Consider the following 72,089-nt stretch of genomic DNA (forward strand, 5'->3'; position numbering starts at 1 on the left):
CTCAAGCAGCGGGCTAGAGTATGCGGGCATGTCTCGTCCGTCGGCTATGACATCGAGGTCATCGACAGCGACGCCCTGAGGTGGGTTGTGTCACAGGTTAAGTGGCCCACCCCCAACCCCTCGGGTTCAACCATCGTCGATCTCATCCATGGCCCCGCCACTGATCTCCTCTGGCTCGCTGTCAACAATTTGCCATTCTACATCGCCATCGAGCCCCCTTTTGTCATTTCTAAAGGACACGTTCTGCGACGCTGGCTTGGGATCCACAGCTTCCAAGTCAGACCTCATCGACGATGACCACGAGGAGGGCACCCTCTTCGGCTGTTCCAAGGGGAAAGGGCCCATCTGCTCTTCCAAGGGGAAAGCGCCCGTCTGCGACATCAGGGAAGGCACCCTACAGCCGTGCTCTTCCAAGGGGAGGGAGCCCATCTGCGACAACATGGAGCGCATCCAGGGTCTGTGCTCTTCCCACGGGAACGAGCCCATCTGTGAAAAGTGAGGAAACCCATGATTTGTTTATTTCAGTTGTTCACAATGTGTGCTCTATATGTGCAATTATTTACTGTGCAGTACATTTCATCAATCCAGTTTTAAACATACCGATAGGAATGCATATATTTGCTTGTTGTTAAGCCTGTTATAGCTAGCATATGCCTCTTTTAAAGTTTTTTGATTGTTCGGTTGTTTGTAGTTAGCATATGTTCAGTTTCAAATGCTATCTTTGGTTGTTCGTAGTATGCCTTGTTTATTCCAGTTATTCACAACGTTATGTTCTATATGTGCAAGTATGAACTGTGCAGTACAATTTCATCAGTACCAGTTTCAACAATACCACTATGAATGACTACATTTGGTTATTGCATCTTGTAGTTAACATGCCTTTCCATTTTTATTTAACCATAACCAGTGTACTTAGACCGGCACAATACCAGTTGGAATGACCATGTTTGCTTGTTGTTAAATGTTAGGCCTGTTGCAGTTAGCACACCTTTCCACTTGTTTTGCTTTACTAGCGTGCTTAAACCTGCACACTGAAGCTATCTTTTGGAGAATATTTTGTCTGCCATGTGTAATTTTGGTTGATGTTTAGCCTGTTGTGCTTAACATGCTTCTTGATGTACCTACACAGGACAATTTTGGGAATGACTGTTGTTTTCCATCGAGGTTAGTTTCATCCCATGGCTTATATCTGCTCACTGTTCAGGATATCCGTAGCTGGTACCGTATATGTCGGCGGCTGATAAGGGACTAATCGGTGAATCGGACTTTTAACCGAATATATCTGCAACTCATTTTTCCTTAGGTTAACTAGGGCCATATGTAATGTATCTGAAGCTACATAGCAACATGGACTGTACTTAATGTCTAAATATGCAATCCTAGGCTACATAGCAACAAGGAAGAGTGTTACATTAATGTTCTAATGATGTCTAGATATACGTAGAAGAGCAGCGGCAGCAACAGCAACAACACAACCCTGTTTGGATACTCAACTTAACTAGAGGTTAGAGTTAGTTTCTAGCTCATTACTAACCCTGAACTAACTCCATCCAAAGAGTTGTTTGGATGGCAGGGTTAGATTGACAATAAATGCACTAGGAGAACTAGCTCCAATTAGCACCTCTTGGGTTGGATACTAGTTTTTTTTGGGTGGGTTATAGATGCAACTAGTTCAAACTAGCCCTCATGTTTAGATATACTTTAGGGCTATTTGAGCCCGAACTAGCTCAAACTAACTATAACCCGTGGATACAGCAGGAGATAATTTTTAAGAATGAACTAAACTCCTTCCGGCCCATAATATAAGATGTTAATTCATCTAATATGTGAGTATATTGGATGTTATAAGATCCTCCCTCCGTTCCTAAATATTTGTCTTTTAGATATTTCAAATGGACTACCACATATGGATGTATATAGACATGTTATAAAAGAGTGTTGTACTACATCATTGTGCAATTGATGTTTAGCTTCTAATATTAACTTGGTGCTTTTAGGTACATATGTCATTGCTAAAGATCCACGTTTCGACCCTTTCTGCGTATGGGGCAATGAGATATTGATGAACCAGCATCAAGTGAGGAAGCTGATAAAGATTGTTAGTAAAATGGATCCAAAGATGGCAATTAAACTATTTGTTTACACTTTATCCAAGACAACAGCGAACTGCAGGATGGTAAGTAAGAACTCTACGGCCTTCTTTTTACTGCCCACAATGAGTTGTGTTAGATGACAATGTCTGAAATCTTATTCCTTTGCAGTGGTTGCCAAAGCAGTTTACTCAAGATTACCTCTCAAACAACATGATTGGTGGGCATGCAAAGGTTAAAGTATTTCTACCAGAACACGATGATTATCTAGATGTTTTCATGAAGACCGTGAAGGATGGGCGGTCGGCCATCACAAGGGGTTGGACTAGAGTCGTGCGTGCCTTCTGCATGGAGGAGGGCACAATATGGGCATTCCGCTTCATCTTGTTCAGCAACCAGAGTATATTTCGCCTCTTTCTTTACCGTCTTTAATAGTACAAGTATACAACTGTGGTTCATCATTCTTTATTTGGTTCTTATGTAATTCTTGAACATATGTACCTATGAATCGAATAATGCATTGGTTGTTTGAACCCGATGGATATGAATAAAGCTGTAGCATACATTCAAATTCAAATCCAAATCCGGTACAATTTAGAAAAGCAGCAATTAAATTACGGTGAAATTACGCTCTCCAGGTTGTTACGGCACACACGGTTGGTAAAACACATACGTTTGTGATATGCACCATAATCCGAGACGGTTCATGTCACAGCCCTAGAATACCAGAGTGAAATAGCTGCATCTGCACTCATGCATCATGTCTAAAATTTCTGAAAGTTGAATTGGGGAAAGTGGAAAGCCTCAAAAATCATTTCAGAAATAATCAACATTAAAATGTCTTCAAAGAAGTCCAAGAAAATGTTCCTCTTAGTCTCTGAAAATATTGGCAAGAGGTAAAACTCAAAACAATAATTTTGGAATCTCAGAGATATTTACTTTGGGCCTTTGAATTAAATCAATAACTATTTGCATTGGATATATATTTCGTAAATAATTAATATATGTCCAATAACTCTGATCTTTGGTGAAGGGTTTTGGAATAATCCAATTAGTCCCTACAAAAATTATCAGAAGAAAATAAAATGATTTAGTTCCTAAACTAAATCAAAACAAATGACAGAAAAGAAAAAAACAGAAAGAATAAGAGAGAGAGAGAGAAACTCACCTGGCCTCGCCCACCTGGCTTACCTGGCAGCCCACTGGCCGGCCCAGCCCACCACCGCCGTCGTCCTCCTGGCGCCAGTCGGCCAGGCGTGTGGCCGACGTGCGCGCACGGGCAGAGCGGCACGCCACCAGCTCGCCTGCCTGCCTCCCCTGCCAGCGCGACGCCGCGTTGCGTCTCCTCGGCGCCGCCCCGACCTCCCTGGCCTATCCACTCCTCTAGTCTCGTCTGCTCTCTCCCTCGCAGCCGCCCGAACGAGCCGGAGTGCGCCAACGAGCACCACCGCAGCCACCGTGCTCCCCTCGCCTCCGCGTGCTGTCCATTACCTCCGCCGCGACTCCCTCGACCTCCTCGACGAACCGCACGCTGCCGGACACCCACAGCGTCGTCATCTTCGACATCTCCATCACCGGCCGCTGGAGATCCCCTCCGCCGCGCCGCTCGCTCCGGTGCTTCCCCGAGCTCATCGACCCGCCCAACGTGCTCACCGTGAGCTCCTGTCCCGAACCCCCCTCTCTTTTGCCTTGTTCGCACGCCGTAGCCACCGCGTTGCCTGCGCCCGAACGCGCCGCCGCCTGCGCCCGAACGCGCCGTCGCCTGCGCTCGCCGCCGACTCGCCTTCGACAACCATTTGGTCCACCGGGCGTGTCCATCGCCCACGACGCATCGCGCACGCACACACCAGCACTCCAGCTCTCCCGCATGCGCACCACAGCGCCGCTCGCGCCTCACCCGGGCTCCGGCCGCCGCGGCCGAGCTCCTCGCTGTCGCCTCCGGCCACCCCAGGCCCGGCTGGCACCACTGCCTGACGCGCGCTGGTCTGGGCTCTCGAACGAGCCCAGCCACGCTGCGAACGGGGCACCATAGCCCGTTTCCGCGGCGCTCCGACGCCTCTGGTCGTCGCCGGCGGCTTAATGCCGGCCTAACCCTGTATAGGTTAGTGCTAATGACCCCCCCGGCTAATTAAGTCAGGTTAGTATTAACTAAGCTAGGTTAGTTTAGTTAGAGGCTGACATGTGGGCCCCAGCGTCAGGTTTGACCTGGGCTAACGCTGTTGACCTGATGACGTCACGCAGACGTCATGCTAACGCAGTAATACATTCTCTGGATTTTAATTAATTCGGAAATTCCAGAAAATGCTTTAAACTTCTAAAAATCATATAAATTTAACCATAACTCGGAATGAAAAGATTTATATATGAAAAACGATCAGAAAAATCCAATCTATCCATCTATACTGGTTTCATGCATGTTTAAACAACCTAACCTTGCTGTTAGATCAAAACATGATAACGCGCTTTATAAACCCATAATTTGAGTTTGTATTTGAATCTTTGATTCAAATGATCTCAAACCACCCTGGTTGTAGATGCATTAGGTCAATCAACAGCATATTTCCATGTCACATTCATGCATCATATTGTGCATTGCATTGATTGTGCTCTTTCTATGTTGTCGGTGGTTGTTCCCTCTCGATAGACGTGTTCCGACGATGAGTTCGATGACACCGATCAAGAGCTATACTATCTTCAGAAGTGCCAGGCAAGCAAACCCCCCCCCCCCTTGTTCATTCCGATACAATCCCACTCTCTCGCTCCTGCCCTCTTTTACTGCATTAGGACAACAACGTTGCAACTATTTCATGCTGCGGTAGCTGAACCCCTTTCCTTTGCATGACCTGTCATTGCCACAGTAAATAGATGAAACCCACTAGCATGAGTAGGAGTTGTTTGAGCCCTGTTGTGCCTACTCATTCATGCTTTTTTGTCATGCCTGCTACTGCTTAGAGTTGAGTCAGGTCTGATTCATCGGGGATCAATTGGAATGGTGATGAACATGTCCTACTATGTGTGAGCTAAGTGTGTGAACACGATTTGGTAAAGGTAGCGGTGAGAGGCCATGTAGGAGTACATGGTGGGTTGTCTCATTGAAGCCGTCCTCAGGAACTGAGTTTTGTGTTTGTGATCCATGAACAGCTACTACCACATGTTGGGCCCTAAAATATGACCCCACTCGACTTCTTAACCACCCTTGTCCTCTGTCCAGGAGTTGCAAGTAGTTTCTGGTGTTTGTAGTTTGCTGGAGGCCGTGCGCAGCGCTGACCGGAGGGGTGGGCTGTGATGCGGTAGGCACGTGGCCGGGTATGCCGGGCGCCCGTTTGGTGTCGCGGAACCCTGTACACATCGTTCGGGGCCATATGTGGAAACCTCGGCCGGACTCCCTGCGGATGGAACCTGAATAGGCGATAAACCTGGACTAGAGACTTGAGTGTTTAGGTACGTCATGGTCTACACCCACGTCGGCTTTCGCTTGAAGTCCGCCGAGCACATGTCGTGTGCAAACGCTAAGTGGTGGAAACATGTGTGAAGAAGTACACCCCTGCAGGGTTATAAATGATCTCTTCGAATAGCCGCGTCCGCGGTAAAGGACTTCTGGGTTGCCTGTACAGTTCATAGATAACTTGAAGTGGATACTCTTAAATGCGCAAGATAAGCGTGAGTGCTATGGATGACGTTCTCGTAGGGAGACGGAAGCGGATCCATAGTGGTGTATTGATTGGTGAATATGTGGACTCGTGTGCGCCACCTCAAAAGAGTTACTTGCAGTAGTAGTTCAGGTTAGCCACAGAGTCAAAGCCGGCTTGCTGCAGTTAAACTCCACCACCCCCTTTGTTGATACTGATGCATATGTAGTTAGTTCTGATGTAAGTCTTGCTGGGTATATTTGTACTCACGTTTGCTTAATTTATGTTTTGCAGAGAGACTTCAGTCTCACTAGTAGTTCCGCGTGGACTTTGACGTTTAGCTTGTTACCTCAGCTACGATCTTGTGCCCTCGGCAGGATCTTGTAGATAGTCAGGCTTCTCAGCCCTTTTCTTTTGTAGTTGTCTGTACTCAGACAAGTTAAGCTTCCGCATGTGCTTGTTTCTTGTATGCTCTGTATGTGGGGTCATCGGACCCATGTTTGTAATATCTGGCTCTCCGGAGCCTAATGAATAAACACTTTGAGTCATAGAGTTATGTTGTGATGCCATGTTGTATTTGCACATATCGAGCATATTGTGTGTATGTTATTGAAATTCTTGGTATGTGTGGGATCCGACAACCTAGTTGTCTATCCTTGGTAGCCTCTCTTATGGGGAAATGTAGTCTGGTGCTTCCATTGAGCCATGGTAGTCTGCTACAGCCCGGTTTACCAGAGTCCTGCTAGCCCTGTTACTACTGCTCCGGAACACCTAGACTGGCCGGCATGTGTCCCACTTCGTTCCTATGTCTGTCCCTTCGGGGAAATGTCACATGGTGACTTCCGGAGTCCTGCTAGCCTGCTACAGCCCAGGTTCCCGGAGTCCTGTTAGCCCAGTTGCTACAGCCCGGATTCACACGCTGATGACCGACACGTTCGAGGTTGGGTCATGTATGCTTTTCCCCGTAAGTTAGTGCCACTTTGGGTTCACGACTAGTCATGTCGGCCCGGGTTCTTTGTCATATGGATGCTAGCGACACTATCATATACGTGAGCCAAAAGGCGCAAACGGTCCCGGGCCAGGTAAGGTGGCACCCGTGGGAATACCGTGCGTGAGGCCACAAAGTGATATGATGTGTTACATGCTAGACCGGTGTGACTTATGATCGGGGTCCTGACAGCTTTGGTATCAGAGCCTGACTGCCTGTAGGATTACTGAGCCAAAATGGTCGAAGTTGAGTCTAGAAATGCTTTAGTTATATGTAGGGGAATTGATTGTGGGAAGGAACGTAAGGCTCTTTTTACTCCTTTACCCTATGGCCTTCTGATCTGAGTCATCCTCTTCTCTTCTACGGGGATTAAGAACTAGGCTTCTCATCTTTCTATCAGGATCACGTGTTACTAATCCGTAGACTTATAGGATTGATGGTTACAAGCCTCATTTCAGTTCCTACTACTTCCTTGTGTTGACCGTTGATTACGGAACCTTGATATTGTGATGTTGAGTGGTTATGCCACCATTTTGCAGGATGTCCCAAATATTTTGAGCATTTACAGCTGTTATGTTGTCCGAGTCATCCCAGGTTTCTAAATAGTCTGATGCATTTGCAAATCCCATCTTTCCGTTCCGATGTCCCTTTGGGCCAATTCAACCACACTAATCGGTGAGTTGAGGTACTCTATTGCCTCGACATATATGTTGGAGCTATTATTATGACCCTAGGTGTTTTAGGGAGTCACCTAGTAATCTAGCCATGTTTTGTGTTCCCAGTGTGATGATTCTGGCTACCATTCTCGAAAGCATCCCGTGATGCCATTTAGTAGTAGGTATTCTATTTCTGGGTTCTTAAGCCCAAGATTCACCCTACTTGCTTCATGTTGATAGTGTTGCTAGTTCCTTTAGGATATTAGTAACCTTTGCGATAGTCCTCGAGGTCCGTGGTAAATCTTTCTTCCAATAACATGAACCAATATGGCAGAAGTTCCTCGTTGAACCGAAAGATCATAACAAAAGCGCTCTTGATGAGTTCTCTATTATGCTCGAGACTCTGCCAGTCCTACCTTTCTGCATGGGTTATCCGGAAGAAATAAGTTGAGCTTGCTCGACCTACTAACCTATGCATCCACAAATCAGAAAGTTATATGTTCCTTTGAGTTGTCCCTTTTCACCTATATTCCGACCATCGTCTATCAATTGATAGTCAAGAGTATGCGTGCATTCGTTCATCAAAGTCTAATATTCTGGTGGTCCGTCAAGCCATTCTATTCCGGAATGACTAGGAGAAACAAACTCCAGCACCTCATCCATTTCTTGGACTGGTCAAAGTAGTTGTATTCCGCAGATCAAAATGCCAATCCAGCTTTTGATTCTGTTCTACCCTGAAATATTACCTTCTTATGTCAATAATGTCATGAGAATTGCACCACCTCTTATGAATTCTTGACGCAGTGATACTTTCGCCATCATTATTCATTCCTCGGTCCCCGTGTTATCGTAACTGGAATGCCGACAAGTGTACTGTGATGTGCGAAATCAATACTCCTAGCAACCCCGTTGCTTGGTAGTTAATGGACAATACTCTCACTCTTAGCATGTTGGATATTGAATCATCATCCTAAGATTTATCATGCGACCTAGTCCTTATTTCTGGTGCACTCTTCAATCAATGAGTTAGGATTTTGTCAATCCTTGCTTATTTGATCATGTAATCTTGCCTCGAAAGCAAGATTGTTCTCGAGCTTAATAACATATCGGTGGTTCGTGATTTTCCGATTATCTTCTCGGAAGTATCACCAGGTTGTCCCATGACTGTTATGTTGAGCTCGTGATCAAGTTGGTTTCTTGTAACCAACCCTTCTCCAAGAATCGGTGTTGGATACCCCTGAGCTAGTTGGTCAAACTAAACAAAAACAACTTGGAGAGTTGGAAGATGAGAGCTTGTCTAACTTAGTTCATTTCCAAAGGGATATCTTGTGTTTGTGTGTTTGTTGTAGAAAGATGATTTCTTCATCGACTGGTCCTCGAGATCAGTTGTTGAACCTATCATCTTGCCCAAACCTTGATTTGAGTGTGGGCCATTGTCAAATCAAGTTAGAACCAACGATATTCGTAACGTTGTCTTGCTCGTGGTTGATTCCTCGAGCATACACCATTACATCTTTTGGTCTGACCAATACTAACACATTGTTCACATAATGGTGGAAGTCAAGTGATATGGAAATTCCGATGAGTTGTTGTTGAGCCATCAGCAGCATTTTGTCTCCTCCATGATTCGTGCTGAACATCCAGCTAGTGTTGGAAACTTGTGTAAGCATTTTCTTCATGCCCGTTCATGAAGTATATGTTTGGATGAAAGTAGTGACTTCCTCTAAGTTCATGTGCAATCGATGCAAGTTGCCGCCGTGAATTCGAGGGAGCTTGTTTTTGCTTCCTTTGGAATCATCCCAAGTCAGTCATGCATTCGTGCGAAGTATTCTGTGGTTTGCTAGATTAATTACCTCCACTCCATATGTGTTCCTAGCACACCAAGCCACCGATTGACTTCTTCAAGGAGAAGAAGTTCCTTCTTAAGAGCATGCCTTATGCAAGGACTTCGATATCCTCGTTGATGGTCCCCAACCAGAACTCGGTAGTGTTTTCTTGTAAGACTATTACATGGCCATGCTTGTCTTGGACAGCGTGTTCGCATGTATGTAGCAGAACCGGCTCATGTTTTGGAGCTTGCTATCGTAGTTCATCTCCCGAGAATCTCCCAACGTCATCTCGTCGGTTTGTGTTGCAAACTTTCTTTCCAGACACGTTGTCTGAATTATCCTGTTACCAACCAGATTTGAATCTCAGGCAGATATGATGGTTGGAACTTCTTCCGAGAACTATGATATAGGTTCCAGTGAAGTGGACGCATCTAGCTGGAAGCACTATTGTTGTAGTATCTTGATTAAGCTGTTTGGTCACCTCCCATGAGGATTTCGCATGACTTATTCTAGAAGTTGTTCCTTATGGATCTTGTGCTCCCGAAGTCCGACTTTTACTTGATGGCCATGTTGATGCTTCTTAAGCATGGCCGTGGTAGCTAGAACATCAAGGAGAACATTAGAAGCAGAGTGCTAAATGTCTCTCAGTCGATCATCCAGATTTTGTTTCCTTGGCCTCGCTAAGGTGAAATCTGAGAAGTTGTTATCTCCCTTTGCATCTGCACCCTCCATCACTATTCGTCATGGTAGTACGTTGTGTTGCCATGATCCTTGACAGGGATGTTGGTAAGACCTTGATGAGTATGGAAATGCTCAAGTTCTTGAGAGCACGCTCGGACACTAGGTTATATCCTCGGTATCAACTGGAATGTGCCTTCCGTTTGCTAAGTTGTCTTATAACTCTAGTTTTCTTTACAACTGAGTTTGACATTTCTCCGAACTCCTTCAAACGATCATTCGTGATTTTCCTTAGGCTGGTTTAGAGAGTTTCAATGATCTATGTATCAAAAGTAATTCTTTTTGCCACTTAAGGGGATAACTCTACGAGTCACCTTTCCTAAGGTGCCCCGCTAGAGAATCATGGCAATTATTTCCTCGCTACCTTGACACCATCCACCATCTTCTTAAGCGTGGAATTGTTGCCCACCAAATCGAACTTCCTCGTTTGTTCTTCCATCCCTCTCGATGTGTGTTTTGTATCTCAACTCGAGATGTTTCAACATCTCATTCCGCGAGTTGATTTTGAATAGCTCGATCTTCAGGAAGATCAAACCTAGTAGAGTTTCTTTCCGTCGTCATCGCGTGGATGAAGATCTCAAAAGTGAGGATGCCAAGATTAACGTGATGCAACGAATCAACAACCTTATGAAGTGCAACCTGGATCGTGAAGATTGTGTTGGTCTTGTGTCCCCTCTGTCTTCTTACCTCACAACTTGAATCTCGGGATGAGATTCTTGTTTAGTGGGGGTGAGTTGTCACAACCCTAGAATACCTGAGTGAAATGGCTGCATCTGCACTCATGCATCATGTCTAAAATTTCTGAAATATGAATTGGGGAAAGTGGAAAGCCTCAGAAATCATTTCAGAAATAATCAACATTAAAATCTCTTAAAAGAAGTCCAAGAAAATGTTCCTCTTAGTCTCTGAAAATATTGGCAAGAGGTAAAACTCAAAACAATAATTTTGGAATCTCAAAGATATTTATTTTGGGCCTTTGAATTAAATCAATAATTATTTGCATTGGATATATATTTGGTAAATAATTAATATATGTCCAATAACTCTGATCTTTGGTGAAGGGTTTTGGAATAATCCAATTAGTCCCTACAAAAATTATCAGAAGAAAATAAAATGATTTAGTTCCTAAACTAAATCAAAACAAATGACAGAAAAGAAAAAAAACAAAAAGAATAAGAGAGAGAGAGAGAGAGAGAGAGAGAGAAACTCACCTGGCCTCGCCCACCTGGCTTATGTGGCGGCCCACTAGCCGGCCCAGCCCACCACTGCTGTCGTCCTCCTGGCGCCAGTCGGTTAGGCGTGTGGCCGACGCGCGCGCACGGGCAGAGCGCCACGCCACCAGCTCGCCTACCTGCCTCCCATGCCAGCGCGACGCCACGTTGCCTCTCCTCGGCGCCGCCCCGACCTCCCTGGCCTATGCACTCCTCCTCTCCTCTCATCTGCTCTCTCCCTCGCGGCCGCCCGAACGAGCCGGAGTGCGCCGACGAGCACCACCGCAGCCACCGTGCTCCCCTCGCCTCCCCGTGCTGTCCATTACCTCCGCTGCGACTCCCTCGACCTCCTCGATGAACCGCACGCGGCCGGATGCCCACAGCGTCGTCATATTCGACATCTCCATCACCGGCCGCCAGAGATCCTCTTCGCCGCTCCGCTCACTCCGGTGCTTCCCCGAGCTCGTCGACCCGCCCAACGTGCTCACCGTGAGCTCCTGTCCCGAACCCCCCTCTCTTTTGCCTTGTTCGCACGTCGCAGCCACCGGGTCGCCTGCGCCCGAACGCGCCGTCGCCTGCGCTCGCCGTCGACGCGCCTCCGGCGACCATTTGGTCCACCGGGCGTGTCCGTTGCCCTCGCCGCATCGCGCACGCACACACCAGCACTCCAGCTCCCTCGCACGCGCACCACAGCACCGCTCGCGCCTCACCCGGGCTCCGGCCGCCGCGGCCGAGCTCCTCGTTGTCGCCTCCGGCCACCCCAGGCCCGGCTGGCACCACCGCCTGACGCGCGCTGGTCTGGGCTCTCGAACGAGCCCAGCCACGCTGCGAACGGGGCACCATAGCCCGTTTCCGCGGCACTCCGCCGCCTCTGGTCGTCGCTGGTGGCGGCGGCTTAACGCCGACCTAACCCTGTTTAGGTTAGTGCTAATGACCCCCCGGCTAATTAAGTTAGGTTAGTATTAACTAAGCTAGGTTAGTTTAGTTAGATGCTGACATGTGGGCCCCAGCGTCAGGTTTGACCTGGGCTAACGCTGTTGACCTGATGACGTCACGCAGACGTCATGTTAATGCAGTAATACATTCTTTGCATTTTAATTAATTCAGAAATTCCAGAAAATGCTTTAAACTTCTAAAAATCATATAAATTCAACCATAACTCGGAATGAAAAGATTTATATATGAAAAATGACCAGAAAAATCCAATCTATCCATCTGTACTAGTTTCATGCATGTTTAAACAACCTAACCTTGCTGTTAGATCAAAACATGATAATGTACTTTATAAACCCATAATATGAGTTTGTATTTGAATCTTTGATTCAAATGATCTCAAACCACCCTGGTTGTAGATGCATTAGGTCAATCAACAACATATTGCCATGTCACATTCATGCATCATATTGTGCATTGCATTGATTGTGCTCTTTCTCTGTTGCTGATGGTTGTTCCCTCTTGATATACGTGTTTCGACGATGAGTTTGATGACACCGATGAAGAGCTATACTATCTTCAGAAGTGCCAGGCAAGCAAACCCCCCTTGTTCATTCCGATACAATCCCACTGTCTCGCTCCTACCCTCTTTTACTGCATTAGGACAACAACGTTGCAACTGTTACATGCTGCGGTAGCTGAACCCCTTTCCTTTGCATGATCTTTCATTGCCACAGTAAATAGATGAAACCCACTAGCATGAGTAGGAGTTGTTTGAGCCCTGTTGTGCCTACTCATTCATGCTTGTTTGTCATGCCTGCTACTGCTTAGAGTTGAGTCAGGTCTGATTCATCAGGGATGAATTGGAATGGTGATGAACATGTCCTACTATGTGTGAGCTAAATGTGTGAACATGATTTGGTAAAGGTAGCGGTGAGAGGCCATGTAGGAGTACATGGTGGGTTGTCTCATTGAAGCCGTCCTCAGGAACTGAGTTCTGTGTTTGTGATCCATGAACAGCTACTACCACACGTTGGGCCCTGAAATATGACCCCGCTCGACTTCTTAACCACCCTTGTCCTCTGTCCAGGAGTTGCAAGTAGTTTCTGGTGTTTGTAGTTTGTTGGAGGCCGTGCGCAGCGCTGACCGGAGGGGTGGGCTGTGATGCGGTAGGCACGTGGCCGGGTATGCCGGGCGCCCGTTTGGTGTCACGGAACCCTGTACACATCGTTCGGGGCCGTATGTGGAAACCTCAGCCGGACTCCCTGCGGATGGAACCTAAATAGGCGATAAACCTGGACTAGAGACTTGAGTGTTTAGGTAGGTCGTGGTCTACACCCACGTCGGCTTTCGCTTGAAGTCCGCCGAGCACATGTCGTGTGCAGAGGCTAAGTGGTGGAAACATGTGTGAAGAAGTACACCCCTGCAGGGTTATAAATGATCTATTCGAATAGCCGCGTCCGCGGTAAAGGACTTCTGGGTTGCCTGTACAGTTCATAGATAACTTGAAGTGGATACTCTAAAATGCGCAAGATAAGCGTGAGTGCTATGGATGACGTTCTCGTAGGGAGACGGAAGCGGATCCATAGTGGTGTATTGATTGGTGAATATGTGGACTCGTGTGCGCCACCTCAAAAGAGTTACTTGCAGTAGTAGTTCAGGTTAGCCACAGAGTCAAAGCCGGCTTGCTGCAGTTAAACTCCACCACCCCCTTTGTTGATACTGATGCATATGTAGTTAGTTCTGATGTAAGTCTTGCTGGGTACATTTGTACTCACGTTTGCTTAATTTATGTTTTGCAGAGAGACTTCAGTCTCACTAGTAGTTCTGCATGGACTTCGACGTTTAGCTTGTTACCTCAGCTACGATCTTGTGCCCTCGGCAGGATCTTGTAGATAGTCAGGCTTCTCAGCCCTTTTCTTTTGTAGTTGTCTGTACTCAGACAAGTTAAGCTTCCGCATGTGCTTGTTGCTTGTATGCTCTGTATGTGGGGTCATCGGACCCATGTTTGTAATATCTGGCTCTCCGGAGCCTAATGAATAAACACTTTGAGTCATAGAGTTATGTTGTGATGCCATGTTGTATTTGCACATATCGAGCATATTGTGTGTGTGTTATTGAAATGCTTGGTATGTGTGGGATCCGACAACCTAGTTGTCTATCCTTGGTAGCCTCTCTTATGGGGAAATGTAGTTTGGTGCTTCCACTGAGCCATGGTAGTCTGCTACAGCCCGGTTTACCGGAGTCCTGCTAGCCCTGTTACTACTGCTCCGGAACACCTAGACTGGCCGGCATGTGTCCCACTTCATTCCTATGTCTGTCCCTTCGGGGAAATGTCACAGGTGACTTCCGGAGTCCTGATAGCCTGCTACAGCCCGGGTTCCCGGAGTCCTGTTAGCCCAGTTACTACAGCCCGGATTCACACGCTGATGACCGACACATTCGAGGCTGGGTCATGTATGCCTGTCCCCGTAAGTTAGTACCACTTTGGGTTCATGACTAGTCATGTCGGCCCAGGTTCTTTGTCATATGGATGCTAGCGACACTATCATATACGTGAGCCAAAAGGCGCAAACGGTCCCGGGCCAGGTAAGGTGGCACCCGTGGGAATACCATGCGTGAGGCCGCAAAGTGATATGATGTGTTACATGCTAGACCGGTGACTTATGATCGGGGTCCTGACATCTCACAGAGAGGAAACGTGTGCAAGCATGCACACAGTTGCAGTTTGCAAAGCGTGTGCGATGTCAGACAATATCACAAACGGTGCGGGCAAACTAAACGTTTGTGTTAGTTGCCTTATCGTACACGATTCGCAACCATGAACTGTTTCTGATGAAGTATGCATCGTAAACGTTGCACCACAGAATAGCGTGTGCGATAGTTGTCGTGTACGACGATGTTATGACGGTTCGACGTTTCGTAATCCTGTCCGACACTCGTACGAGGATTAGCTAATCTTCTTAACGGTGAACTGTTTGTGATGGGCCGCACATCATACACGTTCTATAATAGTGAACCGTTTGTGATGGGTCATGCATCATAAACGTAGCACGACAGAATACCGACTGCGATGGCAATGCGAGCAGAAACAAGTAGGAGTACTGTAGGGGCCCTATCCTATCACCCACACTCACTTGGCGACGGTTCCAAATGCCGTCGCGGAAAGGGGTTTTAAACCGTTTGTTTAGGACCAACACACACCAGTGGATGGTGATACAAGTGTAGTAATGATAGTAGATATTTATTTTTGTAATAGTAATAATAAAAAATAGCAAGGTAGCAAGTAACAAAAGTGAGCACAAACGGTATTGCAATGCTTGAAAACAAGGCCTAGGGTTCATACTTCAGCTAGTGCAATCTCTCAACAATGCTAACATAGTTAGATCATATGGCAATCCCTCAACGTGGGATAAAAAATCACTCCAAAGTTCTTATCTAGCGGAGAACATAAGACGAAATTGTTTGTAGGGTATGAAACCACCTCAAAGTTATCCTTTCCCATCGAGCTATTCCTATAAATGTCACAAACAACCCAAGAGTTCGTACTAAAATAACACCATATGATACACATCAACCAACTCTAATGTCACCTAGATACTCCAATGTCACCACGAGTATCCGTGAGTTGATTATACGATATACATCAAACAACTTCATATTCATAATACTCAATCCAACACAAAGAACTTGGAAGAGTGCCCCAAGATTTCTACCGAAGAAACAAAGACGGAAACGTGCATCAACCCCTATGCATAGGTTACCAAAGTGTCACCTCGAGAATTCACGAGTTGGGTGCCAAAACATACATCAAGTGTTCTCAAATCCATAAGTGTATTCAATCCAATAAAAATGAAGCCTCAAAGGTAAAACTCAATTCATCGCAACAAGATAGAGAGGGGAAAACACCATATGGTCCAACTATATTAACAAAGCTCGTGATACATCAAGGTCGTGCCAAATCAAGAAAACACGAGAGAGAGAGAGAGAGAGTTACTAGTACACACCCTCAGCCCCGAGGGTGGACTACTCCCTCCTCATCATGGTGGCCGCCGAGATGATGAAGATGGCCTCGGGTGATGATTTCCCCCTCCGGCAGGGTGCCGGAACGGGCTCCCGATTGATTTTTCATGGCTACACGGGCTTGCGGCGGCAGAACTTTGTAGGGGAACGCAGCAGAAAACAAAAAATTTCCGACCTACGCACCAGCCCAGGACCACTATGGAGACTGCATACATGGTTTGATCTTTTTTCGTTACCGACTCGTAGCGCAGCGGGAAGTAGAGTCGATGACGATCGGCGGTGCAGATCCCCGCAGCTAGGATTTACAACCTCCCAACCGCGAGGATGTGTACCCTCATCTGCTCCTCAGATAGCCCTCCGGGAGGCGATCGAACAACCCCCCCGGACGGTGTCGCGGACAGCCCTTCGGGAGGACCTTCGAAACTCGAACGGTCACTCGGACAGCCCTTCGGGAGGACCTTCGAAACTCGGACGGTCACACGGACAGCCCTTCGGGAGGCACTCACGAACTAAGACCGAAACTACGATCTCTCTACAGAGTTGCACACATACGGTGTCATCTATCCAGCAGGGCTTCGCCGTCCAGAACTAGTTCCTGCCGGAACCCAGACAGCCTTACGGCTCTACGAAACTCTTTTCGTGGGAGGGAGAGAAGAAGCCAGATAATGCATGGCATGTGTATGAGAGCAAGGGATGAGTGTGGAGGGCTGCCCCTCCACCTCTATTTATAGGAAATCCCAAGGGGGTAGGGTAGTTTCACAAAAAACCCAAAATGCACATGAATGAAGTCCTTCCACAAGGACCTAGGAGTGAAACCAAGGAACAAGAGGGTCCCCAAGGGGGGATACCTCATGTGGCCGGCCACACCCCCATGAGGGGCCCAAAAAATGGCTCCTATCCATCCATGTCATCCCCAAGATCTTTTGGAGCAAAGCCCCAAAAGGTGGCTTTTCATAAAGTAACCATAAAGCTGATTTTCACTATTCACGACGACATTTTTCAGCGTCTGATCGAACTGAAAATATTTATGTGGGCTAAGAACATTTCCAGTACCCACTAAAATGATTTTCAACGCGTTCCGAAACAATTCCGGTTTTAGTGATTTTCATCTGCGAAACGCATCTGAAGTGGCTCCGGCAGCTCCGGAACATTTCCGGTTTTTATCTCAGAAAATTCCAAAAAGCTTCCAGAATGATTCTGGCATCCTCCAAGAATTATCAGGCATGTGCCGAAACCAATTTGACTTAATGGTGTATCCCGAAACAACTTTTCGGTATCATCGAAACTTATCCGATGACCTCTCTCTGCGGTACGATTCCGCTGTCCGAAACTTTTCGGTGTCCGAAACTTTTTCGGTGATTTTCTCTCAGACTCCCTGTCTAGTATTCAGCAGATAGATGACCCTTAAGCGTGTGACCCTATAGGTTCGGTGAAGTATAGACATGACCCGGAACCCCTTCCGATCAATGATCAACATCGGAGCCGTGGACACCCATATTGACCCCTATACCCACACGAATAAATATTCGAGTGAACCTCCAGTTGCCGTGTGCTATTCCTGTTGCTTCACGATATGTTACAAATACCCGAGGTGAGACATGTTGGCATTCCTGTGGATCAACAACTTGTCCACTATGCTAGTTACCTCGTTACCGGTATTGTTCTCTTTTCTCGTTATCGTGTTCCGGCATCCCCGTGATCAAATCACAAAGTGTCTGGCCAGACGATGATGGATACCGTAACACCGAGAGGGCCCAGAGATATCTCTCCATCGTCGGAGGAGCAAATCCCAATCTTGAGCTATCAAGTTACTTGACACACTTTTCCATGAACCCGTAAGCCGCCGTAATAGCCACCCATTTACGGATGACGTTTAACAAACCCCAAAGTTCATGAAGCAAGCATGAAGAAACTCGATACTCTCATGGTCTAAGGAATCATGCAAACGTTAACCATCTCTGTGTTATGTACCAATAAACTTGTGACGAATGAATCTCATAGCATAACATCAATCCGGGTCGATTCAACACAAATGTTCTCTTAACATTGTGCCCTCAAAGTTGCTGGCATAGACATGCCCATGACCAGGAAAACAGAATCATCATGCAACACTTGAGCTAGTCTTAGAGGCCAGACTAGGAATACTTTTTACCGTTTATTATTCCACACGTGCATTTGAGTCTTCCTCCGAGCCTCGTGGATATTGCAGACTCGAGAATCATTGCAGTTATAGCATGGAACATAAACATAATTATAAACTCGGAGATAAATAATATCATTTATTATTGCCTCTAGGGCATATCTCCTACAGACTCCCACTTGCACTAGAGTCAATAATCTAGCTTATGCTAATGCACTTCACACCTGTGGAACACCGGTGTAAATATGCTTCGCTTGTGGTATAGCCTGATGTCCAACGGATCTGACGACTTCAGTTCCGTGTGTATCTTTGTATGTCCTCGCGTTTTCACAAAATTCATATTTTGTGTGGACTTGGCTTTGTATGTATGTGAATCACAGGTCGAACCTGGATTCCTCAGACTGAGTTATGGAGCAACTACCTGCAGTAGTGTCCCATTGTCAAAAGCCATCTTGGAACTATACTAAGTTCATGAATGAACTATATGATTCAACATCTTCTTTGTCGCTTCTAAAGCGTCAACATACTTAGCCCTTGTTATAGAATTCGCCACAGTAACTAGTTTGAACAAATTCCAACTAACTGTGCCACCACATTGTGTGTTACACAAAACCCTTAACTTAAATCGAAAATCGCACGGTGAAAAGATGAAGACTATCGATGTAACATTTTACAACGAACTCTTCATGATCTCCGCTTGCAAGAAAACATATCATCAGTACTTACTCTAGTACTCAATGACATCTTTCACTGTTGTCCCACGATCAGTACTTTGATCACTTTAGTATCCATACTCGCAACACCTTGGGAGTATTGGACATATCTGGTTGTTTTACATACCATGGAATACATGATTAATCCAAACACAAAAGTGTGTGGAATCTGCATCATGTATTTTACTCATCAGTGTTTTGGGACACCGAGTCTTGCAAAAACTCCTTCCATGTGACTTTGGCAAGAATCACTCCTTGGCGTTTTAAATGCTAAAAGGTTTTAGCATCTTGTCAATATGTATTCATTGCTTAGCCCCATTAGGTAAATCTATCTCCATAGATCATCATGCCTAATATTGAGGCTATTTAGCCTAAGCACTTCATCGAAAAACTATTTTCAAATGAAGTCCTAATTCGTGTCAAGAAATTTATTTCCAATTACCAATGTGCCAAGCACATAAGGTTTTTAGAAATATTATTACGCTCCCACTTACTTTCTTGAATTACAAGCATCTTCGTTACCCATTGATGAAGTCAAAACCCCTTTGACCATTTCATCAAAACACGAAGATTCCAACTCCATTTTGCTCTCTTCTGTCCATTGCTGGAACTCTGAAGTTTGCATACCTACTAGCATCCTCTGGATCAACAAATTACTTTGGACTGTATCATATACAAGTCCTAGCTTTCATTTCCATTAGATGGAAATGCTTTTATCATCCATGTTTCATATCTCATGATTGAAATATGTAATAATTGCTAGTTCAACCCGAACCGACTTTAAGCATCGCTACGATGAAAACAACCTCATCGTAGTCAACTCTTGAACTTGTTATTTCAACAAGTCGAGCTTTATGGATAAATCATTTTATCCGTATCAGTTTTAAGTTCCATAAATATTCGTTAGACTCTAAGTCTTCCGAAAGGTGTATCAAGGTTTTAATCTTGAATCACTTATATGGAAACTAACTCGGGTTGTATTGGCATTTAGCCAATTCCGGAGTCAGGGCCCATCAACGCTTCCTTGTGTATCGTAGGTATAATGTTGTCTAACAACAATATCTCGTTTGCGCACCTGAGAGGTTTGCACGAGCCTTGCCTACGTGGTTCAGCTGCAAGTTCGACCGAAGTTCATACATTTTATTGTAGAGACTTCCGTATCAGTCGCAGTAGGAAACTCTGGAATTACTTCCAAGGTCTCTTTCCTTTGATCTGATGAAGATACTGTTTATCTCGTCGAGTTGCACTATTCTCCCACTCACCTTTTAGAAAGAACCATTCTCTTTTAAAGCATACCGTTCTTTGTGGCAAACCTATTTGCCTCGGTATAGTGAGGGAGGAATACCCAATGACTTGGGATAACCTACAAAGTAGCACTTGTCTGATTTGGAATAGGTTTGTAACCTTTTACACAAGCCCCATATTCCAAATGTTAAGAAAAGATACAACATGGTTGGGCGTACCATACCATGGCTTCATTTCAACAGACCCGATGTAGCTCTTTTCAGTGTAAAAGCCGCAGTCTCTAAAGCATCACTTTAAAAGGGATAATGGCAAATTTATTTATGTCATCTTTGACCTTACCATGTCATAAATGGTTTGATTACATCTCCACGGACTTTCCACTTGCAGTGGTGTTCCGGGAGGTGCAAGTTATGAAACCCCTTTCACAACTCATCAGACATTCGCTAAACATGTAACTCAAATATTCCTTTGTGCAATCAAATTGCAGAAGCATAATTTTCTTGTTACAATAACTTCTACTTTATTTTTGAGAACCTTTTGAATGATTTCAAAAGATCCAGACTTACGTCTCATCAAGTAAATATCCACATATCTACTTGAGTCATTTCTGCAGATAAATAAATCCACCACTAACAACACTTATCGAACTACACACATCAAATGTATGATCACTAATAAGTTTGTTGTTCGTTCCTTATGGCCTGTGAACGGTATTTTAGTCACTTCACTTTTCGGAGGAAAGTTGCAAGTGTCAGATGATTCAAAATCAAAAAGACTTCAAAATCCATCATAATGGAATTTTCCATGCGGGTTTCTCAAATGTGACCAAATGTAGTGCCACACTTGTGTGGTATTCTTTTAGTCTTGCGATATTTAGCGTCAGTGTTATGGATGTATCATATTACCCTCAATATTCATAACATACGTCCCATCGATGATGGAAGTATGGCCCTTATGTTATTCATAATACTTAACAACAATTGTTGTTTTTATGAACAACTCTTTTGCAACAAACATTGTGCAATGGGCTAGAGTGTATGAAACTCTAAAATGAATTATGAAAGTAAACCCAGAGGTATTGTATTATTATCAATATTCATAACATACATCTCATTCATAATGAAAGTATGGCCCTTGTGTTATTCATAACATCGAACATAAAAAGTTCTCTTATGAACAACCTTCTTGCAAGATATCTTATGCAATGGGATAGAGTTTGTAAAACTCTAAATGAATTATGAAAATAAATACAGACGGCAATACACCGATGGAAGGTATAGTAACATTTACTATGTTCCCTGTGTATACCTTAACCTCATTTCTGGCTAGTCTTTTTAGGCCACAGTAGCTCTTACAGTGATTCGCAATTGAATGCAATCGAGCGGGTATCTTTGTGATTAAGTCACAATACCCAAGAATTAGTGATTAACATGTTTAACCAGAATTCCCAAGAACTATATCTTTGACCAGCCTACTATACAACAAAAACTTGTATGACATTCATACATGAGCTGGATATTCCAGTCATCTTTCTTTGTGCCTTTTTACTTCTAACAGTTTAACTTTTAGTATTTCTCCTACTCGCAAAAGAAGCACCCAACTTAAGAGTGGCGTTAGCCCCGGACTACCTAGGCGTGTAAGTCATACTAACACCCTTTGGACACTTCCTTTCTCTTTAAGTTGTTGTTTTATTCACCTTTCATTATATGATAGGCGTTCTTCTGGATCCCTTTCCCAACAGTCAAATGCATAGTAAACACTTTTACTAATACTTGCAAACAAACATTGCTTTGTTTGTATCTGAAAATAATTTTCAGTTCCATGAATATCATATAACTATCCCAACTTTCGAAGTTTGGGTTTCATGGAAGCAAACATATTGCACTTGACTGAAACGGAATTATAGCTTTTGGATCGAAGGACGAGAGTCACATGATCCATAGCTTTAGCGGGAGGATACGGAAAGCATGCGATAGGACAAAGTCCTTCTCGGCACTTTTGAGGACAATCCTCATATTACGTTACCAATCGTAAAGTTTTAACCAGATATTTAACAGTTATTCAATTTTAATAGGGAAGGTGGAAACGCGAGCCATTATTCTACAACTATTTTGCAAGAAACACTTAGACACTGTTCATACTTATTGCACTGAGAATTAAACATGTTAATTCAACAGTGCGCTCCCACTCAAATCAATATCTCTCACAATTAATTTTGAGTGATACAAGATCCAGACTTTAATTCATCGCCATAGAATCATCATCTCATAACGGGAATTTTAATCGGTAGGCCAACTTGCCGATCACATCTCTATGTGACTCTTGCTCATCTTTCGATGCGTGTGTTCCGAGCTCAGGACGATCCTGCCATGAACGTCAAGACAACCAAGTGATCTTGCTGCGAGGTCTGACCTCACCCGCCTCACACTTCTCTAATCGTTCGTACCCATGCATCCATGGCGCACCCCGAAAAGATAGGTGCCGTGACGGTGCTACACTTGGGAGAACACTAACTACTTGATATTTTAAGTGAGAGATCACCCTAATAAAAGCGACTACCGCGCAATCAAGAAGGGTGCATCATAAGGGATAAACATCTCAGGAAATTCATAATAGCATGATATGGTATAGCCCTTTCTGACGGAGAAGTATTTCATTTCTTCGTCTTCGGCAATCGCGTCGGTGGTCACCTTCACGAAGATTGCCACCACCTTTTCGATGCACCAGATAATATTGCTATCTCTATAGCTAACAAAATAATGCATTACAACAAGGTTGACACGCAGGTCATTAAAATGCAATCATATGGCTCCAGCCATCATGCCGAATCATGACACGTAGGTCATGTTAATCAAATTACATCATATAGTCATCTCATACATAATCGAATTAGTATGAGCACTGCTATACCACATCACATGCACATCCTGCAAAACCAAGTTAGACGCCTCTAATAGGTTTATGCAAAATTTTATTTTACGTGGCTTCTAAGGTTTTGACTTAAACCGCAGCTACCAACGTTTTATCATCAAGTATGATTATTCAGGTTGCTAGATTAACATCTCGGGGTGTATGAAACACGGCATAATTAAATCTCGAGCCCCATACTAAACTTCGTCATACGCATGACCCCCGTGCAGATCATATCTGCAATGCCCTTTCATCTGCGAATTTCATCTTTCTTTTGACTACGGCAGAACCCAAAGAACTGATAGCACTTCCATGATCAATCAGGATCACGGATTGCCAGAACTTTGTCAAATTCCACCATGCTGTCTCGAGATTGAGCAAACCCAAATTCTAGGGAAGCAACAAGCACCTCGGGTAACAGATTTCATCTGTCACCCGCATAAATAATTTTCAGCAATAGATCTCATCTACTACCTAATTATATTATGCAATACCCATACATCTCCATGTATTCTAGATCGAAACCTGCATCTACGCATAGCACGGCTCTTGATGCCACTGTAGGGGAACGCAGCAGAAAACAAAAAATTTCCGACCTACGCACCAGCCCAGGACCACTATGGAGACTGCATACATGGTTTGATCTTTTTTCGTTACCGACTCGTAGCGCAGCGGGAAGTAGAGTCGATGACGATCGGCGGTGCAGATCCCCGCAGCTAGGATTTACAACCTCCCAACCGCAAGGATGTGTACCCTCATCTGCTCCTCAGACAGCCCTCCGGGAGGCGGTCGAACAACCCCCCCGGACGGTGTCGCGGACAGCCCTTCGGGAGGACCTTCGAAACTCGAACGGTCACTCGGACAGCCCTTCGGGAGGACCTTCGAAACTCGGACGGTCACACGGACAGCCCTTCGGGAGGCACTCACGAACTAAGACCGAAACTACGATCTCTCTACAGAGTTGCACACATACGGTGTCATCTATCCAGCAGGGCTTCGCCGTCCAGAACTAGTTCCTGCCGGAACCCAGACAGCCTTACGGCTCTACGAAACTCTTTTCGTGGGAGGGAGAGAAGAAGCCAGATAATGCATGGCATGTGTATGAGAGCAAGGGATGAGTGTGGAGGGCTGCCCCTCCACCTCTATTTATAGGAAATCCCAACGGGGTAGGGTAGTTTCACAAAAAACCCAAAATGCACATGAATGAAGTCCTTCCACAAGGACCTAGGAGTGAAACCAAGGAACAAGAGGGTCCCCAAGGGGGGATACCTCATGTGGCCGGCCACACCCCCATGAGGGGCCCAAAAAATGGCTCCTATCCATCCATGTCATCCCCAAGATCTTTTGGAGCAAAGCCCCAAAAGGTGGCTTTTCATAAAGTAACCATAAAGCTGATTTTCACTATTCACGACGACATTTTTCAGCGTCTGATCGAACTGAAAATATTTATGTGGGCTAAGAACATTTCCAGTACCCACTAAAATGATTTTCAACGCGTTCCGAAACAATTCCGGTTTTAGTGATTTTCATCTGCGAAACGCATCTGAAGTGGCTCCGGCAGCTCCGGAACATTTCCGGTTTTTATCTCAGAAAATTCCAAAAAGCTTCCAGAATGATTCTGGCATCCTCCAAGAATTATCAGGCATGTGCCGAAACCAATTTGACTTAATGGTGTATCCCGAAACAACTTTTCGGTATCATCGAAACTTATCCGATGACCTCTCTCTGCGGTACGATTCCGCTGTCCGAAACTTTTCGGTGTCCGAAACTTTTTCGGTGATTTTCTCTCAGACTCCCTGTCTAGTATTCAGCAGATAGATGACCCTTAAGCGTGTGACCCTATAGGTTCGGTGAAGTATAGACATGACCCGGAACCCCTTCCGATCAATGATCAACATCGGAGCCGTGGACACCCATATTGACCCCTATACCCACACGAATAAATATTCGAGTGAACCTCCAGTTGCCGTGTGCTATTCCTGTTGCTTCGCGATATGTTACAAATACCCGAGGTGAGACATGTTGGCATTCCTGTGGATCAACAACTTGTCCACTATGCTAGTTACCTCGTTACCGGTATTGTTCTCTTTTCTCGTTATCGTGTTCCGGCATCCCCGTGATCAAATCACAAAGTGTCTGGCCAGACGATGATGGATACCGTAACACCGAGAGGGCCCAGAGATATCTCTCCATCGTCGGAGGAGCAAATCCCAATCTTGAGCTATCAAGTTACTTGACACACTTTTCCATGAACCCGTAAGCCGCCGTAATAGCCACCCATTTACGGATGACGTTTAACAAACCCCAAAGTTCATGAAGCAAGCATGAAGAAACTCGATACTCTCATGGTCTAAGGAATCATGCAAACGTTAACCATCTCTGTGTTATGTACCAATAAACTTGTGACGAATGAATCTCATAGCATAACATCAATCCGGGTCGATTCAACACAAATGTTCTCTTAACATTGTGCCCTCAAAGTTGCTGGCATAGACATGCCCATGACCAGGAAAACAGAATCATCATGCAACACTTGAGCTAGTCTTAGAGGCCAGACTAGGAATACTTTTTACCGTTTATTATTCCACACGTGCATTTGAGTCTTCCTCCGAGCCTCGTGGATATTGCAGACTCGAGAATCATTGCAGTTATAGCATGGAACATAAACATAATTATGAACTCGGAGATAAATAATATCATTTATTATTGCCTCTAGGGCATATCTCCTACAAACTTCTGATCTAGGGTTATTTCTGGGGGGGTTTCTGTATTTATAGGAACTTTCGGCGTCGGTCTCACGCTGAGATGGGCCATGAGGGGGCCACTACCCACCGGGGCACGCTAGAGGGGGGTAGCCCGCCCTGGTGCCAAGTGGCCACCTCCTGGCTCTTCTGGCCCTCCCACGAAGCTTCTAGTGCCTCTTTTCTTCCAAAAAACGTCAAAAAGTTTCACTGCATTTGGAGAACTTTGATTTCTACACAAAAACAACACCACGGTAGTTCTATTGAAAACAACATCAGCCCGAGTTAGTTCCATTCAAATCATACCAAAACCATATAAAATGGTTGTGAACTAGCATGAATACTTCATAAATTATAGATACGTTGGAGACGTATCAGCGGTCTGCTACTCTGTCCGGAGGGAGCGTTCCTTGTTACCATTGACTCTAATAACACCATTGGGTCCTTTCTTTTTCAGCTTGAGGTGAGCGTAATGCAAGACTACGTTGAAGCGAGCAACCGTTGTGCGCCCTAGGAGCGCGTGGTATCCACTTTGGAAGGGGACGATGTCGTAGATTAACTCCTCGCTCCTGAAGTTCTCGGGTGACCCGGAGACTACCTCCAAAGTCACTGTTCTGGTAAAGCGGGCCTCCATGCCTAGAATGACACCTTTAAAGGTGCTGCTGCTCGGCTTGATTCGAGATGAGTCAAGGCCCATCTTCCTAACCGTGTCCTCATAGATTAAGTTGAGGTTGCTTCCTCTGTCCATAAGGACGTGTGTAAGATGGAAACCATCAACGATTGGGTTCAGGACGAGTGCAGCCGATTCTCCATGCCTGATGCTGGTCGGATGGTCATGCTTGTAGAATGTTATCGGGTAAGCCGACCACGGGTTGAACTTCGGAGCAACTAGCTCTAGCGCATAGATGTCCTGAAGTACGCGCTTCCTCTCCCTTTTAGGGATGTGGGTAACATAGATCATGTTTACTTCTCTTACCTCATTAGGAAACTTCTTTTGGCCTCCATTTTTGGGCCACCGAGGTTCATCCTCCTCTTCACTGCAATTTTGGGTTTTACTTTGACCCTCCGTCGCTACCTTGCCAGCTTGCTTGAAGACCTAGCAATTCTTGTTAGTGTGGGTAGCTGGTTTGTACTGAGTGCCATGGATTTGGCACGGTCGATCCAAGATCTTGTCTAGCTGGCTAGGTCCATCCTTGTTCCCTTTAAATGATTTTCTCTTCTGTCCGGATCTTGGTCCGGTGAACCCTACATTGACTGCGATATCCTCTATATCGCTTCCGCCATTTTTATGTCTGCGCCTGTTTTTATTGCGTCGAGGTTTTACATTAGCATCGCGTGTCTCCAAGGTGCCTGCCTCACCATTGTGGGTATTGTGGGTGAGCCAGCTGTCTTCTCCCGTGCAAAAGCGGGTAATTAGTGAGGTAAGGGATGCCATGGTCTTCAGCTTATCATGGCCGAGCTGGCACGCAAGCCATTCATCTTGGATACTATTTTTGAATGGGGTGATGGCTTCGGCGTCGTAGCAGTCTATGATCTGGTTCTTTTTAGTTAGGAACCTGTTCTAGAACTTCCGAGCTGATTCGCCTGGCTGCTGGGTGAAACGACTGAGGTCATCAGCGTCCGAAGGACAAATGTAAGTGCCTTGGAAATTTGCCCAAAAGGCAACTTCAAGGCTTCCCAGCTATCAATAGAATGAGGAGGCAGGTTGTTAAGTCAGTGCCTAGCCGACCCCTTTAACTTCAGCGGCAAGTACTTGATGGCATGGATGTCCTCTCCGTTAACCATGTGTATATGGAGAAGAAAATCTTCAATCCACACTGCGGGGTCTGTAGTGCCATCGTATGATTCTATATTGATGGGCTTAAACCCTTCTGGAAATTGATGTTCCATTACCCTGTCTGTCAAGCAGATCGGGTGGGTTGGACCTTAGAACCGGGTAGTATCCCGTCGAAGGTTGGGGGAGAGTGATGTCTACTACGCAACTTTATTCTTGTAGACTCGTGTTGGGCCTCCAAGCGCAGAGTTTTGTAGGACAGTAGCAATTTTCCGTCAAGTGGATGACCTAAGGTTTATCAATCCGTGGGAGGTGTAGGATGAAGATGGTCTCTCCCAAACAACCCTGCAACCAAATAATAAAAAGTCTCTTGTGTCCCCAACACACCAAATACAATAGAAATTAGTATAGGTGCACTAGTTCAGCGAAGAGATGGTGATACAAGTGTAGTAATGATAGTAGATATTGATTTTTCTGATAGGAACAATAAAAAATAGCAAGGTAACAATTGATAAAATGGAGCACAAACGGTATTTCAATGCTTGAAAATGAGGCCTAGGGTCCGTACTTTCGCTAGTGCAATCTCTCAACAATGGTAATATAATTGGATCATATAACCATCCCTCAAAGTGTGATGAAGAATCACTCCAAAGTTCCTATCTAGCGGAGAACATAAGAAGAAATCGTTTGTAGGGTACGAAACCACCTCGAAGCTATTCTTTCCGATCAATCTATCCAATAGTTCCTACTAAAATAACACCAAATAATTTCAGATTCATAATACTCAATCCAACACAAAGAACCTCAAAGAGTGCCCCAAGATTTCTACCGGACAAACAAAGACAAGAACGTGCATCAACCCCTATGCATAGATTACCCACCTCGGGAATCCGCGAGTTGAGTGCCAAAACATATATCAAGTGAATCAATACGATACCCCATTGTCACCAGGAGTATTCATATGCAAGACTTATATCAAGTGCTCCCAAATCCATGAAAGTATTCAATCCGATAAAACGATATCTCAAAGGGAAAACTCAATTCACAACAAGATGGAGAGGGGAAAACACCATATGATCCGACTATATTAACAAAGCCCGCGATACATCAAGATCGTGACATCTCAAGAACACGAGAGAAAGAGAGAGTGAGAGAGAGAGAGAGAGAGAGAGATTAAACACATAGCTACTGATAAAAACCCTCAGCCCCGAGGGTGGATTACTCCCACCTCATCATGGTTGCCGCTGGGATGATGAAGATGGCCACCGATGATGATTCCCCCCTCCGACAGGGTGCCGGAACAGGATCTAGATTGGTTTCTTGTGGCTACAAAGGCTTGCGTCGGCGGAACCTCTGATCTAGGTTTACCCCAAGGGTTTTTGGAATATTTGGGAATTTATAGGGAGAAGAGGGGGTATGGGAGGCCACCGAGGTGGGCACAACCCACCTGGGCGCGCCTGGGCCCCCAGGCGCACCCTGGTGGGTTGTGCCCCTCTCGGGGCACCCCCCAGGTGCTGCTCTGGCCCATTGGATGTCTTCTGGTCCATAAAAAAATCCACAAACAGTTTCGCGGTTTTTGGACTCCGTTTGATATTGATTCCCTACGATGTAAAAAACAAGCAAAAAACAGCAACTGACACTGGGCACTGGGTCAATAGGTTAGTCCCCAAAAATGATATAAAATTGCTATAAAATGATTATAAAACATCCAAGAATGATAATAAACAGCATGAATACTTCATAAATTATAGATACATTGGAGATGTATCAGCATCCCCAAGCTTAATTCCTACTCGTCCTCGAGTAGGTAAATGATAAAAGAAATAATTTATGAAGTGTGTATGCTAGCAAAGTGCATAAGTTTGATCAATGACAATTTCAATCACTTTTCCTATCATCATGACAACAATTCTTTCTCATAAAATTTCTCATGTTAAAGAAGCAACCAATTCACATGTTAAGGTTCAAACAATGAATTCTCTTGAAACTCAACAACCTATGTTCTCAGTCACCAAGCAATTGTTATTCAACTTATTCAACAGAGTTTAAGTAAGAGCTCCACATACTCAACCATCCTGTAGTCTTCTATGATTTCTAACACTCACCGCATACACCTGAGCAAAACTTTTCAACCGGACACATAGAAAGATAGGGGCTTATAAATTCGCCTCCCAACGTATTCACCTCAAGGGTGATGTCAACAATAATAACTCATTCTACCCATATCCAACTGGATATATGTGCCTAGATCTTTCCTCACCACATGATGCTTGCCAAAAGAGAAAAAATAAAAAGGAATAGAGAGAAAAACTTTGACTCTTGCATGAAAGTAAATACATAAAATTAAAAGATAGGCCCTTCGCAGAGGGAAGCAAAGGTTGTCGTGCGCGTATTTGTTTGTATGCTCAACCCCTTTGTGCAAAAGAACGTCACGTTATATTACCCCTTATGATAGCAACCTTTATTATGCAGTCTGTCGCTTTTGTTCTTTGCCATCACAAGGTCGTACAATGCTCAATTTTCTCTTACACTAAATGATCTAACACTCTTAGAAGCAATTTTTATTGCCTTATTGCACCGATGACAACTTACTTGAAAGATCTTGCTCAATCCTTAGGTAGTTATGGTGGACTCTTGAAGATAAGATTTGGGTTTTAGGGTTTTTGGATGCACAAGTAGTATCTTTACTTGGTGCGGATTTTTTGGCTAGCAAAGATAGGGGGCAAGCACCACATGTTGAAGGCTCTATGACAATATAACTTCTATGTGAATATGAACAAACATAAACCACTACATTGTCTTCCTTGTCCAACGTCAACAATTTTGGCATATAATATTTTGATGGGGCTCACAATCACAAAAGATTTCCAAGATAGTGTATTTGCATGTGAAAGTTCTCTTCCTTATAGTAATCATCCAGAATTGCTTGTATGACCAATATTGTGATTGTCAAGCTTCAAAAGATTTCACTTTCTAAGCCCAATGTGAAGCTACCACCAGGCATGATATAATTTCAACTTCATGATATTCAATTCATTCAACAATTTACTCATAGGATATAAGTGAAGCACCAGAGTAAATGACAAGCTACTCAAAAAGATATAGGTGAAGATCACGTGAGAAGTTAAGTAAATGGGTAGCTAATTGAGGACTCTCTCTTATTAAAAACTTTCAGTTCTAAGAATTTTATTAAAACAGCAAGCAAAATAAAATAAAATGACACTCTAAGAATAGCACACATCATGTGAAGAAGCAAAAAACTTAGGATCAACCAATACTAACCGATAATTGTTCTTGAAGAAAGGTGGGATGCCTACCGGGGCATCCCCAAGCTTAGATGCTTTAGACTTCTTGAAATATTATATTGGGATGCCACTACACCATGCACTAGATTTCCCTACTGATGTGTTTTGGGAAAAGTCAATTTTACCAACAGACTGTTGGTCGGGAAAACTCCTATCTAACTGTTGGTCGGTAATACTGATGTATCGAGTCCAACTGTCGGTCGGCAATACTGGAATGTTTCACGTTGGACTATCGGTCGGGAAAGCTCGTATCTCCATCAGACTGTTGGTCGGCGATTAATGCCGACCGCCTGTTCATTACCAATTGGGCCGGCCCGTCTTTGCGCGCGCACGGGCCAAAAACTTAGCGCCAAGACTCCTTCCTATTTTTTCATTCGGCCTTCAACAGGTGCCACGACCAAATCCAAATCCCCCAAACCTAAATCCTCTCACGCACTCCCTCCGCCGCCGCCCGCTAGCTAGCAGCCCGCACGCCGCTGACCACCCGCCGTCTCCAGCACGCCCTCACCTGTCTCCTTCATCCTCCTGCACTCCCACTGCTTAGGCCCCGGACACTTCTAACCCTAGCTTGTGCGCTGGAGTTTGGGGAGAGGCCAAGGCGCGGTGGTGGACGCCGCCATCCCTCTCAGATCCGAGGCTGAGAGAGGGAGGGAGGGAGAGGTGGCTCACCTGCAAGAGAGAGCACTCACACCCTCGCTTGTCAGTCGTCACCCAGGGGCCGCCACCACCGCTGCCACGCCATGGGCTTCCTCCAATCTGCGCTCGCCGGTTCATTTGAAGAAGGATCTGGCCGTTGACTACTGGTGCTTCCCCTCCCCGGGCGGTGAGTGTTCTTTTCACTCTCCTCTCCCTCTCCACCCATCCCCAATCGGTGCCGCTGTTAGTTGATTTATTTGCTTTTCCCTTTTCCGTTCAGATCAGCCATGACTTGGGATAGTACTTCTATCCAGCAAGCGGCGTTTTGGATGTGAGCTCCAGCTCAAGCAGAGCATCAAAGACAGGGGCTCTATCTGCTAATGGGGTAGCCGGCAATGCAGTCTAAGAGATACATCTCGTGTGATTTCTGGATATGAGAACTTGAGAAGAACAAGCTTGATGCTATTATTGAAAAAAAAATCTATGCTACAGGTATTACTTTCAGTAGTGTTGCCAGAAACCTTAATTAGCTACTGTTTTTTATGAACTGGCTGTGATTGATTTGAGAACTTTAGAGCTTGTGAGTTGTAATTTGTGATGTTTGAACCCTTGCCAGACTATCAAATTATGCTATGTGTGCCTGAAGGTCAATACAAGGGTATTCATCATATGAAAATTCATTACTTTATATATATAGAAAAATGTATCCACATATATGTGCTTTGAGACGAGGGACAACCCTGAGAACTAGCTTCAGGTTCCACAAAAAGTCCAAATAATCATACTAATGTTTCAAACTTTTATTTAAGCATTGTAGAATTCTGGCAAACATAGGACTATATTAAACTTAGTTTAGTTTTTTCTGGAATGATGATAAAGTACATATCTAGCAGTTTGTATTTATACAGTCATGCTTCCCATATTTTTCCAGGATTCTTCTTTGCATCTGTCGGATGTGGGGTTCCGGCAAACACTTGAGGTTCGAACACTGGGGTGTGCGCGAAGTCTTTCCCTCCTACCGATCTACGCCCTAGCTCGCAAAGATCTCGCGGACGAACTCGACGAACTCGCAACACAGAGAGACACGAGGTTTATACTGGTTCGGGCCACCGTTGTGGTGTAATACCCTACTCCAGTGTGGTGGTGGTGGATTGCCTCTTGGGCTGATGATGAACAGTACAAGGGAAGAACAGCCTTCTGAGGTTGAGGTGTTCTTGTGGCTAGGCTCTCGATCGGGTTGGATCAAGCTAAGATGAGATGAGATACTCTCCCTCTAATATAGGGGCTAGCTCTACTTATATATGCCCTGGTCCTCTTCCCAAATAATGAGCGGGAAGGAAGCCAACAACGGCGGGCAAATTCGAAGGGGGGCAGCTAGTACAAGCTATCCTGACAAAAGCGGTTTTCGCCTACGAAAAGCTCTGGTGGTGACGCCGTCTTCGGCTCCACGATGACCTCCGCCTTGCCGTCCTCCTGGTCTTGGTCTCGTTGCACCAATATAGCAACCTTTGCCTGATGCCTCGGTATTCTTCGCCTGAGCTGGCCTCCTTAGCACCAAAGAGGAAATAAGGACGCTGAGCGCACTGGCGCCCGCCTGGTGCCGTTCGTCATGGCTCACGTCACGAGAGCCTCGTGAGGTTTTGCCCCGCCTTGATATCTCCGTTCCTCGCGAGCCTGCCTGGTTAGGCTACTCCAGAGGAGGTCTTGCGTCGTCCGTCTTGCGAGGCTTGGACCCTCGCGAGGGTCTTGGATGCCTTGTTGATGAAGATGGGTCGTACGGCCTGCTGGCTTGGCCATGCTGTGAGCCGCACGCAGGCAAGTCTGGGGTCCCCCGTTCCCAGAACACCGACAGTAGCCCCCGGGCCCAAGGTGCGCTCGGGCTTGTCTTCGCGGCGAAGCCAAGGGTTAAGTCGGAGCATCGCGGGCCCCAAAAGCCTACGGCCTCGGTTGACGCGTGGCGGTTGATTGGACGTGGGCGTCTCCGCTTCCCCACGCTGCCTCGGCGACTGCACGACTTGACAAGTCCCTGCGACATGCAAGGAAAACCATCATTACCTGCAATCGTGGGAGACGCTGGTTGGCCTTCTCTTGACAAGCCCCGTCGCCCATCTTTTCCTCGCTCGCTTGCTTCTTCCTCCTTGCTCCACTGATGACAACAATGGCGCCCATCAGAAGGTTTTCTACTAAAGAGCAAGGAAAGGCTCCCCGTGATGATCCGGGGCCTCTTCCGCCGAAGAAGAGGTTGATTCATCGCCGTGATGAAGTGGCGATGCAGGTGGTGTCGAGGCCTTGGTGCGAGCGGCCTCCTCCGGGGTACCCGCTACCCTTGTACGCCCGAGCCGAGGGCTCGGGAGGACGAAGCGACGAGCAGCGCCGCCCACGCCGTGTCCGGAGCCGCCGCGCTGCCGCCCCTGGGGTACACACCGTGGACTCCTCGCGCGAGTTGGTGCTGTGGGCGCTGATGCCTCCAAGCTCCTGGATCCGCTTCCCGCGGTTCTTCTCCGACGTGATGCCGCCGAGGGGGCCTCTCGAGCTCTGGCTGCAGCACGCCGACTGCAGCGCTCCGGTGACCAGAGCGGAGATCGAAGCGGTTCCCGCCGGCAGGATCTTCATGACCCGCGGCTGGGGGGAGATCGCACGGGTCTGCCGTGTGAGGGGCGCCCTCGCGATCCACTTCGAGTACGACGGCGCTTCCACGCTCTTCTTCAAGGTCTTCGATCCCGAGGGCCGCCGTCTGGAGTGCTGCTCCGGAGAGGAGCGCCAAGCTGATGCGCGCTCCGCTCGCGGCTACTCCAGCAGCTGCAGCCCTTGGGAGTCCAGCAGCTCTCCTAAGCTTTACGAGACTCCGGAGACGAGCGACGACAGCTACGTGCCCCCGAGCTCTCGCCGCGCTCGGAGCAGAGCTGTGACGTCCGGCCGTCGCCGCCGCTGATCTGGATGGGGTTGGCACCGGCCTCCCGTGGCCCACTATTGATGATGGCGTCCGCCACGGGAAGGCGTAGATAAGAATCCCCTTAGTATCTGCTTTTGTTTCCTGCGAAGAATCATGAATCACCCCGTGGGGGCATGTAAGGGTCTGCAATGTCTTTTGTGCTTATCTTCCTTGTTATGAAAACTTGGTGAGCGCATGTCCCGTTAAGGCTCGGTCCCCCTTTCTTTCCTCGCGATAACTTGTTGCTCTACGCTGACAGGTCCCGGTCCCCAGGCAGGCTATAGCCGTCGCTGGTATGCCAGGTCGCGTGCCGTGGTCAAGGCCAGGAGGTGTGCGGCCCGAGGTCCAGTAAGAGCCCCTGAGGCACGATGCTCAGGAGGTCCCCCTTAGCGCTCAAGCAGCCATGGTGAGGCGAGAAAGGGAGTCGACGTGGCCTCAACAGGGTTGCGGCAAGGCGTGAGCGACCATTAGGCCCAAACAATTAGCCGATCCGAGTGCGGGACTTATCTTGCTGACTTCACGGCGATTCCTGATGTTGCGCCAGGGCTGCGCGCCTACTTGTGTGGCATAGCTAGACAAGCCCATACGAGTTCCTCCCCTCATGCTCTCCTTAGTGCTCTACGTCCTCAGGTCCCGGCCCTCGAGCAAGCTCAGCCGCCGCTGGTATGCCAGGTCGTGATGCCGTGGTCAAGGCCAGGGGGTGAGGGCTGGAGAGCCAGTAAGAGCTCCTGAGTCGCGATGCTCAGGAGCCCCCCTTTTAACGTGCAAGCGAATTGCACGAGAGAAAAGGAGACTCGCGGTGCCGCCTGCTATCCTTCTCACGGGATCCCTGTGAACTGGCACAAGAAGAAACATGGTTTGCCGTTACAGCTGTTAGCCTGCCGCTGGTTGCTCTGGATGGGATGAAGGCACTGAGGGCCTGGTGAGGTGACGTGCGCGGGGCGTGCCGCGAGCCAGAGCTCGACCGCTCATGTTTGTCGACGTGACAGGGACGGACCCATGCATCAGCGCCGTGCCTGTGTGAAGGCCCCGGGGGAGGCGATGATCGGGCAGGTGGTAGCAGTTGGCAGGTTAAGCATGGAGAGCAGATCAACTTGGATAAATGCAGGAAGGTACATGCCACTTGGTCCGGCCCGAGCGGCTTGGGGATGATGCAGCCCGAGGGGCGCCCCCAGCAAGGTAAGCTAAAGACATAAGCAAAAGGGATACATGCCACAGGGACGGACCCACGTGGCCTGGGAATGATGCAGCCCGAGGGGCGCCCCCAGCTAAACGAGCTTGGAAGATGTCACCTGGTTCTGTAGACGAAGTAGAGTTGGTGCAGCGGAAGGCGTGCTTCGAAGAAACGACTCCTCACGAGCCTCCGGGCCCCTGAGCCTCGAGAGGCTCTGGGGGCTCCGGAGGTTCCCTGAAGACCGTCTCCATCTCTTCCAGGACGGCGTGGTACCTGGCCTCCTGAGCCGCCAGGACTCGCCGCATGTTGCGCTGATAGGCCGACGCCACGCTCGGCAAGCCGAAGGGCATGTGAACGTAGCTGTGTGGTGGACCTTCGCTGCGGCCCACACACGATGGCCAGAAGCGCTCCTGAGATGCGGCCCTGTTGAGCCCGGGGACGTCGATGCAGACACACAGCCCAGCATCCTCGCCAGGATGCGGAGCTGCGCCTCGTGAGCGGCGGTCACCGCGCATGGCCCTTGCATCTTGCAGTTCCTGAGTGGTCTTGGTGATGAACTCCTGGGTGGTGGGCACTCCTCGCCCTGTGCTCTCCTGAGGGACACGTGCCGTGAAGCACGCCTCCAAGTGGTGCCCAAGTGCCTCCCTCGTGAGGTTGGCAAGGTCTGAGGCCCTCCAGAAGAGAGCCCCCGAGCCCTGCCTGAGGAGGGCGTCGGGCGCGCCTTCCTATGCGATGGAGGGAGGCGCCCCTGGAGCGGGCGCTGATCCTGACGAGGCTCCTGCCGCGGCGCCATCCTCCTGAGGTCCTGCACGGCGCGGCTTCTTCTTCTTGGGGATGGCCCCCAGAGGGTCCTCATTTCTACTGTCGGGGTCGTCGATTGCTGCAGCTTGAAAGGCGCGCTCGAGGGAGCACACCGCATCCCTCTCTTCACAGGGGACCGTGATGACTCCTCCACTTCCTGGCATCTTGAGAACCTTGTAGCCGTGATGAGTGACCGCCATGAACTTGGTCAGGGCTGGATACCCGAGGATGGCATTGTACGGCAGGCGGATGTGTGCGACGTCGAAGTCGATGAGCTCGGTGCGGTAGTTCTTGCGCTCCCCGAAGGTGACACGCAGGCGGACCTGCCCTATCGGTGTGGTGGAACCGTCGGTCACTCCTGAGAAAGGCTTGGTAGACTCGAGCTGTTCGTATGGCACTTGGAGGTTGTCGAACGTGTCGACGGACAGGACGTTGAGCCCTGCGCCGCCGTCGAAGGGTCTTGGTGACCTGCACATTGCTGATGACTGGGGAACACATCATAGGAAGGGCGCCAGCGGTGGCTGCGCACTTGAGCTGATCCGCCGAGTTGAAAGTGATGGCGCATTGGGACCATCTGAGCGGGCGCGTGGCTTCGAGCTTGGGGAGCACCGCGTTCACCTCACGAGCGAACTGTTTGAATATGCGCTGAGAGGCTGGGGCCTGGGCTCCGCCCAAGATGCAAGCGATCGCACGCGGCTCCTGGAAGCCCCCAGCTCCCTTGTCCTGCTGGTGGTCGTCGTTCCTTCTTGGTGGCGGCAGCGGAGGAAGACCGGTGTTGCCCTGGGGGCGATCCTCACGAGGCGGGTCCCTCCAGGCACCCTCGCGAGGTTGGTCCTGCCAGCGGTCCTCACGAGGCCGGTCACGCCACTCCTGGCGCGGGCCACGGTCGTCCCAGCGTCCGCCTCCTCGTCCTCCTCCACGGTCGTAGCCACGGTCGTTGCGCTTGGGGCGTCGACCGTAGCGTCCTTCCCGTATGGCTCTGAGCTCTTGACAGTCACTGGTGTTGTGGGTGTTCAGGTTGTGGAAGGCGCAGAACGGTCGGCCGTTCTTGGATGACTCGGGCTGATCTCTGCCCCGCTTGGTGTCGGGCTCCGCTGCGAGCACTACAGCCTCCTTGTGCTTCACGTCCTTGGCCTTGGCCTTCTTCTCCTCTGCTCCTGCGGCTGGCAGCTCGAGGAGAGAACGACGCACCTCCTCAGCTCTTGCGCACTTGGTCGCCAGGTTGAACAGCTCCTGAGAGGTGCAGAGCTCCTCGTGGATGGCGAGCTCTTCCTTCATCTTGACGTCACGGACGCCGTCGGAAAACGCGGAGATGATGGCCTCGTTCGTGACCTTGGGGATCTTGAGGCGGGTGTTGTTGAAGCGCTGGATGTACTTCCGGAGGGTCTCTCCTGGTTGTTGCTTGATGCGGCGTAGATCACCCGCGGCCGGCGGGCGGTCGCGAGTGCCCTGGAAGTTGGCGACGAAGCGGTCGCGCATCTCGTCCCAGGAGGAGATCGAGCCGTGCTGAAGGTTCAGGAGCCAGGAGCGGGCTCCATCCTTGAGAGCCATGGGAAACCAGTTCGCCATGACTTTTTCGTCGCCGTTGGCCGCTTCGATGCTCAGCTCATAAAGCTGCAGGAACTCCGCGGGGTCGGCGGTGCCGTCGTAGTGAGGAGGCAGATCTGGCTTGAACTTGCCTGGCCAGTTGACGCTACGCAGCTCGGGGGTGAAGGCGCGGCAGCCGGCCGTGGTTGCCGGGGCCCGCTTTGGAGGTGGAGCTTGGTCTTGGCGGGGTCCGCGCTGCGCCGCTGCGGGCGGCGCGCGGTCTTGACGAGGTGGCGTGGGGAGCGCAGGTGTAGCTTCTCGCGGCCGCGGGATTTCTTGGCAGCTTCTCTCTTCGTGCGCGGGCGCCGGGCGCGGGATCACGCCGTGGAGCCGCGCGCCTTGGTGCCAAGGCGCCGTCTTGGGGCTGAGGTGGTGGAGGCACGCCGTGAGCCCCGTCGCCCGCGGCTGGTTGAGGGGGAGGCAGAGAGTTGGATGGCGCCGGAGAGCCCCCTGCGGCGCGGACGAGCTCGGCGACGCGGTCGAGCCACTCCTCGTAGAGGTCGTCGACGGGGCGGTAATGCAGGAGCTCGTTCGCCGCGAGGAGTGCGGCCCGTGCCTCCATGGGAACGCGGTGCGCGTGAGACGAAGAACCGGCAGGGGTCAGTGATGGAGTGGCGGTGCGGCCGTCCTGCCGCACCGAAGGATGCAGCGAGGACGCCTGCTGCTCGTTCCCCACCGGGCCGGTGGCAGCGTTGGCGGCGGGAGACGGAGAATGACGAGGTGGCCCACCAACGGGAGCTGTCTGAGCGACGCGGGCGGTGAGGGCAGCCCAACGCTCAGCTCGAGCACGGCGAGCGTCAGCCATGGAGACGACGGAGCGACGGAGCAACGAACTGATGGAAGGGAAGCTACGGAGCACCCCTACCTGGCGCGCCAAATGTCGGATGTGGGGTTCCGGCAAACCCTTGAGGTTCGAACACTGGGGTGCGCGCGAAGTCTTTCCCTCCTACCGATCTACGCCCTAGCTCGCAAAGATCTCGCGGACGAAGTCGACGAACTCGCAACATAGAGAGACACGAGGTTTATACTGGTTCGGGCCACCGTTGTGGTGTAATACCCTACTCCAGTGTGGTGGTGGTGGATTGCCTCTTGGGCTGATGATGAACAGTACAAGGGAAGAACAGCCTCCTGAGGTTGAGGTGTTCTTGTGGCTAGGCTCTCGATCGGGTTGGATCAAGCTAAGATGAGATGAGATACTCCCCCTCTAATATAGGGGCTAGCTCTACTTATATAGGCCCTGGTCCTCTTCCCAAATAATGAGCGGGAAGGAAGCCAACAATGGCGGGCAAATTCGAAGGGGGGCAGCTAGTACAAGCTATCCTGACAAAAGCGGTTTTCGCCTACGAAAAGCTCTGGTGGTGACGCCGTCTTCGGCTCCACGATGACCTCCGCCTTGCCGTCCTCCTGGTCTTGGTCTTGTTGCACCAATATAGCAACCTTTGCCTGATGCCTCGGTATTCTTCGCATGCGCTGGCCTCCTTAGCACCAAAGAGGAAATAAGGACGCTGCACGCGCTGGCGCCCGCCTGGCGCCCACCTGGTGCCGTTCGTCATGGCTCACGTCAAGAGCCTCGTGAGGTTTTGCCCCGCCTTGATATCTCCGCTCCTCACGAGCCTGCCTGGTTAGGCTACTCCAGAGGAGGTCTTGCGTTGTCCGCATCGCGAGGCTTGGACCCTCGCGAGGGTCTTGGATGCCTTGTTGATGAAGATGGGCCGTACGACCAGCTGGCTTGGCCACGCTGTGGGCCGCAGGCAGGCAAGTCTGGGGACCCCGTTCCCAGAACGCCGACAGCATCCCATACACTTAGACGGAGTGGGAGGCTGCCACAGCGGTGCTGGACTCGGAGCCCAAGCCATCCGCCGCCGCCAACAGGTTGCACCTATTCGCGGAAATCACGTCTGTATAGAAAATCAGTATTTTCTTGGTTCATATCCTATCTGGAACTTGGAATATTGATTGTTAGGCGCAACTTAACTTTCACAGTAGCCTGCATATTCTTGTGCTCACAAACAGGGCAAAACATGCACCATAGAATGCTGGGAGAACATAGATTTATTTTGCTCTTCGTACTTTTATTAGATAAGCCACATTGCAAGGAGAATATGGATTTATGTTTCTCTTCCTACTATTATTAGATAGGCCGCATTCTTTTTGTTTCATTCATGCCTTTGTTGCTAACAGTATGGTTGTGTAAATTCAAAATTGATGTTTCATGTTATTACATGATTTACACAAAACTGGTATTCATATTACATGAGATGTTGCAGGTGGTGACAGTCTGATGCCTTCAGAATTGGCTCTCGGAACTTTCAACCAAGATTAGAGCTAGCATACAGTTTGCAGTTTATAGTCGTACCCATACTCAATGAGTCCCTACCTCGGCTTCTGGGCAAGATATTCTTTAATTTTAGGTAAGCTCTAATTTGTAAAGCATTATTGCAGCTTTTAGAAACTCTGAATCTCAGATTTATTGAGATATCGAAATCCCAGTTTGAGATTCATCGAGATAAGGAGATCTTATTCGACCATGTAATTTAAATCTTATTCCAATGAGTATTGTTGATTGTCGTTTTTAACAATATTACTCAACTTATGGTCACTTCCTTATGTTTAGTTCAGCGCCATTCTTTTCTCTTATTCATTTTGGTAAAAAGAAATCTCTCACTATCAAATGTATTATGTAATCCTTTTTTGCTCAGCAGCAGTAAATTTCATAGAGGTGATGTAATATATAATGTCATTATTGCTGTAGAAGTTGCAGAAGTGTATGCTGACTCTACTCGAATGATTATTATCCCTACATGCATAACATATTATAAAGATATCTTCCTATGTGCCCCTTTTGTAAGGATGCATGCTGACGGGTGCACATCGTTTCTAGCTTCTTTTGGTGCATCTTTTATCCTGCTTCAGCTGGTTAGCCTGAATCCTCTTTTCTCCTGTTTCAGTTGATTAGCAACCAGTATTGTTCAGGAATTTTGAGTGGCACACATCCTGGTCTGGCGAGCCGATGACCGGACATCATTTGTCAAGGTTTGTGCACATTGAAAACTCTTGCTGCGGATAGAAATGATGTTCATCGCAAACTGATGTAGCTTCTTAATATGCGTACTATATTAGATTGATCCTTTTGAATTAAGTTGATGTAAAATTATTTCTTCAACCCATGCTCTCTCAGCCTCTTTTCTCTTTTTTCATTGTAACTTATATTAAGAACAGTAAAACTGAGCCTAAACCGAGCCCTCTCAGACAATCAGCGATTTTGGCCATCAGATGCTGCGTCTCGATTCTTTCTGATCGTTGGATGCACGGTTAACTCCGAGTGGGCCTCAACTTACCTGACTGTCCAATAAACTGCTACTCCAGGAGAAAAATCCGAGGTCCGTGGTTGATTGGGCCAAAGCCCATGTAACTCTTCTTTGCGATAGCTTTTTCTATAGCAGGCTCACAGAGACATCGCCACCGAGACCCTAACCACGCTCATGCGGCGGCTATGGCGGCGATAAGCTTCTCGGCAGCGCCGCTGCATCGACCTTCCCTCCTCCACTTCCAAGCAAAAGGAAATCGGCCGCCGTCGCCGCTATGCCTGCCTCCGCTGCCCCCCCTATACCAGCCAGGGCCCAGGGCGAGATCTTTCTCCTCTTTGCCGCCGCCATTCTCCTCCTCCGGCGAGAACCCCTCTGCCTCGGGCTCCTCCGAGTCCATGGCGGGCGACCGCTCCTCCTCGTCCGCCGGGTAGCCCTCCTCCCCGTCGGATTCCAGCCGCTGGACCCTGGCGCCGCCAGTCCTCACGACTGCTCCCGAGCTCCTGCTGTGCACGAACTCCATCGTCCATACAGTATCCACCATACCGATGTCCCTCCGCACACCCTCCTTACTTCGGCAGATTGCTACTTCATCCTCTCTGTTTTCTCTTCCCCTAATTCGATCCCCATCAAGTTTATAATTTTTTGTTGACGTTGTTTTGTTTACTCCCAGCTGAATGCATTTGCTCTGAATTGATGGGTTCAATCTGTGTTCTGCTGGGTGTTGGGTTTCTCTTGCCGCTCCAATCTGCCATTTTAGTATCCAAGTCATATTACTACTCCCTCTGTTCCAAAATAGATGAGCCAACTTTATACTTACTTTGTATCTCAGACAATCAGCGATTTTGGCCATCAGATGCTGCGTCTCGATTGTTTCTGATCGTTGGATGCACGGTTAACTCCGAGTGGGCCTCAACTTACCTGACTGTCCGATAAACTGCTACTCCAGAAGAAAAATCTGAGGTCCGTGGTTGATTGGGCCAAAGCCCATGTAACTCTTCTTTGCGATAGCTTTTTCTCTAGCAGGCTCACAGAGACATCGCCACCGAGACCCTGACCATGCTCATGCGGCGGCTATGTTGGCGATAAGCTTCTCGGCAGCGCCGCTGCATCGACCTTCCCTCCTCCACTTCCAAGCAAAAGGAAATCGGCCGCCGTCGCCGCTACGCCTGCCTCCGCTGCCCCCCCCCCCCCCCTATACCAGCCAGGGCCCAGGGCGAGATCTTTCTCCTCTTGGCCGCCGCCATTCTCCTCCTCCGGCGAGAACCCCTCCGCCTCAGGCTCCTCTGAGTCCATGGCGGGCGACCGCTCCTCCTCGTCCGTCGGGTAGCCCTCCTCCCCGTCGGATTCCAGCCGCTGGACCCTGGCGCCGCCAGTCCTCACGACTGCTCCCGAGCTCCCGCTGTGTACGAACTCCATCGTCCATACAGTATCCACCATACCGATGTCCCTCCGCACACCCTCCTTACTTCGGCAGATTGCTACTTCATCCTCTCTGTTTCCTCTTCCCCTAATTCGATCCCCATCAAGTTTATAATTTTTTTTGTTGACGTTGTTTTGTTTACTCCCAGCTGAATGCATTTGCTCTGAATTGATGGGTTCGATCTGTGTTCTGCTGGGTGTTGGGTTTCTCTTGCCGCTCCAATCTGCCAGTTTAGTATCCAAGTCATATTACTACTCCCTCCATTCCAAAATAGATGACCCAACTTTATACTTACTTTGTATCATCTTTAATTGACATAAAAAACACTACCGGGTGTTGTTGTTGCTGTATGCAGAAGGTTTATTCAATAAATAAATAAGAAAATGAAATAGTAATATTGGAGAATGGACCCATATGTACTTAGCGAATTAAACTTCGCATCGATGAAAACGATAATAGCCCAACTATACATATATGATAATGATCATAAATCAAGAATAAAATAAAAAGGATTGTGTAAACAAGATGAAGATATTAATTGTATTTGATCAGCCTAATGTTAAAAAAAGTAATGCATATGTGAACCCACTTGTGAAACAATTCAGGCTTGCTAGAGGTAAAATCAGGGACCGTCCTGACTAATGTGTTGCAGTTAGGGTGTTGGCTCCATAGCTTGACAGCACCGCTACCTCTTATCATTTTTCTTTCCAATAAAATCGCTTAACAATATTATATTCTATGTCCATAGGATGTAGCATTGCAGTATGTGTTTCATTTGGTCGTTCAGCTTTGCCAACTTTTGGTGATTTATAGCTCCTTTTTTTTGTGCAAGCCTATTGCTATCCCTGTAGGTTGTGTGTTTTTCTTTAAAAAAACTATCTTTAACTATACCTTGCAGTATCCTTGAAATGTTCCTTTGTTGTTTATATGCTCATGTTTTTATTTAATACAACCATGGCGCAAGAATGGAGAGCCAGAGGAGTTCCCAGTTTGATGTTAAGTACTATGAAAGCAAGATGACCCAGTTGTTGTGAGTCACTTCTCTACCAATTTTGTTATATAAGGTTATTCTTTCTTATTCTATGATACCATCTTTTGTATATTGATTGCAATATGTAGGACCAAACTGATACTGAGGAGTTTGTCACTTCATATGCTTGAAATGCATGAGTATTGCTGACATGAAATTCCAAGAGAACCTTGAAATGCATGAGTACATTATTTCAAAATTGTATCCATATGGTCATCAATAACAGTTTTGCCAGTTTGCATTGTTTGATACATAAGAAATTCAAAGTCGAACCCAATGAAATATTGCTAACTTTCAGTCAAATCTATGAATGTTGATAAGCTATGTGATTTATTTATGCTTGGTGACTCATAGTGAGATATACTTCTTCTGACTTTTGAGTTTACCTTCACATTTATCATGCTAATAGGAAAATGCTACTGAAAGTGGAATAAGGCACTCACGTTAATATCTTTGTTTCCCCATTTCCTTGAATTACTAAGTTTCTCCAATATCATCTTTAGACAACCATTTCCTTGATCATACATTATTAAGAGTCCCCAAGTTGCTATTTCAAATATTGTTTCTATTTTTGGAGCATTTGATTCAAGAGTATTGCTCGCTTGGACATCGACAAGAGATTTAGTACAGATACAACATGATGACACTGAGAATGCCATCAGGGCATACCATTTTATAACCAAAGATATGCTTACTCATGTTTCACCAATTCATTTAAATGTTGGACATTTTTTCTTATTGTTGTTTCATTCTTCATGACGCAGTTAAACAATTGTTCCCTTATCTGCATGAACGATGCTAACATTCAGGAAATATATGATACTAAGAAATGCGATGTCATGATCAACTATGTATAAATTTCTGTTAACAACATTCATGATGGTTGGAGCTATATTTTGAGGAATACACAGCTAATCTAATGGGATTAATCTTATGTAACGTGTTTTCAATTGTGAGATTGTGCATTGTACTCATTGATGTTGCCAACAAAGTAATGTCGTAACTGTTGGGCTGCATGGTGACCCTCCTAAATCTGGAACATATTGGCACCCCATCATGCCACCATATATTTGCATAAATACATATTATTACCTTGGGGGAATAGACAGGCTCTGCAACACACGCCATCATGGTCCAAACCAATTCAAGAGGAAGTTCTCCATATAATAGTACAACTTTCGAAATTTTGCATCATAAGGCTACCCATAAAATTAATTGCCATGTTATCTTAATTTAACAAGTAGAGTATTTGGCTTCATATATTTGTATCTACCCTAACATTATAATGCCAAATGGATGGGCGCAGCAACGCGCGCCATCAATGATCTAGTATACATAGGGAGCTGACCTTCATGCACCACTCAGGCGCCACATCTGGCCACTAACTTCACGTCTAGGCACTAGCTCACTCCCACTCACACAACTAACTCCATGCACTTAGTAATCCCTACATGCATGCATGTCCACTTGCGCAGCTCCACTCAACGGCCACACACCTGGTCAGCAGCCATGTAGATAACAAACTAACTAACTTGCCTATTCTCTTCTAGCTATTCCAGTCATCAAGCGCCTTGCCGCTTCACACGGCGTGTTGCATCACACAACACCGCGGCTTCACGCCGCCATCGGCATCTCACCATGCTCGCCGCATCGCACGGCAGCCCGGTATCTCGCCTCCTCCGTGCACTCGATTTAAGCTTCGACGACTAGATACTCCTTTACCATCTATGTTACATGCCTAACGAAAGCAAACTGTGTATGCGGATACAAAATATAAAGATTAGTGCGAACAATCTCAATCGAGGATCAACGTTAGTGTTAACACATGATTATTGAATTCTCTGTATTTATTACTATTTATATTTTTGAGAATGCGATGATCCTGTATGTTGGCATTTTGGCATTGTAGTATCGTTTCTAATAGTGTATTATAATTGAGAATTGATTAACTTTTGTAGGAAGCAAAAAGGACTACACTCACAAGGAACCATGAAGCCAACGATCCACGTCAACTAGATGTTTTAGATTTCATTTTGTACAACTGATGTCTCATACTTGCATCTTTTGGCTGTCCTTTTGTAAACCTGATGTATGGTTTCTTGGTGGTTTTGTTTAGAACAGGTTGAAGTGTATGTATGTGCCAATTAGTTAATGGAATAAAAAATGTTTGGTGCTCCCGATTTGAGCTTGACGTATGGTGTTTGGGTGATTATGCTTAGAACACATGAACTATATGTATGTGACAATCAGTACCATATGTTAATTAAAGTTGTGGTTGGCTAAACAAAATGTTGATGAACTGTTGTTCGGCAAAAGAAAACCGCATCTGATTGTTGGTCGGCAAAACAAACGCCGTCTGATTGTCGGTTGGGAAAGCCTAATGCTAGGCCCAACAGAATGTTGGTTGGGAAAGAATACCATGTCCAATAGTCGGTCGGGAAAGGCCTATTACTGCCCTAACAGACTATTGGTCGGGAAAGGCCCATGGTAGGCCCAACAGGCTGTCGGTCGGGAAAGATATACCAAAGCCATCAAGCAGTCGGTCGGGAAAGGGTTTTCCCGTCTAGACTTTCCCCAACAGACAAGGTTGGTTGGCAATAGTTTTTCCCGACCGACTGTCTGTTGGAAAAAGTTGTATTCCCCACCAACCTGGGTGTTGGGGATGTAGTGTTGTGGTGTAGTGTGCCTTGGTCATCCCCAAGCTTAAGCTTTTGTGTCTCCTTAATTCCTTTTATATCACGGTTTCCCTAAATCTTAAAAAATTCATCCACACAAAACTCAACAAGAACTCGTGAGATAAGTTAGTATAAACCAATGCAAAAACTTTGTCATTCTCTACTATAGCAAAACACTAAAATTATTATTCAACATTTCATACTAAATGCCTCTGCATATTTAATACTCATATCCTCAAATAGAATCATTAAACAAGCAAACATATGCAAACAATGCAAACATAGCAGCAATCTGCCAAAACAGTGCAGTCTGTAAAGAATGCAAGAGTATCAATACATCTTTAACTCCAAAAATTATGAAAATTTACCACACTGTGGAAAATTTATCAGAGCTTATTGTGCAAAAAGTTTCAACATTTTATCACATTCTGACTTTTCTCGGGAATTTTTGCAACACCGATAAACTTTCTGTTTTCAAATAGCAACATGTAGACTTGCAAAATAAGCATGGTATATGATATACTTGACATTTTTATTGAAATAGAAGATGCAAAACATTATTCTAAATAATATCAAGCAAATCCTAGCAAAAGAAAATGACGCTCCAAGTAAAACTCATATCATGTGATGAATGAAAACATAGCTCCAAGTGAGGTTACCGATAATGTTGGAGACGAAAGAGGGGATGCCTTCCGGGGCATCCCCAAGCTTAGTTGCTTGGATATTCCTTGAATATTACTTTGGGGTGCCTTGGGCATCCCCAAGCTTAGGGTCTTGCCACTCCTTATTCTCCTCATATCGATATCTCACCCAAAACTTGAAAACTTCAATCACACAAAACTTAACGGAACTTCATGAGATAGGTTAGTATGATAAAGAGCAAACCATTTCACTTTGGTACTGTAAAAGACAAGATTCATAATTGTTTCCACACAATGCCTACTATAGCATATCATTTCCACAATTTATATTGAGCAATATAAGCCATAGAAACTAGAAAACAAGCAAACTATGCATTGAAAACAGAATCTGTAAAAAACATAACAGTCTATAGTAATCTGTACTCCAACCATATTTCTGCTACTCCAAAAATTCTGAAAAATTAGGACAACATAGAGAATTTGTATATCTATCACCTAAATTTTTTTAGAATTTTTCCACGTTCCAGTAAAATATAAGAATTTCTGCACTGGACGCAAAAGTTTTTGTTTTTGCACAGATTCAAGCCAACTATCATCCACACTATCCCAAAGGCTTTACTTGGCCCTTTATTGAAACAAAAGCAACAAAACATGATTACTACAGTAGCATAATCATGTGAACACACAAAAACAGTAGGTAAAAGTGTTGGGTTGTCTCCCAACAAGTGCTTTTCTTTAATGCCTTTTTAGCTAGGCATGATGATTTCAATGATGCTCACATAAAAGATAAGAACTGAAACATGAAAAAGAGCATCATGAAGAATATGACTAGCACATTTAAGCCTAACCCACTTCCTATGCATAGGGATTTTGTGAGCAAACCAATTATGGGAACAAGAATCAACTAGCATAGGTAGGCAAAACAAGCATGACTTCAAAACTTTCAACACATAGAGAGGAAACTTGATATTATTGCAATTCCTACAATCATAAGTTCCTCATAATAATTTTCAGTAGCATCATGAAGAAATTCAACAATATAACCATCACATAAGGCACTCTTTTCATGATGCATAATCATAGAAATTTTGTTACTCTTCACATAAGAAAATTTCTTCTCATCAATAGTAGTGGGACCAAACTCAACAAAATAACTATCATGAGAGTGAAAATTAAAATCATGATGACAAGTTTCATGGTTATCATTATTCTTTATAGCATACATGTCATCACCATAATCATCATAGATAGCAACTTTATTGTCATAATCAGTTCCAACCTCTTCCAAAATAGTGGATTCATCATTAAATAAAGTCATGACCTCTCCAAATCCACTTTCATCAATATAATCATCATAAATATTTGGCATGCAATCATTATAACAAATTTGCACATCAAATCTTGGGGGACTAAAAATATCATCTTCATCAAACATAGCATCCCCAAGCTTATGGCTTTGCATATCGTTAGCATCATGGATATTCAAAGACTTCATACTAACAACATTGTAATCATGCTCATCATTTATACCAAAAATTCTATTGAATTCTTCTTCTATCAATTGGGCACAATTTTCCTTTCCATCATTTTCACGAAAGACATTATAAAGATGAACAATATGATGCAACCTCAATTCCATTTTTTGTAGTTTTGTTTTGTAAACCACACTAGTGATAAAACAAGAAATAAAAGATTCGATTGCAAGATCTAAAGATATACCATCAAGCACTCACCTCCCCGGCAACGGCGCCAGAAAAGAGCTTGATGTCTACTATGCAAGTTTATTCTTGTAGACTCGTGTTGGGCCTCCAAGCGCACAGCTTTGTAGGACTGTCGCAATTTTCCCTCAAGTGGATGACCTAAGGTTTATCAATCCGTGTGAGGTGTAGGATGAAGATGGTCTATCTCAAACAACCCTGCAACCAAATAATAAAAAATCTCTTGTGTCCCCAACACACCAAATACAATGGAAATTAGTATAGGTGCACTTGTTCGGCGAAGAGATGGTGATACAAGTGTAGTAATGATAGTAGATATTGATCTTTGTGATAGGAACAGTAAAAAACAGCAAGGTAGCAATTGATAAAACAGAGCACAAACGGTATTGCAATGCTTGAAAATGAGGCCTAGGGTCCGTACTTTCGCTAGTGCAATCTTTCAACAATGCTAATATAATTGGATCATATAACCATCCCTCAAAGTGCGATGAAGAATCACTCCAAAGTTCCTATCTAGTGGAGAACATAAGAAGAAATCATTTGTAGGGTACGAAACCACCTCGAAGCTATTCTCTCCGATCGATCTATCCAAGAGTTCGTACAAAAATAACACCAAATAATTTCAAATTCATAACACTCAATCCAACACAAAGAACCTCAAAGAGTGCCCCAAGATTTCTAACGGAGAAACTAAGACAAGAACGTGCATCAACCCCTATGCATAGATTACCCCAATGTCACCTCGGGATCCGGTGTTCAGTACCAAAACATATATCAAGTGAATCAATACGATACCCCACTGTCACCACGAGTATTCATATGCAAGACATATATCAAGTGCTCTCAAATCCATAAAAGTATTCAGTCTGATAAAACAAAATCTCAAAGGAAAAACTCAATTCACAACAAGATGGAGAGGGGAAAACACCATATGATCTGACTATATTAACAAAGCACGCGATACATCAAGATCGTGACATCTCAAGAACATGAGAGAGAGATTAAACACATAGCTACTCGTACAAACCCTCAGCCCCGAGGGTGGACTACTCCCTCCTCATCGTGGTGGCCGCTGGGATGATGAAGATGGCAACGGTGATGATTCTCCCCTCCGGCAGGGTGCCGGAACGGGGTCTGGTTTCTCATGGCTAGAGAGGCTTGCGGAGGCGGAACTTCTGATCTAGGTTTACCCCGAGGGTTTTTGGAATATTTGGGAATTTATAGGGCGAAGAGGGGGTACGAGAGGCCACCGAGGTGGGCACAACCCACCTGGGCGTGCCTAGGCCCCCAGGCGCGCCCTGGTAGGTTGTGCCCCCCTCGGGGCACCCTCCCAGATGCTGCTCTGGCCCATTGGATGTCTTATGGTCCATAAAAATCCACAAAAAGTTTCGCGGTGTTTGGACTCCGTTTGATATTGATTTCATGCGATGTAAAAAACAAGCAAAAACAACAACTGGCACTGGGCATTGGGTCAATAGGTTAGTCCCAAAAAATGATATAAAGTTGCTATAAAATGATTGTAAAACATCTAAGAATGATAATATAACATCATGAATACTTCATAAATTATAGATACGTTGGAGACGTATCAGAGAGCCATGTGTAGGCTTGATCTCGGGCACGGCCGTTGCTGTCTAACCAGGCGTCGTAGCCATCAGGCCCGACGGACGCGCGTCCTCTTGACCAGTAAATGGACCGAGGAGGCACTCGGTTTTCCTCAAAGTGACATCGAACGTCGTGAGGGTCTAGGTAATCCTTGGGGTCCTTGCCATAATGGCGTGGAGCCAGTCGGGTATTGATGTTTTCTCGCACTGGCCTATCCCAACCTCTAGGGGGTCGGTCAGGCGCATCAGCGGCTAATTCGTCGTTGAACTCTGGCAGCAAATGCCTGCGAGGATATGATTTGGGCACGCTATGTAGTCGGTCTTCAAGATCTTGTTCGGCCAAGAGTACTTCGCCCCAGTTTCCGTTCAGTGCATCTGCTGTTGCTTGCGTTTCATACTTCGAGTGGTGGCAACAAGGCGCCGCGTGAAGCATTCTTGCTCAAAGGGGTCTTCGGGGACGATGTAGTCCTCGGTTACGAGGCTCTTGTCTTCCTCAGACTCCGGCATGTAAGTTTCGTCGACCCCTTCAAAGAGGTCGTCGGGATCCAAGTCCTTAGGATTTCCTTCAGGACTGTTGTTTCGAACTGGGGAGGCTTTAAAGTCCTCTCCAGGGTTATCGATGCTGCTAGTCATTTCGTCACCGTTATCGGCTGTGACGTTGTTGCCAGTGGGTTCTCCATTGGTACCCCTTCTACGTCTACGCCGACGTCTTGGAGGGGATCTAGGAGTGTCAACCATGTAGACATCATAGGTGGATGTTGCAGTCCACTTACCAGTGTTTACCAAGGGCGAAGTGTGTTCTTTGGGGCCATCGGCATCTTCATCCATATCCGTGGCCTCGTCATAGTCCAACACGTCGGTTAAGTCATCGACCGTGGCGACTAGGTGGGTGGTGGGTGGGATGTAAGTTTCCCGATCGTCGGCTTTAAGTCCGACCTTGTCGTAAACCAAAGTCTTGTCGTCCGAGATAGACATGTTCTGGATATGGTCGAGCATCTCGTTCAGGTGAGATAGTTTTTCGGAGTTCATGGCCTGGCTATAAGCGGGCTGACTCAGAGTATGTCTGCCATATAGCTTGGTACGTTTTCGACATGGAGAGGATCCGAGAGTGATCCATGATCCTGTGTCGAGGTTGGCTCTAAGTCCGAGGCAGTTCTAGAGATAGGGGCTGGGTACAAGCCCGGAACGGTGGTCCAGGGGAGATTGCCCCAAGTCGTTACGTCAGGATTCTCCGGTGATGCCAAGGAGACTGATCCGATGTCCTCGAAGGAGATCGTTTCTGGAGTTAAACCTCCAGTGCCGGACAAATCCTCAACTCGGCCGGGTGTCCAGCCTGACATGATGAGTTCGTCACGGGAATCCATGGTGTACTCTAGGCCTCCAAAGGTCACGATATGACCCGGGTGTAGTTCTCGACGGAGACTAGATGGCCATTCGAGTCGGCGCAGAAGATCATGCTGCCGAACACGAAAAGTTGGTCGGGGACGTAGACGTTCCCGTGGCCATTGCCACAGTGGATCTGCAGATGTGCCATCAATCCTTCTGTCGATCTCACAATGGAACTCTCAATGAAAGCACCAGCGTCGGTGTGAAAACCGGAAGACCTCGGGGTAGGGGGTCCCGAGCTGTGGATCTCGGACAGATGGTAACAAGAACAAGGAGACGATGCTTTACCTAGGTTCGGGCCCTTTTGATGGAGGTAAAACCCTACGTCTTGCTCTTGTTTATATTGATGTAGATGTATCGAGTACAGGGTTGATCTACCTCGATATCGTAAGATGTGCTCTAACTCTAGGGCTAGGTGAATGAGGTTGCGTTGATGTCCTCTCTACGGGCTAAACCCTATGGCTTATATACACGCCAGGAAGGGTATCTAGGGTTACAACGTCGGTATCTTGCCGTGGAGGCGGTAGGAGAAGTATTGGAGTATACGACAAGTCTTCGACAGATGCAGTCGTGATCACGCCCTGTCGTGCAGCTTCCAGAGTCCATCTTGAGAAGAATGAGAACCCATCCCAATCTGAGGAGCATTGGCCGACTAGGTTAGTACCCTAGTCCAGGACACCGTCACTCAGGGTTGTGGATGTGGGGTTGGTTAGCTCAGGGACGCGCACCTTGTCTCAACGACAGGGAGGATGATGGATCACGAAGTCACGAGCAATCCATGAAGGATGGGAAACACGGTGAGGAGAAGGAGTTGCTTCCATGGATGGCCGGAGTTGCCACTTGCCGGAAGAGGCGGCGGAGTTAGTGACAAATTGCTAGGCCGAATGTGAGCAGGATAGAAGATGCCCCAACCGCAACCGGCACCCGATGACTAGCGAGGCACATGAATCACGGAGAGGCGAAGGGGCGGCACAGAACGAAAACGGTCGAAAGGGACTGGTTGGTGGAAAACGGAGGGGCAACAACCTGCATCGAGGGCGCACGCACAATCACGGGAGAGAGGAGGAGGTGTGTGGATGGGGAAGGGAGAGCAAGGGGGCGGTATGACCGATGGGGAAGGGGAAGGGAGAGTGCAATGACACGAGGCCAATTTCGCATATAGCCATTTACGACCCATGGCGTGAAGGCCCAGTTAACGGAAGCATACCCAGATCGGTCTGCAGAGCAGCAGCCCTTTGAAGTTGTTGGCCCGCCTGGTTCGTTCGGAGTCGCTCAGTAACACCGGCGTGAATTGATGTTACGAGACGACCTGAGATCTCAGCCGCTTGTGACTATGATCGGATGGACGACGACGTCAAAACGCTGAGTAGAGGCGTAGCTAGCCCCATTTTACTGTTTTTTAATGCTCAATGTGAACATAAGATATTTTGCATGATGAGGTAGGCGAAGATGGAACGATGCACACGGCGACTGAGAGTTACGGAGCAAAATAATGCATTTAAATTTTATAGATATAAGTGTTGAATAACTGAACATATGTTGTAGTCGACACATTTTACAAAATAGAATAATTGTTGAACTCCTATTTATCTACTGGCCCGTGGCAACGCACGGGTATTTAGCTAGTATGTAATAATTGGTTTTACGAACCATTCGCCTGGTTTTGGGAAGGTTCTGTGTTTTTTCTTCTTATTTTTATCTATCGATTCTCATCCAATTTCTTCTGATTTTTATTATTTTGACTTTTTTTTCCTCTCTTTCTTCTATTTTCTTTTCCTTTCTGTCTTTTTTTCATTTTCCAAATACATGTTTACTTCTTAAATACATTTTAACATTTTTCATATACTGGCTGAACATTTTTCATATACCTGTTGAATTTTTTCCAAAAGCAAGATGCAAATTTATTTGAGTACATGTTGAACTTTTGTAAAATGCACATTAAACACATGCTGAACATTATTGTAAACCACACGAACGTTTCGTGAGTGTTTAAGAACATTTTTAAAATGACACAACTTGTTTTATATATTTTTGAGGTCTTTTTTTAGGTCACAACTTGTTTTATATATGCTATGAACATTTATTAAAAATTGCACAAGCAAACTTTTACATTTCATGAACAGGTTTTTAAATGTCTTGGCCATATTCGGAAACTTGTAAACATTGTTTCAATGTCACAAGCCATTTTGTGTGGAAGGCACATATTTTTACAAATCACTCTAACATTGTTTTTACATTTCAAGTACATATTAGAAAAGTGTTATGAACACATTTTTAAACATGCGAACATTTTATCGAATGGTTTGAACAATATTTAAAAAATGTAACAATGTTTTACATTTCACAAACATTAATATTTTATGAAAAAATTCTGAATAGTTCAAACTATTAAACAAAAATATAAAAAGGAACGAAGCACGAACGAAAGGAATTAATTTACGTCAGTTACTGGGTCAGCCTGCTACAAACAATCGTTGAGCTATGAATGACACATTGAATCCTAACTTATTGGAGAGGGTAGTGCCACGTGTGAATCAAGCTATGAATGACACATTGAATCAGCCATATTCAGCGGATGACGTCAAACGAGCCCTCTTTTCCATTGGCGATTTGAAGGCTCCAGGAAAGGATGGCTTGCATGTTGTTTTCTTTAAAAAGTGTTGGCACATTCTTGGGGATTCCATTACTGAAGAGGTATTCGGTAATTCCCGATGGCTGAAACGATACTGTTATTATTCTCATTCCAAAAGTTGATGTTCCTGAGAAGATAACTCAGTATAGGCCCATTAGTCTTTTTACTGTTTTGTAAGATTATTTCGAAGATGATCGCAGTCCGTCTGAAAGTAATTCTTGACGAGGTGATATCCCCGGTCCAAAGTGCCTTCATACCAGGGCGCCTTATTACTGATAATTTTTTGGTGGCTTATGAAAGTATGCACACAATCAAGAATAAGAAAAAAGGGAAGTATGGATACTGCGTAGTTAAATTGGATATGCATAAGGTGTAAGGGCATATTTATCCCTAAGATGTTTTGGTGATTGATGACAATGCTTTTGCGGACTAATCGTGTGCATTGAGTGTTTTCAGAGATTCATCCTTTTGGCACGAGACGATTCCCTCCCCTCGGAGCTTGAAGCGAAGACGGTGTAGTCCTTTCGAATTAGTTTGGTGGACTAGTTTCATAGGGATCACCGTACTATCAAGAGGGCGTCCGCTTTGGAAAGGCTAGGGCGGAATCATCACGTACACTTCCTTTGCCCCCCTCCGAGCCTTTCCGCTTCTATGATGGGCTCGTTCCCCTTCTCAGTGTGCCCTCTCTGGTCCCAGCGGTAGTACCGCGGGCCGGAGCGGTAGTACCGCTTGGGTGCTACAAGCGGTAGTACCGCTGGTAGCCCCAGCCGTAGTACCGCCGCGGTCTCGTGCTAGTACCGCCTCGATTTGAGGGGTCTTTTTTCGTATCGGGTTTTATGGTACTAGCCGCGACAGTGGGGGCCGTAGTACCGCTCGTATGCGGTAGTACCGCCCTGACCACCGCGGTAGTACCGCTCTGGGCCCAGCGGCAGTACCGCGAGGGGGAGCGGTAGTACCGCTGGCCAAGCGGTAGTACCGCTCTCTGCGGGGCTGGTGTGGGGGGTAACGGTTGGATTGTTCCCCCCACTATATAAGGAGGTCTTCTTCCCCAAAGTTGACCTATCTCTTCCCCCAAAAGCTCCATTGTTGCTCCAAGCTCCATTTTCACCCGATCTCTCTCCCTAGCCAATCAAACTTGTTGATTTGCTCGGGATTGGTTGAGAAGGCACCGATCTACACTTCCACCAAGAGAAATTTGATTCCCCCCACTTATCCCTAGCGGATCTTGTTACTCTTGGGTGTTTGAGCACCCTAGACGGTTGAGGTCACCGCGGAGCCATAGTCCATTGTGGTGAAGCTTTGTGGTGTCGTTGGGAGCCTCCAATTAAGTTGTGGAGATTGCCCCAACCTTGTTTGTAAAGGTCCGGTCGCCGCCTTCAAGGGCACCAATAGTGCAATCACGGCATCTCGCATTGTGTGAGGGCGTGAGGAGAATACGGTGGCCCTAGTGGCTTCTTGGGGAGCATTGTGCCTCCACACCGCTCCAACGGAGACGTACTTCCCCTCAAAAGGAAGGAACTTCGGTAACACATCCTCGTCTTCACCGGCTCCACTCTTGGTTATCTCGCCCCTTTACTTTCGCAAGTTTACTCGTGTTATATCTCTTATTTGCTTGCGTGCTTGTTGTCATTGCATCATATAGGTTGCTCACTTAGTTGCATATCTAGACAACCTATTTTGATGCAAAGTTTAATTTGGTAAAGAAAAGCTAAAAAAATTTAGTTGCCTATTCACCCCCCTCTAGTCAACTATATCGATCCTTTCAATTGGTATCAGAGCCTCGTCTCTTTTTAAGGACTTTACCGTCCGAAGAGTATGGTTGACGTCGTAGACGGTGTGGAGGAGCACTCCGATGTGAATCCGGTCTCGTCTACGGGAGATGGGGGAACCGCGGTCTCTCGTGAGGAATTAAATGTGGCGTTGGACACATTGAAAACCTCCATGACTACCGAGGTCGAAAGCATGTTTAATAAATACTTAGAAGGGCTTAAGCTTTCCACCGCACCGTTGAAAGTGGGTGATCCCGCCAACAAGGTGACGGATGCTACCTCCGACAAAGGGGAAGCTACTAGCGAGAAAGCTCCTTCTTCTAGTGGTAAAAAGGGCACCGGCATCTTTGCCCATGTGGAACCTCCACCTGTCTATGGTGGACCGCTCCCTTCCACTCATTTAAATCATGCCGGCCCGGCTCCTAAGATTGAGAAGAATGTAGATTTTGATTCTTGGGTCTATCGTTTTAAGCGTCATTTAAATCATGTGAACACTAACCTTTGGGGAATCATTGAAGAAGGTTTCTATCCGCATGATCGAAGTAACTTCACTCCTAGAGAAGTTGTGGATCATCAATTCAATGAGAATGCTCTCTTCATCATCCAAGAAGCAATCCCACCCGAAGATCTTCCTCATCTCCGGCCTTACACCGTGGCCAAAGATGCTTGTCTCCAAGTTGTTTCCCTCTATCGTGGAAGCGCAAGCATTCAACGCTCCAACTATGAAGTGGTGCAAGATGAAGCCGACGAGTTTGAATGAAAGAAGATGAAGAACCTCGTGAGCTTTTTCGGAGAGTAACCAAACTCGCGGTCTCTCTCTGAGATCATGGAAGTAAGGACACGGATGACAATTGGATCAAGCGCAAATTCCTCAAGGCAATGATGCCCTACCACAAAGCCATGTCCTCCGTAATTTTATCAAAGGCCGGACTTCCACACCTTGTCATCAAGTGAAGTGTTGGATGAGTTTGTTGCTATGAGCATCTTGGACAAGACCGCCAACAATGCGGTTCTTCGCTCTCAAAGAGTAAAGAAGCCCAACCTTGCTCTAAAGGCCAAGGTTAGTATGGAGGAAGAGGATGAAGAGGAAGAAGAGGAGGGAAACCTCGAAGATACGAAGTATGCCTATCATGAACACATGGCTCTTGCTTCAAGGCAATTTTGGAGCAAGAACACAAGGCCAAACTTCAACAAGAGTAATTCAAGTGGCGCAAAGGGCAAGCAACGAGTGAGGACTTGCTTATGGCTTTGCATATCGTTTGGCTCTTGAGGAGTCATACAACGATGATCATGCTAAGTTAAAGAAAGATCTTGATCATGCTCTTGTTGTGTCTCGTGTGCTAAACTCCGAGAAGGCAAAACTTGGGGTTGATCTTGCTAGACTTAAAGAGGATTTTGACATTCTCGACAAGGCTCACAAAGTCTTGAAGGGCGTTCATGCTAGCCTCAAGGAGTCTCATGATCAACTCCATGTAAAGCTAACTAAGGAGAAAGCCACCTTTCCTCATATGGTGTTAATTGATAATGCAAATGCTACTAACCCTTGTTGTGAGCATGTGCATCTTGTTGAGGAGAATGCTAAGTTGAAGGAGCAACTTGAGAAAGGCCTTGTGTCATGCATACAAGGTGAGAAGAACCTCAACGACCTTTTGAGAAACCAAAAGGAAGTTGTGGCCAAGGAGGGGATTGGGTTCGCACCCAAGCCCAAGAACAAGAAGAAGAATGACAAGACCAAACGACCTCCTCCTCTCAAGCAAACTTTTGTGAAGGAGGGAGAGGGTGCTTCCAAGGAGAAGAAGAACAATGTGAAGGGTGACGGTGTCAAGAAGGGCAATACCACCCCATCCAACAAAGCCGGCGACTTTAATCCTTCTTATGTGTTATGCCGTGCAAGTGATGGGCATGTTTATGCCAAATTTGTTGGTTCTCCTCATGAGTATATTGAATGGTCCATTTGGGTTCCTAAGACCCTTGTTACTAACATCAAAGGACCCATTACAAAATGGGTACCTAAAACCAAGCATTGATCTCTTGTAGGTGTTTGCTTCCGGTGGGGGATCATCGTTGATCGATAGTGGAGCTACAAATCATATGACCGGAAGCAAGGACTTGGTGGTGTACATGCACAAGATTCCATCTATGCCCACCAATGTCGAGTGGGGTGATGCCTCGTCTTCTAAGGTATTGGGACTCGGCAAAGTTGTCATTTCTCATGATCTCACGATCGAGAAAGTCATGCTAGTTGAGTCCCTTGCATACAATTTACTTTCTGTTCATCAACTTGCTACCATGGGCTTTGCTACTTTCTTTGATATTGATACCGTGGCCCTCTTGTGGAGCAAGACTCTTAAAGTAGCCTTTGTTGGGCATGTCGAGAACGGTCTCTATGTGATTAGCTTTTTGGAGCGACCCACTAAGACCGCGACATGCCTAATGGCTAAAGTTGACGTGGGATGGCTTTGGCATCGCCGTTTAGCCCATGTCAATATGAGATCTTTGCAAAGTCTTCTCAAGGGGGACCATGTCCGAGGACTAACAAACGTTAGTTTTGCTAAAGATCGTGCTTGCAGTGCTTGTATCGAAGGAAAGCTTCATGAGAAGGCTCACCCTCCCATGACTCTCATTTACTCGAAGAGGCCTTTGGAGCTCCTTCATTTGGATCTCTTTGGGCCTCCATCCTTTGATAGTCTTGGGGGTAGAAAGTATTGCTTGGTAATTGTAGATGACTATTCAAGATACACTTGGGTGTATTTCTTTAAGAGGAAGAGTGAGACCCAACAAACCGTCATTGACTTTGCAAATGAAGCCCAACGTCAACACAATGCAAAGATCTTGACAATAAGAAGTGACAACGGCACCGAGTTCAAGAACTACACCTTGGATGAGTTTCTTAGTGATGAGGGGATCAAGCATCAATATTCCGCACCTTACACCCCTCAACAAAATGGTGTTGCGAAGAGGAAGAACCGGACGTTGATGGATGCGGCAAGGACCATGATGGCGGAGTTCAAGTCTCCATACAACTTTTGGGCCGAAGCCATCAACACCACGTGTCATGCTTCAAATCGGCTCTATCTCCGCAAAGGCTTGAACAAGACTCCATATGAGATACTCACCGGTAACAAGCCCAACCTCAAGTACTTTCGGGTGTTCGGGTGTAAGTGTTTCATTCTCAAGAAAGGTGTTCGTTTGTCTAAATTTGAGACTAGAGCTCATGAGGGCATATTTGTTGGTTATGCTACAAACTCCCATGCTTACCGTGTTCTCAATAAGTCCACGGGACTTATTGAGGAGACGTGTAATGTGGAGTTTGATGATAATAACGGCTCCCAAGTGGAGCAAAGTGGTACTTGTGATGTAGGTGATGAAATTCCTCCCCGAGCCATAAGAAGAATGGGTGTTGGTTATATCCTACCCATTGAGGAACCCCTTGTGGCCGAAGGAGAAGGACAATGCTCCACTCAAGTGGAGCCATCACCAACCCAAGACCCACACGCTTCCGAAGAACAAAGTGAAGGCCCTCAACCTCATGAACAAGATCAAGGGCAAGATCAACCTCAAGATGGTGGTGATCCACCAAATGATGCCCAAGGTCAAGTTCTCCCCCTCGAGCAAGTTCAAGATCAAGAACAAGCTCAAGACGACGCTCAAGATGATCAAGTAACCCCTCCTCGTTTCACTTCCGAGGAGGAATTGGAGTGTCGTGCCGCTAAGATCGCTTCCAAGCTCACCACCAAAGGTCATCTCATGTAGAATGTGGTTGGAAGCCTAAGAAAGGGGGTAAGCACTCGTAGACAATTAGCAAACTATTGTGAACATCATGCGTTTGTTTCTTGTGTCGAACCCCAAAAGGTTTATGAAGCACTCGAGGACCCGGATTGGCTCAATGCCATGCATGAAGAACTCAACAACTTCGAACATAACCAAGTGTGGAAATTAGTGCCAAGGCCAACCGGGAACCATAATGTCATTGGAACCAAGTGGATATTCAAGAACAAGCAAGATGCTCATGGGATCATTGTTCGCAACAAGGCTCGTTTGGTGGCACAAGGCTACTCCCAAGTCGAGGGTATCGACTACGGTGAAACCTTTGCCCCCGTTGCTCGCCTTGAATCTATTCGTTTGTTGATTGCTTATGCTTCTCATCATAATTTCACGTTGCAACAAATGGATGTGAAGAGTGCTTTTCTTAATGGTCCCATAAATGAGTTGGTGTATGTCAAACAACCCCCCGGGTTCGAAGATCCCTATTTCCCCGATCATGTGTATCAACTCCACAAGGCGCTCTATGGCCTTAAACAAGCCCCGCGTGCGTGGTATGAGCATCTTACGGAGTTGTTACAAGATCGTGGATTCGAAATCGGGAAAATCGACCCCACTCTTTTTACTAAGAAGGTCAAAGGCGAATTGTTTGTGTGCGAACTATATGTTGATGATATTATTTTTGGTTCCCCTAACAAAGCCTTCAATGAAGAATTTGCCGCTCTCATGACCTCAAAGTTCAAGATGTCTATGATGGGAGAGTTGAAGTTCTTTCTCGGATTCGAAATCAAACAAAGAAGAGAAGGAACCTTCATCAACCAAGCCAAATACACTCAAGACATGCTAAAGAGATTCAAGCTAAGTGATGTCAAGCCGGCTTCCACTCCAATGCCCACCAAGTGCCAACTTGACATTGATCCCAATGGTAAAGCGGTGGATCAAAAGGTATATCGCTCCATGATTGGATCCTTGCTTTACCTTTGTGCATCTAGACCGGATATCATGTTGAGTGTGGGAATTTGTGCACGGTTTCAAGCCGCACCTAAGGAAAGCCACTTTGTGGCGGTCAAGTGAATCTTTCGATATTTGGCTCATACCCCAAACTTTGGCTTATGGTACCCAAGAGGAGCAAACTTCAAGCTTGTAGGTTATTCGGACTCCGATTGGGCGGGAGACAAAGTGGATAGGAAGTCCACTTCCGGAGGGTGCCAATTTCTTGGTTGCTCTTTGGTAAGTTGGTCCTCTAAAAAGCAGAGTTGTGTGTCTCTCTCGTCCACCGAAGCGGAGTATGTGGCGGCCGGGAGTTGTTGTGCACAACTCTTATGGATGAGGCAAACTTTAAAGGATTACGGTGTCATTTGTGACAAAGTGCCTCTTTGGTGTGACAATGAAAGTGCCATCAAGATTTCTCTCAACCCGGTGCAACACTTCAAGACGAAGCATATTGAGATTCGGTATCACTTCATCCGGGACCATATTAGGCGAGGGGAGATCGAGCTCAACTATGTCAACACTCATGATAACCTTGCAGATATTTTCACGAAGCCATTGGATGAAGCAAGATTTCGTGAGTTAAGGCATGAGCTAAATATCATTGATTCGAGCAATGTGGTATGAACCTTTGCACACCCCTCACATTCATCATGCATTCTTGTCTAGGTGTAGGCATGGACTTAGGGGGAGCGTTGTTCTCTCAATGAACTCTTCCTCCCCCCATAATGCATAAACTAATCTCACTCTTTCACATTAGCCATTTTTGATGGTACTTGTGCTTCAAAGACGAGTTTTGGTCATGGGCCCAAGGATAATTCTTCGCGGTGCCATACCAATTGACTCAAACACAGGTGGCCTCGGCCACCGCCCTCTCGTGTAGAGGTGTGTGGTTCTTGTTCTCTTGCTGGTGCTCTTGTTGCTTTGTGTTGGTTTTCTCTTCTTGCCGTCGTTTCCCTTCTTTTCTTTTTGTGCCATAGGTGTTGAGTCTTGTTTTGACTTGCGCTGGGCGGTACTACCGTTGTGAAGGCGCGGTACTACCGCTGGAGCGGTACTACCGCCCATCACCACGGTACTACCGCTGAGGGGCGGGGCCAGGGGGTTAAGTCATGGGCAGGGGTGGTTTCCTCCCCCCATACCCATTTGCTTCGTCCCCTCGTTCCTCTTCCTCTCTCTCCAGCGCCATCTCGCCGCGGGAGGGCTCCGGCGGCCCTCCGTCTCCGGACCGTTCCTCTCCATTTCCTTCGGTGGAGTCGATCCCCACCTCGTCCTCTTGCCATGGATGCCGGTATTGCCCCCGTTCCTCTTCTCTTCTTGTCTAGTTTTTAGATCTCGCGTTTTAGGGGCAATAGTGGTTGCATCTCTAGATTTTTGGCCAAATCTAGGCTTGAGTAGGTTGGAGAAGGCAACTAGACTTTTTGGATTGATGTTTGGTAGGTTTATTTTTGAATTTGGCATCCCCGGTAGTGCCGGATCTGACCACGGCAGTAGGGATCCTCCGTGCCCCGTCTCGGGCGGTACTACCGCCCATCTGGCGTGGTACTACCGCTGGAGCAGTACTGCCGCTGTGGAGGCGCGGTACTACCGCTGGTGCGGTACTGCCATTGTGCAGGCACGGTACTACCGCCGGATGCCCAGTTTCATCGTTTCCTACCACATGTTGATCCATATTTGTTGTGTTTATTTGGTTTTGATCGTTCCTTCTGGTTGTTTCGTGTGTCCGTGTGTTTGGTTCCAGGTGATGAACATCCTGAGCAGCAAGTCCGCCGTGTCAACCCCGGGCGTTCAACGTCAAAGCGGTACCGCTCATCTGAGGCTGCAGGTGGTTCTTCCAGTGCTCCACTGCCGCCAGTGGGTGCTTCCTCAAGTGCTAATCCTCCTCTCAAGAAGAAGACTGCCAACAGGCCGAAGCCAAGTGGCAAGAAGGTGACTGAGATGACTAGCAAGGAATTCTGGGACAGGCGTCGCCGCAACCCATATGAGGAAGACCAAGAATCCAACCTTGTCAATCGCCCGTTCTGGAACCGGTTTCAGTATGCCACCTACTTTGACGTGATCAAGGCTAAGAAGAACCTCTTTGTCAATGTTCATTCCATCAACACGGATGCTATGGAGAAGGACCCTGAGTACTTTGGTGATGCCCTTCAGATGTGCTCTCAGTTGAACATTCTCAGGATCATGCGGTTCAACAAGGACTTTGATGCAGATTTGCTAGCTCAGTTCTTTGCCACTGTCCACCTAGGAACTGATGAAGACAGGACTCTGACTTGGATGACTAATGGGAAGTTGCTAGCTGTCAAGTGGAAGGCCTTCATGGGGTTGCTTGAGGTGGAAGATTAAGGGCTCGAGACTCCAGTCGGATTTCGTCCTCACCACAATGTCACCTCCACTCACAAGCAAGCCCTCTGGCCCTACTGTACTCGGAAGGTCAACCCTGAGACCAGGAAGGAAACCTATGAGTTGTCTGCCTATCTGGACATCCTTCACCGTATCTTCCGCGAGACTCTCTTCCCTCGTATCGGGAATCTGGACATGGTACACTCTTATCTCGTGGACATGCTTCTCTTCTGCCAGCGTGAGAAGGAAGCAAACACTGGCGAGTCCCTGGACATCTCTCATGTTATGTGGTCTGAACTTCTTGCTGCTATTTCTGAGCGCAAGTGCCCGATTTATGGTCCGTTCATTATGTCGCTCATTGAGAAGGCCTGGAGACGTATCTATCCTGAGGAGCAGCTGGAAACTGGAGAGTTGGTTTCTCATGAGATCAAGCGTCTAAGGAAGAAGGATAATTGGGGCATTCCTAGATCTGGAGTTCCATCTTCTGCTGCTGCCATGGAGACCGAGGGCGAGACTGATGCCGATGATGACGATGAGGATCATGTGCCTTCTGGGACAGAGCCTTCTGCGGCAGAGCCCTCTTGGGCAAAGAAGCTCAAACACAAGATGAAGAAGCTGTTCTGCATGGAGTCTCACGGTGAGTACATAACTCATGTGGCTGAGAAGAAGGCAAGGGGACGTCACAAGGAGCTTATGCGTCAGTTGGGTGCCACAGTCACCAGCGGCTCTGAGGGTTAGATCACTGAGGAGGAGGAGTGGATCCAGCAGCACTGTCCGTGGACCGATTCAGATGCCGAGCAGTTTCTGGCCGAGGACGGCGGTGCAGATGATCACGCAGAGTCCTGATGTTCGAGATCCTCAGCATGCTCTCACCTGGAGCCGTAGGTTAGCTCTTTGCCCCTTTTGGTGTCTCGATGCCAAAGGGGGAGAGAGTTTAGGGATTTGCGTCGTTGTGTTGCGAGTGTGTCTTTGTCTTTGTGCTTTCGTTGTGTTTGCTACCTTGTGCTTTGTTTGGTTTTGTGTTCAGTGAGACCTTAGTTCCAGTCATATGGTGTGAGACATATGCTACCTTATCCTTATCATATCTTTATCTATGTCTCTAGTCATTTGGTATCTCATGAATTGCATGCTTATTATGTTATATATCCTGCTCTCTTGTATCTCTCTTAGGTTGTTGGTCTCTAAAATACAGGGGGAGTGTTGATCCTAGTATGTGTGTCGTGCAGTCCAAAGCACTTATCTTGATGGCACACATCTAGGGGGAGCCCGTCTATATTTTAGAGATTTGGGGTTTGCTTATGTCCTTTGTCTTTTCCCGTTTGTGCAAATCCCGTATTGTCATCAATCCACCAAAAAGGGGGAGATTGTAAGGGCATATTTATCCCTAAGATGTTTTGGTGATTGATGACAATGCTTTTGCGGACTAATCGCGTGCATTGAGTGTTTTCAGAGATTCATCCTTTTGGCACGAGACGATTCCCTCCCCTCGGAGCTTGAAGCGAAGACGGTGTAGTCCTTTCGAATTAGTTTGGTGGACTAGTTTCATAGGGATCACCGTACTATCAAGAGGGGGTCCGCTTTGGCAAGGCTAGGGCGGAATCATCACGTACACTTCCTTTGCCCCCCTCCGAGCCTTTCCGCTTCTATGATGGGCTTGTTCCCCTTCTCAGTGTGCCCTCTCTGGTCCCAGCGGTAGTACCGCAGGCCGGAGCGGTAGTACCGCTTGGGTGCTACAAGCGGTAGTACCGCTGGTAGCCCCCAGCCGTAGTACCGCTGCGGTCTCGTGCTAGTACCGCCTCGATTCGAGGGGTCTTTTTTCGTGTCGGGATTTACGGTACTAGCCGCGACAGTGGGGGCCGTAGTACCGCTCGTATGCGGTAGTACCGCCCTGACCACCGCGGTAGTACCGCTCTGGGCCCAGCGGCAGTACCGCGAGGGGGAGCGGTAGTACCGCTGGCCAAGCGGTAGTACCACTGGCCAAGCGGTAGTACCGCTCTCTGCGGGGCTGGTGTGGGGGGTAACGGTTGGATTGTTCCCCCCACTATATAAGGAGGTCTTCTTCCCCAAAGTTGACCTATCTCTTCCCCCAAAAGCTCCATTGTTGCTCCAAGCTCCATTTTCACCCGATCTCTCTCCCTAGCCAATCAAACTTGTTGATTTGCTCGGGATTGGTTGAGAAGGCACCGATCTACACTTCCACCAAGAGAAATTTGATTCCCCCCACTTATCCCTAGCGGATCTTGTTACTCTTGGGTGTTTGAGCACCCTAGACGGTTGAGGTCACCGCGGAGCCATAGTCCATTGTGGTGAAGCTTTGTGGTGTCGTTGGGAGCCTCCAATTAAGTTGTGGAGATTGCCCCAACCTTGTTTATAAAGGTCCGGTCGCCGCCTTCAAGGGCACCAATAGTGAAATCACGGCATCTCGCTTTGTGTGAGGGCGTGAGGAGAATATGGTGGCCCTAGTGGCGTCTTGGGGAGCATTGTGCCTCCACACCGCTCCAACGGAGACGTACTTCCCCTCAAAAGGAAGGAACTTCGGTAACACATCCTCGTCTTCACCGGCTCCACTCTTGGTTATCTCGTCCCTTTACTTTCGCAAGTTTACTCGTGTTATATCTCTTATTTGCTTGCGTGCTTGTTGTCATTGCATCATATAGGTTGCTCACTTAGTTGCATATCTAGACAACCTATTTTGATGCAAAGTTTAATTTGGTAAAGAAAAGCTAAAAATTGTTAGTTGCCTATTCACCCCCCCTCTAGTCAACTATATCGATCCTTTCAATTGGTATCAGAGCCTTGTCTCTTTTTAAGGACTTTACCGTCCGAAGAGTATGGTTGACGTCGTAGACGGTGTGGAGGAGCACTCTGGTGTGAATCCGGTCTCGTCTACGGGAGATGGGGGAACCGCGGTCTCTCATGAGGAATTAAATGTGGTGTTGGACACATTGAAAACCTCCATGACTACCGAGGTTGAAAGAATGTTTAATAAATACTTAGAAGGGCTTAAGCTTTCCACCGCACCGTTGAAAGTGGGTGATCCCGCCAACAAGGTGACGGATGCTACCTCCGACAAAGGGGAAGCTACTAGCGAGAAAGCTCCTTCTTCTAGTGGTAAAAAGGGCACCGGCATATTTGCCCATGTGGAACCTCCACCTGTCTATGGTGGACCGCTCCCTTCCACTCATTTAAATCATGCCGGCCCGGCTCCTAAGATTGAGAAGAATGTAGATTTTGATTCTTGGGTCTATAGTTTTAAGCGTCATTTAAATCATGTGAACACTAACCTTTGGAGAATCATTGAAGAAGGTTTCTATCCGCATGACCGAAGTAACTTCACTCCTAGAGAAGTTGTGGATCATCAATTCAATGAGAATGCTCTCTTCATCATCCAAGAAGCAATCCCACCCGAAGATCTTCCTCATCTCCGGCCTTACACCGTGGCCAAAGATGCTTGTCTCCAAGTTGTTTCCCTCTATCGGGGAAGCGCAAGCATTCAACGCTCCAACTATGAAGTGGTGCAAGATGAAGCCGACGAGTTTGAATGAAAGAAGATGAAGAACCTCGTGGGCTTTTTCGGAGAGTAACCAAACTCGCGGTCCCTCTCCGAGATCATGGAAGTAAGGACACTGATGACAATTGGATCAAGCGCAAATTCCTCAAGGCAATGATGCCCTACCACAAAGCCATGTCCTCCATAATTCGTCAAAGGCCGGACTTCCACACCTTGTCATCAAGTGAAGTGTTGGATGAGTTTGTTGCTATGAGCATCTTGGACAAGACCGCCGACAATGCGGTTCTTCGCTCTCAAAGAGTAAAGAAGCCCAACCTTGCTCTAAAGGCCAAGGTTAGTATGGAGGAAGAGGATGAAGAGGAAGAAGAGGAGGGCAACCTCGAAGATACGAAGTATGCCTATCATGAACACATGGCTCTTGCTTCAAGGCAATTTTGGAGCAAGAAGAACACAAGGCCAAACTTCAACAAGAGCAATTCAAGTGGCGCAAAGGGCAAGCAACGAGTGAGGACTTGCTTATGGCTTTGCATATCGTTAGCATCATGGATATTCAAAGACTTCATACTAACAACATTGTAATCATGATCATCATTTATACCAAAAATTCTTTTGAATTCTTCTTCTATCAATTGGGCACAATTTTCCTTTCCATCATTTTCACGAAAGACATTATAAAGATGAACAATATGATGCAACCTCAATTCCATTTTTTGTAGTTTTGTTTTATAAACCACACTAGTGATAAAACAAGAAACTAAAAGATTCAATTGCAAGATCTAAAGATATACCATCAAGCACTCACCTCCCCGGCAACGGCGCCAGAAAAGAGCTTGATGTCTACTATGCAAGTTTATTCTTGTAGACTCGTGTTGGGCCTCCAAGCGCACAGTTTTGTAGGACTGTCGCAATTTTCCCTCAAGTGGATGACCTAAGGTTTATCAATCCGTGTGAGGTGTAGGATGAAGATGGTCTATCTCAAACAACCCTGCAACCAAATAATAAAAAATCTCTTGTGTCCCCAACACACCAAATACAATGGAAATTAGTATAGGTGCGCTTTTTCGGCGAAGAGATGGTGATACAAGTGTAGTAATGATAGTAGATATTGATCTTTGTGATAGGAACAATAAAAAACAGCAAGGTAGCAATTGATAAAACAGAGCACAAACGGTATTGCAATGCTTGAAAATGAGGCCTAGGGTCCGTACTTTCGCTAGTGCAATCTCTCAAAAATGCTAATATAATTGGATCATATAACCATCCCTCAAAGTGCGATGAAGAATCACTCCAAAGTTCCTATCTAGTGGAGAACATAAGAAGAAATCATTTGTAGGGTACGAAACCACCTCGAAGCTATTCTCTCCGATCGATCTATCCAAGAGTTCGTAAAAAATAACACCAAATAATTTCAAATTCATAATACTCAATCCAACACAAAGAACCTCAAAGAGTGCCCCAAGATTTCTAACGGAGAAACTAAGACAAGAACGTGCATCAACCCCTATGCATAGATTACCCCAATGTCACCTCGGGATCCGGTGTTCAGTGCCAAAACATATATCAAGTGAATCAATACGATACCCCACTGTCACCACGAGTATTCATATGCAAGACATATATCAAGTGCTCTCAAATCCATAAAAGTATTCAGTCTGATAAAACAAAATCTCAAAGGAAAAACTCAATTCACAACAAGATGGAGAGGGGAAAACACCATATGATCTGACTATATTAACAAAGCACGCGATACATCAAGATCGTGACATCTCAAGAACATGAGAGAGAGAGATTAAACACATAGCTACTGGTACAAACCCTCAGCCACGAGGGTGGACTACTCCATCCTCATCGTGGTGGCCGCTGGGATGATGAAGATGGCAACGGTGATGATTCCCCCCTCCGACAGGGTGCCGGAACGGGGTCTGGTTTCTCATGGCTAGAGAGGCTTGCGGAGGCGGAACTTCTGATCTAGGTTTACCCCGAGGGTTTTTGGAATATTTGGGAATTTATAGGGCGAAGAGGGGGTACGAGAGGCCACCGAGGTGGGCACAACCCACCTGGGCGTGCCTAGGCCCCCAGGCGCGCCCTGGTAGGTTGTGCCCCCCCTCGGGGCACCCCCCAGGTGCTGCTCTGGCCCATTGGATGTCTTATGGTCCATAAAAATCCACAAAAAGTTTCACGGTGTTTGGACTCCGTTCGATATTGATTTCCTGTGATGTAAAAAACAAGCAAAAACAACAACTGGCACTGGGCATTGGGTTAATAGGTTAGTCCCAAAAAATGATATAAAGTTGCTATAAAATGATTGTAAAACATCCAAGAATGATAATATAACATCATGAATACTTCATAAATTATAGATACGTTGGAGACGTATCAGAGAGCCATGTGTAGGCTTGATCTCGGGCACGACCGTTGCTGTCTAACCAGGCGTCGTAGCCATCAGGCCCGACGGACGCGCGTCCTCTTGACCAGTAAATGGACCAAGGAGGCACTCGGTTTTCCTCAATGTGACATCGAACGTCGTGAGGGTCTAGGTAATCCTTGGGGTCCTTGCCATAATGGCGTGGAGCCAGTCGGGTATTGATGTTTTCTCGCACTGGCCTATCCCAACCTCTAGGGGGTCGGTCAGGCGCATCAGCGGCTAATTCATCGTTGAACTCTGGCAGCAAATGCCTGCGAGGATATGATTTGGGCACGCTATGTAGTCGGTCTTCAAGATCTTGTTCGGCCGAGAGCACTTCGCCCCAGTTTCCGTTCAGTGCATCTGCTGTTGCTTGCGTTTCATACTTCGAGTGGTGGCAACAAGGCGCCGCGTGAAGCATTCTTGCTCGAAGGGGTCTTCGGGGACGATGTAGTCCTCGGTTACGAGGCTCTTGTCTTCCTCAGACTCCGGCATGTAAGTTTCGTCGACCCCTTCAAAGAGGTCGTCGGGATCCAAGTCCTTGGGATTTCCTTCAGGACTATTGTTTCGAACTGGGAGGCTTTAAAGTCCTGTCCAGGGTTATCGGTGTTGCTAGTCGTTTCGTCACCGTTATCGGTGGTGACGTTGTTGCCAGTGGGTTCTCCATTGGTACCCCTTCTACGTCTACGCCGACGTCTTGGAGGGGATCTCGGAGTGTCAACCATGTAGACATCATAGGTGGATATTGCAGTCCACTTACCAGTGTTTACCAAGGGCGAAGTGTGTTCGTTGGGGCCATCGGCATCTTCATCCATATCCGTGGCCTCGTCATAGTCCAACACGTCGGTTAAGTCATCGACCATGGCGACTAGGTGGGTGGTGGGTGGGATGTAAATTTCCCGATCGTCGGCTTTAAGTCCGACCTTGTCGTAAACCAAAGTCTGTTGGGGATCGTAGCAGAAATTTAAAATTTTCTACGCATCACCAAGATCCATCTATGGATTTTACTAGCAACGAGAAGGAAGTAGTGCATCTACATACCCTTGTAGATCGCGAGCGGAAGCGTTCAAGTGAACGGGGTTGATGGAGTCGTACTCGTCGTGATCCAAATCACCGATGACCGAGCGCCGAACGGACGGCACCTCCGCGTTCAACACACGTACAGTTGGGGAAGACGTCTCCTCCTTCTTGATCCAGCAAGGGGGAGGAGAGGTTGATGGAGATCCAGCAGCACGACGGCGTGGTGGTGGAAGTAGCGGGGATCTCGGCAGGGCTTCGCCAAGCACAGCGAGAGGGAGAGGTGTCACGGGAGGGAGAGGGAGGCGCCAGGGGCTGTGGTGCGGCTGCCCTCCCTCCCCCCCCACTATATATAGGGGCCCTGGGGGCGCCGGCCCCTGGGAGATTCAATCTCCAAGGGGGGCGGCGGCCAAAGGGGGTGGCTTCCCCCCAAGCCAAGAGGGGGGCGCCCCCACCCCTAGGGTTTCCAACCCTAGGCGCAGGGGAGGCCCAAGGGGGGGTGCACCAGCCCACCAGGGGCTGGTTACCCTCCCACTTCAGCCCATGGGGCCCTCCGAGATAGGTGGCCCCACCCGGTGGACCCCCGGGACCCTTTCGGTGGTCCCGGTACAATACCGGTGACCCCTGAAACTTTCCCGGTGGCCGAAACTGAACTTCCTATATACAATTCTTCACCTCCGGACCATTCCGGAACTCCTCGTGACGTCCGGGATCTCATCCGGGACTCCGAACAACTTTCGGGTTACCGCATACTAAAATCTCTACAACCCTAGCGTCACCAAACCTTAAGTGTGTAGACCCTATGGGTTCGGGAGACATGCAGACATGACCGAGACGACTCTCCGGTCAATAACCAACAGCGGGATCTGGATACCCATGTTGGCTCCCACATGTTCCACGATGATCTTATCGGATGAACCATGATCTCGAGGATTCAATCAATCCCGTATACAATTCCCTTTGTCAATCGGTACGTTACTTGCCCGAGATTCGATCGTCGGTATCCCAATACCTTGTTCAATCTCGTTACCGGCAAGTCACTTTACTCGTACCGTAATGCATGATCCCGTGACCAACCACTTGGTCACTTTGAGCTCATTATGATGATGCATTACCGAGTGGGCCCAGAGATACCTCTCCGTCATACGGAGTGACAAATCCCAGTCTCGATCCGTGTCAACCCAACAGACACTTTTAGAGATACCTGTAGTGTACCTTTATAGTCACCCAGTTACGTTGTGACGTTTGGTACACCCAAAGCACTCCTACGGCATTCGGGAGTTACACGATCTCATGGTCTAAGGAAATGATACTTGACATTGGAAAAGCTCTAGCAAACGAACTACACGATCTTTGTGCTATGCTTAGGATTGGGTCTTGTCCATCACATCATTCTCCTAATGATGTGATCCCGTTATCAATGACATCCAATGTCCATAGTCAGGAAACCATGACTATCTGTTGATCAACGAGCTAGTCAACTAGAGGCTTACTAGGGACACGTTGTGGTCTATGTATTCACACATGTATTACGATTTCCGGATAACACAATTATAGCATGAACAATAGACAATTATCATGAACAAGGAAATATAATAATAACCATTTTATTATTGCCTCAAGGGCATATTTCCAACAGTCTCCCACTTGCACTAGGGTCAATAATCTAGTTACATTGTGATGAATCGAACACCCATAGAGTTCTGGTGTTGATCATGTTTTGCTCTAGGGAGAGGTTTAGTCAACGGATCTGCTACATTCAGGTCCGTATGTACTTTACAAATATCTATGTCTCCATTTTGAACACTTTCACGAATGGAGTTGAAGCGA

General features: G+C 46.9%; 1 long non-coding RNA gene across 4 annotated transcripts; it reads left to right on the forward strand.

The window, feature by feature from the left end:
* The first annotated feature begins 31,320 nt into the window (after positions 1-31,320).
* LOC109768525 (uncharacterized) lies at positions 31,321-46,004 on the forward strand. Of its 4 annotated transcripts, none has more exons than XR_012190403.1 (6): positions 31,321-31,748; positions 31,842-32,053; positions 40,323-40,466; positions 41,004-41,088; positions 43,748-43,847; positions 45,772-46,004. It is a non-coding gene; the product is annotated as an uncharacterized lncRNA (long non-coding RNA). The 4 variants fall into 4 exon arrangements; XR_012190402.1 differs by having other exon boundaries at positions 43,748-43,813; XR_012190404.1 differs by lacking the exon at positions 45,772-46,004 and adding an exon at positions 44,578-44,783 and having other exon boundaries at positions 43,748-43,813.
* Positions 46,005-72,089: the final 26,085 nt, after the last annotated feature.

This window comes from Aegilops tauschii, chromosome 7 (assembly GCF_002575655.3).
Source record: "Aegilops tauschii subsp. strangulata cultivar AL8/78 chromosome 7, Aet v6.0, whole genome shotgun sequence".
NCBI classification, from domain to species: domain Eukaryota; kingdom Viridiplantae; phylum Streptophyta; class Magnoliopsida; order Poales; family Poaceae; genus Aegilops; species Aegilops tauschii.